General features: G+C 28.1%; 1 protein-coding gene across 4 annotated transcripts; it reads left to right on the top strand.

The window, feature by feature from the left end:
* The first annotated feature begins 12,825 nt into the window (after positions 1 to 12,825).
* LOC100214948 (uncharacterized) lies at positions 12,826 to 61,008 on the top strand. 4 transcript variants are annotated; one of them, XM_065799266.1, is made up of 7 exons: positions 12,826 to 12,882; positions 27,748 to 27,824; positions 48,092 to 48,136; positions 48,250 to 48,380; positions 56,593 to 56,688; positions 60,201 to 60,357; positions 60,434 to 61,008. In XM_065799266.1, the coding sequence occupies exons 3-7, from the start codon at positions 48,097 to 48,099 to the stop codon at positions 60,472 to 60,474; spliced, it is 465 nt and encodes a 154-aa protein (XP_065655338.1). In that variant the 5' UTR covers positions 12,826 to 12,882; positions 27,748 to 27,824; positions 48,092 to 48,096; the 3' UTR covers positions 60,475 to 61,008. The 4 variants fall into 4 exon arrangements, with proteins under 4 accessions (XP_065655338.1, XP_065655339.1, XP_065655337.1 ...); XM_065799267.1 differs by lacking the exons at positions 12,826 to 12,882; positions 27,748 to 27,824 and adding an exon at positions 46,425 to 46,644; XM_065799265.1 differs by lacking the exons at positions 12,826 to 12,882; positions 27,748 to 27,824 and adding an exon at positions 47,651 to 47,905.
* Positions 61,009 to 72,089: the final 11,081 nt, after the last annotated feature.

Raw genomic sequence — 72,089 nt, 5'->3', positions numbered from 1 at the left:
TCATTCATATTTACCCCACACATGGTGCATGAAATTGGTTCATCTGCGGCATCACTCGCTGTTGCTATTTTTTTTGCCTTTTCCCTTTCCTTTACCAGAAACGGAGACAGATTTCGGCTTGGTTTTAGCCTATTTTTCTTCAGTGAGCCAGGAGATGCATTCATCTAAAGTGAAGCTTTCGCCATATTGCCTTCTTATGAACTTTCCTCTCATCTCCTCACTTTGCCGCTTCACTGGTTTTTCAAGAAGAGGTCTTTTTTCAAGAAGTCTTATTTGCTTTAAATTATGAATAATTATATATCTAATACTAAATACAGATGTTATTAATACATAACTAATATGCTGCTTAAGGTTGTTTACAAGCAAAGATTCAAATTTCCCAGACGTACCATTTCATTTATGAATTTTTCATACAAATTTAATGTTTAGTTGAGCATAAACGCACTTGTTAAACGGAATAAAAATACACATTAAACACATCCAAAAAATTAATGATCAAATAAAATCAATGAAAATATTTTTAAAATAGTATTTTAATGTACATATATGGTACTTACATTGAAAATGATATTGGATTTCCAAAAAAAGTCTTGTAAAAAAATTTCTAAAGCAGTATGGATACACGAAGTATATACTTTGTGAGAAACAGGAAAAGAGCAATTAAAAACATGAATTTAAGGTAGTTCATGTTTTTTAGTTTATTTGTATTGTTTCATACATTTTTAGAAGTTGAAATTACCACAGTCTACCCTATTCAAGACCGTAGGAGCAAAAGTTATATTAAGGGGGGGGGGGGGGGCAGTACTTCCCCAAAATAGTTTTAGGAACCATTTCTTTTTTTTCTTTTTAAATAATTTTTTAATTCAATTTTTCAAAATTATTTATTTGTAAGACTATGAGAGGGGGGGGGGCGCAAACGCCCCTGCTGCCCCTCCCCTTGTTGCTATGGACCTGCTTTATACAATTATAAGTCTGGAAAAAATAGTATAAAAATTAACCCGAACGTTATTTAAAGATTTTTGTTATTATAAACAATTTAAATTAGTTTTACAAACATTATAAGAAACATAATAGTCAGTTTTTTTGTTTAAATTATTTTCGTCGCGAGTTTAACTTGCATTCATTTAAATGTTATTTGTTTTATTTTTGTTTTTACATTATTCTTTTACCATTTCACGCTAAAATAATAATTTTATTAATATAATTTGTTTTTAATTTTTGGACGAGGTTTCGTTGTGGTCTAAGTTTATAATATGTATTATAAACTTATAAACATACTTAGACCACATTAGTCAAAAGCATTTAAATAAACTTGGCATATATGCAGCTTTTAAAATTAATAATCATGAATTCTGGCTCTATTTAAAATTTTTAATGATTTCCTTTAAAAAGAATAAAGAACAGTTTAAAGTTTTCTTATGCTGAACTTAAAATATATTTAAATATAATTTGCAATACAGTTATAACACGTGTATAAATTGTATTTTATTGGCCAACATTACATACAATAAATGTAATATGTATATTTCTTTTTTAAGAATATATAAATAATAAATATTTATAGTGTACTATAGAATATTTATGAATCCATCGTTATTTTGTAGTTATTAATTACATTATTTATTATTGTTATCGGCATGATATCTTCTATCAAATACACTTTTTTCCGTGACATTACTGGTATACTATATCTGAACACTTACGTAAATACATACACATACATACAATGTATGTATGTCATTCATACACACATACGTGCATACATACATACATACATACATACATACATACATACATACATACATACATACATACATACATACATACATACATACATACATACATACATACATACATACATACATACATACATACATACATACATACATACATACATACATACATACATACATACATACATACGTACCTACATACATACATACATACATACATACATACATACATACATACATACATACATACATACATACATACATACATACATACATACATACATACATACATACATACATACATACATACATACATACATACATACATACATACATACATACATACATACATACATACAACTTATTTTCTCTCGCTCTCTCTATCTCTAATAAAATCTTTATGGTCCCAGCATCCAGATTGTTTACATATTGTTTTCGGCCAGTGAGATAGCTTTTACCCCATGAAGTAGTTTTTTTTCTTATGTAGTTTTTTATTTTTTGATACATTTGCAATGACTTTATTTGGTTGGTTTTATTTTATTGGTCAACATATATAAAGTTCTTAAATTCTTTCGAGATTTGATACGGAGAGCATATGTAAGTGTTATTGATAATGGTATGTAACGGGAACGAAGATAAATTTATTCTATTTCGGCCCGTTAGAGCGGGTGAATAATAAAAAAGCAAATGCTTTTACTCGGCGTTTTTGTAGTAATTTTTCAGCTTTACGTGAATAAAAGTTTGAATAAAATCCCTTAAATTTTTATTTACGTAAAGTAAAGCAATTTACTCCTAAAACGCCGAGTAATTTCTCAACTTTACGTGAGTAAAATTTTCAGGAAAAGTAAATAAGTTTTTATTCGGTAAAGCTGACCAATAATTGATTAAAAGCAATTGCTTTTTTTTTCATTCGGCCTAATACGTCATTAATTGTATTCTATATCTTTTTAATTTCAGTTTTACATTTAGTTGTTTTTTTACTCTTGAACTGTTTTATTTTCATTTTTAAGTAAAATTTGATGAAAATATTTCAGTTTTTGTTAACTTTCATTTTAAATATTTCTACTTTTTAGAAATTTGTTAAAAAACTTTTGCGTTTTTAATAAACATTTGATAAGCGTTTTAGTCATCCGTAGATAAGTAATAATTTTTTTTTTTAGTTTTTAATATATCAGATATAGGACACTTTGTTATATATATGTAAAGATTTAATGAAAAAGGTTTTAAATGCTCGATTAGTATTGTGACATGTATAAAACTTATCGTTTTCTTTTATAACATTTCTTATCGTTTAATATTAGCGAGAGAATTTATCATTGTTAAATTACGTTTTCTTAAAGTAATAAAATTCGAATAAGTTATTGGTTTTATTTCAAAATTATTTATTTTAATGTATATAGAAAAGTGGTCACTTGGATTTGACTTTAATATTTTTGTTTCAAAAAACGTTTCTAAATAATTGTTTTCAAAAAACATCTTTCGCAGTTGATAAGTTTTTAGTTACTCAAGTATGTTTGTTAATGACTGTCAAGGCAAAAAGTGTCATTAAAAAGTGTCATAAGTATCAACTTTACGTCCCCGATAATACATAAGATCTTTTTATTATTTTTTTTTTAAATAATTGTGTTTGTAATAAAATCTTAAAAGAGTTTAATTGAACCACTGGGAATATGTAAAATCCACCCTTTGACAATCTTTTTATATCTTTTACGAATTATTTCTATTATTAGACGTTTACAGTTATAACTTGACAAGCAAAATTGTTTTTTTATTTTATATGCATACTTTTCTATTATAATGAAACAAACTCCTCCGTCTTTCTTACCATTTCCTCGTGGTTGAATAATGACTCTGTAATTTATAATAAAAATAAGATTCATGTTAAAAATCCGACTCTAAAAGGTTTAGACTCTAAAACGAGGTTTCTAAAAGAAATCCAACGCCAAAAGCATAGTTCAAGCATGTTACGTATATTATATATAATACTATGATACGTATATATATATATATATATATATATATATATATATATATATATATATATATATATATATATATATATATATATATATATTAAAAAAAAAAAAACACTAAAATTAACTCTATCGACTTTGGATAATACTGTTCGGTCTAACTAGCTTTTGTTTCATAACTGTGGTCTTATATATAATTGTAATATATATATAATTGTAATATCACACCCTGTAAATATCCATGGCTAACATCACCCGAAAGGACCGAACAAATCCTTTTAGATGGGCATTATATAGACCTAGTGTGAACATTTAGAGCTGTTTTTGAAATCTTTTAACTACGTCCGAGCCATTTTTTTCATTTTTAAGTTATATAGTGAAAATAACCAAAATCCAAGATTTTCCAAAAAAAATAAACAGCTCAAAATCATAAATTACAGTGATTTTTTTAAGTTGTAGGTATATAGAGATCATAATAAAATAATTTTAAGTCATTTCAAACATCCCAGAAGGTCAAATAATTATTGGAAATTAAAAAAAATGAACTTCATTTGAATTTAGTTACTTTGTAATGACTAAGCATCAACAATGATTTTATGTACATGTACGCATGCACACACGCACGCACGCACGCATGCATGCACTAACTTTTCAAATTAAAAAGGGTTAAATCCTTCCCTGTCATCCCCCTTCCATTGGCATGAAGTACACAATAAGATTATGTACACAAAAAAATTGTGTACTCATAAAGATTATCATGAAATTTATGAAATAAAAAACATTCATAGATATTTTTCCTTGTTGAATGAAGATCATTTTTCAAAATGAAGACATAAAGCATCAAAAATGCCAAATAAAGCAAAAACACATGAAGAATGCAGAAAGTCTGTTTGTTTTCTTTGCATGAGGAAAGGAGACCGAGAGTTAAATGACTTTATCATTGGAAGAATTCACAAATTGTTGAAAACAGACATTGACTTTGCAGATGAAAGAGTCCCACAGGCTATTTGCAATGCTTGCCGAACTCTCTTGCAAAAAAGAGATGCTGGGGACATGAGTGTTTCACTTCCTGCAATCTACAACTTCTCTGCAATCATTGTCAAGCCTTTGACACGAACATCTGGTCCATGTGACTGCCTCATTTGCCAAATAGCAAAACTCAAGCTCAACCAGAAACATCCCTTGGCACCAAAAGAACAGAACAGAAACCTTGACCAAGGTGAATCTTCAAAGCCTGGCCCTTCACCAAAGTCCCGCTTACAGTCATCAAAGAAAAGATGCGCACAATGTTTGTCCATTCTTGCAAGAGGTTTCAGACATTCATGCACAATCGGAACAAAACACCAAAACTTGCATGCATTGGTCCAGTCAGATCCTGTTGGTGCTGAGCAAATTGCATCTGCCATCATCAGCTCAAAGGATGCATCTCCTGGAGGAACTGTCCGGCTGAGTCAAGCAAGAGGAGGGCAGTTATTTCCATTAACACCAGGTAATAATAAACTTCTGTGGGAATCACTTTTACTCATAACTATTGTTGTTGTAATCATTTACAAGTAGCAAAAAGTTGTTAAATTTATTTCATTTGCTTTTTAGGCCCAGCATCTGCACGCAAATCAACCAGTTCAACACTTACAATGCAAAGCTTGTTAAATGTTCAGTTGAACACAGGACTATCCAACACGGGAATGCGACAATTTGCCTCAACACTTAACAAAGCAACAGAAACTCGACTAGTTGAGCCATTTTTCCAGCAAAAGTTTGCTGCTGTAGGAAAATCGTTGAATGATTTCTTTCAACTATCAGTTGTCAACATTTCAGTAGAAAAAGGAAAAGCTGAAGAGAAGAGAACAATCATTCACTGCAAAAATCTTGAGGACTTAACCAACAACTTTGTCAAGCTTGGCATTGATGGAGGAGGATCATTCTTGAAAATGAGCTTAGCAGTTATCAAGGCAACTGATGAAGATGATGAAACAAGAAGTCCTCAACAAAAAGTCTTCGCTTGCTGACAAGCTCATCTGCCCGAGACACAGGTGTCAAACGGCAGCTCATAGTTGCCATCGCTGAAAATGTTTCTGAAACATATGAGAACGTCAAATTGATGATGAACATCATTCAATTAAATGATGTTTCTTTCTGCATTTCATGCGATCTCAAAATGGCCAACATCATTTGCGGAATTCAATCCCATTCAAGTAAACACCCTTGTTGGTGGTGCAACATTGATTCTGATAATCTTTCAGAATGTGGAACATCCAGAAGTTTCGGATCAATCAAGGAGAGATTTGAAGCCTATGTTGCAGCTGGATCGGATACAAAATCAGCAAAAGATTTTGACAATGTAATCCATCCACCACTGATTAAAATGGATGACTCAACACTCATTTTGGATGTGATTCGACCAATGGAACTCCATCTTCTTCTTGGAATTGTCAATCATCTTTTCAAGAATCTTTCTGAGTTATGGCCTGGTGCCAAAGAATGGCCAACTTTGCTGCACATTCAGCTCCAGCCATACCATGGCGGACACTTTGCTGGCAATGAATGTCATAAGCTTTTGCAAAACCTTGACATTCTCCAAAGAATGGCAGAAAAAGCTTGTGCCTATCAAGCATTTGGTTTCATTGAAACTCTAAGACATTTCAAAGAAGTTGTCACTTCATGCTTTGGAACAACTCTGCAGGAAAATTATAAAGAAATGATTCAGAAGTTTAAAACTTCTTTCCTATTCTTGCCAATATCGGTGACACCTAAGGTCCATGCTGTTTTCTACCATGTTTCTGAATTTGTAGAAAAACATCAAACCTCCCTCGGAATCTTCAGCGAACAAGCAACCGAAGCAATGCTTTCAAGGTTCAAGGTTCACTGGGAGCGGAACAAGCGCATCCCAACTCATCCAGAATATGGAAAACAACTCTTCAATTGTGTTGTTGACTATAACAGCAAGCATCTGTAACAAACAACACCTACAAACTCAACTTTTTCAGAAATATATGTTTTGGACTTAAAAAAATTAGAAATTGTAAATTTTAGAATTTTTTGAGAAATTTAAAAACTGTTTTTGGATTATGCATTTTGTGAAGAAAGCTTTTAATTCTAGTCTCAAATTTGCAATATGTAAGAATCTGTTTATTTTTTATCATAAGTATTGTCCAGACCAAGCAAGTTGTGAAAATATACTTTATGGAATTTTACACTTTGTGGTTATTTTACCATAGAACGTTAAAATGAGAAAAATGGCTCTGACAAACTTTTGGATGTTTGAAATGACTTAAAATTATTTTATTATGATCTCTATATACCTACAACTTAAAAAAATCACTGTAATTTATGATTTTGAGCTGTTTATTTTTTTGGAAAATCTTGGATTTTGGTTATTTTCACTATATAACTTAAAAATGAAAAAAATGGCTCGGACGTAGTTAAAAGATTTCAAAAACAGCTCTAAATGTTCACACTAGGTCTATATAATGCCCATCTAAAAGGATTTGTTCGGTCCTTTCGGGTGATGTTAGCCATGGATATTTACAGGGTGTGATATATATATATATATATATATATATATATATATATATATATATATATATATATATATTGTAAAATATCTAGCATATGTATTATGTGATTGTAGGGCACGTTGTCAGAGTCTGTCATATTTTATGGACCTGTGTACCCTTTAGAACTTGTACCACTATTCTAATAAATTTTAATCTAATCTATATGTGTATATATTATGCTACGTATATTTATGAATACATTATGCAACGTATACATGAGTATTTACTATGCTATATATGTATATACGTGTTTAATAGAAATTGAGATCAAGGTTTTTTGTTATTTTAAAATCAAACGGATCAAAAAATGGTGAATTCAGTAAATTCATTTGAATTTGATAAAAAATATTTAGATTTTCACTTAGTTTTCTTTGAAAGAAAACTATGAAAAGGATTAAAAATCAAATTCTTTATCAGGGAGGGGGGGGGGGGTGACACAATCCTCAATTAAAAAAAAAAAAGTCGTCTATATCTAAAATTTTCTTAAATAAAAAAGGTGCTTATGAAAAAAAGAGAGTGTGTGTAGGGAAAAAAGTGGGGAAGGGCACGTGCCTCTTCTCCCCCCCCCTCCCCGGTGTCGTTGGCTCTGTTTATTGTTTAAGACATTCGTTGTAAAAGTTGTAAAAACTAATTAATAAAAAAAAACCATTCAAATATCAAAATAGTTTTTATTATGAACTTATCAAATTCTTAATTTAAGATTTTTAAAATATAGTATAGATAAAATAGGTAAAAAAAATATACATAAAAAAATATATATATAAAATATATCCGCTATTTTTTCATGCAAATCCTTCCTTATTTGATTCGTCTCTATGCAATAATCTTAGTTAATAAAAATGTTTTTTCCTTTTAACATTGAAGCCTTTTTCAAAATTTTCTCCTTATCTTTAAAGTTCAATATTTTTGAAACAATTAATATGTGTTTTTTTATACCTTCTTTTGCAGCTCATTTTCGTACCTTCTTCACCTATACGTCCGTACGTTCTTACCAATACATCCTGATCACTTTTACATTTGTTATTAAGTATTCATCAAATACTTATTTTGATATAAACAAATAAATATACATCAAATATTCACTTTGACTTGTAACTTTTAGTATATTTTTTTAATTCTTGGCTTGAGAATTTAACCGAAAAAGAAAATTCTAATAACTTTTTTAGCCAAAAATACTTAAAAATGAAAAATTTCTTGTTAGTATCTAATAATAAAAATTTTGTGAAAATGTAAAAATACGAGGAAAATTTTTTTTGTCGTTCAGTGGTCCAAATGGTGGAAAAAATGAAAAAATCTTTTTTTCGTGACTAAAATTATTTTATGATTTTTTGAAACTAGAATGAAATTCGAATTAAATGCAAAAGACTAAAGGTCATTATCATACCTGGTTAAGAAATAACAATCTTTCAAAGTTTTAAAAACCATGTAAAAAAAAAAAGTTCATACTGCAAAGTTAGATTTTTCACATACATTTTCTAATTTGAAATATATGCACCAGATTTACAGTCAAAAATGAAAAAAAATCTTTTATTTGCCAAGAAATATGCTAATGAATGAAAAAAATAAAAATACTTATTTCCATATTTTTTTTAACTTTTTAAATAAAAATTTTTCCTTTCTTTTCAAAAAATAGAATGGAAAATGGTTTCCGCAAAAAAAAGTTTCTCAACTTTTCTATACTTCCTCAAATATCTCAAAAACCGGATATTTGGTAATACTAAACCATATATACTTCCTCAAATATCTCAAAAACCGGTTTATTGTTTCTTTAAGCATATCCCAGCAAACACACGAACGTTGCGAGGACGTCGTATTCTTACGGTCTGTTTATAGTCATAAAGTGTAATCCCACTTGACGTCAATCAACGACGTCGCACTTGTGACTATAAACAGACCGTCAAGATATTAGCGCCTTTGCACCGTTTTTTCAACGTTCGTGTGTTAGAGCTATATAAACAAGCATTTTAACGCTATATAAACAAGCATTTTGCTCGCTTGGTATCCCCTTTATCTACAGACCCAATTTAATAAAAGGTTGAAAGCACTAAAAATATCAATTAAATTTGAAATAAAGTAACACACAATAAACCCAAACAAATAGCTTAAATAACAGTATTGTTTCTTTTAAATATTTAAAAGGAGTAAACAAACTAGTATGCTTAACAAACTAGTTTAGTTTAAAAATAATAAGGCAATGAAAAAGCAGCTGCTTTTTCTCAGTTTTAATCCTTATATATAAGGTTTTTTAAAAAGCAACAACTGTTTTACACTAGCATTGCACGGAGTTAAGATTTTAACTTATAAAGACTCAATTTCTAGAAAACAAAAAACAAGAATTAATATAAAAGTCTTTTTTATTATTTATAAAGATTAATAATATTTAAAGAACATATTTATAAGTTTCATTTCTTTACCCTTTAATCGTTGTCATTACTTGGATTTTTTAAACCACCTTTTCGCAATGGAGTGTGTTTTAAAGTCACACCAATACTATGTTCATTATCTTTTTCTGTACACTTCTTCGACTTTGCAACAGTTGCTAGAAAAATGACAAAAATGCTATTTGGAATAAAGTAATGCTTTTTATTCTTGACTTATTTTTAATGGCCCAAGTTTGTTTGGAATTTTAACTGTTACACAACTAGATTTTAGCCTCAAAGCTCCTATTTAGGATTTTAAACAGGATTTCAAACAATGTACAGGTTTTGTGATGTAAATAAAATACTTCCGCAATTTGTTTTTGTTGATTAATGTTCAATGACCGTCTTTGATTTTAATAAAATAGTGAATAAAACACATTTTAGTTAAAAGTTTTACAATGGAAGCCAAAAGAACCAAAGTTTTAAATTTGATTCACGCGGGTTTGTCTACACGTGAAGTGGTTCGTGTTTCTGGAGTATCTAAGACTACATTTTACAAATTGGTTAAACGTGGCAGTGCTGAAAGAGCCAAATGCCTTCTCCAGTGAATAAAAAAGTTGATAAAAAAGTTCACAGAAAAGCTTAAAAAGCATATTGAAGCTTAAAGCTTAAAAAGTATATGAAAAGAATCCTACTGTATCCATCAGAAAGACAGCAAAATTGTTCAATGTTGATGAAAGTACAGTCAGAAGAACTCTAAAAACACTTGGAAATGTCAGTTCCGATCTTCATGTCAACTTTTAATAGAAAGACTAAAAGCTTTACGATTGGAACGATCAAAGAAGTTTCTAAATCAGCTAAAAAGCTATACTTCGTCAACAGTTAAAGTTTTCTCAGATGCAAAAACTTTTTGGTGTTGACTGTGTGATAAATAGGCGAAATGGCAGATTCATTGTGCAGAAGGGTGTCAAAGCACTACCTGCGTGTCACACCAAGCACCCTCAGTCCATCATGATGCTAGGAATCATCGCTTCTAATGGAGAGAAATGTCCACCAATCTACATCAAAGAGAAAGAAAATGTTACCTCTGATGTGTATATTAGCTTACTAAAACACTACGTGGTGCCACGGCTGAAGAAGACATTCCCAGAAAACAATTACACGTTTCAACAGTACAATGCACCTTATCATGGGTCCAGAAAAACTCAACAATATCTTTAGGACAATATGGCTAATTTCTGGTCCAAATTTTTGTCTCCTTACATATGTCTCTATATTTCTTTATGTCAATTTTCTGACATAGCACGAATAATATTAGACAACAAGAGACCATACCGCTCTGCTAATATTCTGTCATGTTTATTTGAAATGTAATCAGTAATCAGTTTTCAATTTTTCTCGTTCTAAAGAAGATTTCTATCTACATTGTCAGATGCAGTACTACCCTCTTGACCTGATGAATCTACAAAATCCCACTTGGTTCCTGTTCTTTTTTCCTGCGATTATGATAGATTCTGTAAAGGTAGAGTAAACTCCAATATATGGGTCAGGTAGGGAAATGGTTCTCGGAGGAGTAATAGGATTTTTTAAGTCTTGAACTTCTTTCAAGCATAGGTAAACATCGATACTGTTAGCTCTCAGTACTTTCCTCAGTTTTCTACATGCTTATCGACCCAGCAGTGAATCACAGTAGGTTAAAGCAGTTATCACAGTTGTTATTTGTGTAGTTTTGACACAGCTAAATGATGAACATCTAGATAATAAGAAATCAAAAACCTCTTTCACATCAATACTCTCGATTTCAGCAAGTTTGTTTACATTTTTCCTGAGTTCTTCTGTTCTCCGAATTTTTGACTTTCGAGAAATACAATCGCATTTTTTTCTCTTTCTTTGCGTATCATCTTCGGAATTGTTGTCATCTTTTTGGTTTATCCCATACCCCATTGGGGTATTTGATAAACCGCATTTTTTTTCTAAAGGCCCTTTTTTTTTTTGAGAAAATTTATACAAGACTTGTTTTAAAAATGTACGATTGTGCCCCCCCCCCCCAATTTGAAACCCATGTTGTTGGCCCTGTAAAAAATGCAGAATCAGAAAAGTTGCAGGTCATAAAGAACACACTATAAATAAAAAGATTTTATTAGAATGACGGAGTTGGTGTTGTAAGAACATTTGGAAACTAAATTTTTTTTTCCGCCCATAAAAAGGTGCCGCCCTAGGTGGACCACCTCCTGCCTTTTTACCCCCCTTGCTACACCACTGTTAACAACTCCATAATATGAATCTGAGGCAATTATGTCTTCAAATAGCTTAATAGATTTGTCAACAAAACTGTCTAAACGGACCACTGTGCTGTGATCAAATGGTCTTTGAAAAATACTTGATCAGTGTAAATCCTTGTGTTCACAAAATGAACAGACAATTACAAAAGATAAAATTCCTTCTTTATTAAAAATATTAAATACTTATATATATAAGACCATACGGTAAACAGCAATTTAGTAACTGGTTTTAAAAATTGTGGTATTCACCCATTATATGCAAAAATTGTGCTCAACCATTTGCAACATGCTGATAAAAATATTGAATCTGTTAAAAACAATGTTAGCCAAGCAGTAGTTAATTTACTTGTGTGATTGTGTTGATGTCGAGAAAAAAGAAAAAAGGAAAGGAAAAAGATGAAACAAAAGCAAAAAAACAAAAGAAATAAATACTAAAGACTTTTGAAGAAGTGTTTCTTTAAAGGATTTTCAGACAACATTTAACGATCCATTGTCTTCTGTAAGTGAAACTTTTACTGTTTCATCTGAGTTGTCTAATATTCCTGTACATAAAGGACAAAGTAATGGAAACTCTTTTTATGCATACGAGTTGCTGTTCTTCGAGTTACTGATTTATTCAATCGCTAATCTTTGACGCGTTTCAACTGTTTTCTCAACCGCTGATCTTTGGCACCGATAAAACTGTGATCAATTAAAATAATTAAAAACCATGCAAATATTAAAGTTAAGAACGATGCAAATGTTGAAAATAATGAAGATAATTTAGCAGTAATTAATTTTGATTAAAACTATTCTTTAGAATGGATTAAATACTTCAGATAATATTTATTTTTTCTGTTAAAAAAAAAAAAAAACAATAAATAAAGTTCAAATGAAAAAACAGAAGAAGTTTTAAGATTCACTCAGATATATGATCAATTTTAGTGTCATTTTAGCTTGCTTTTATATGATGAACTAAAATAAATATTATTTGGAGGGTATGTTTTTTTATATCCGTACTTTTTATTTTTATTATTGTTTGTAAACTTATTTCTTTTGCTATCTTTGTTTTAATGTAGTAAATTATTACAGATAGAATCTTGTTAAACGTAAATGCGAAGAAAGTTAAAGTGAAAAGTTTGAAAAAACCTTATTATTATAAGCTAAATTTCAGTAAGTTTCATCAAATCCTTTGATTTATTTTTACAAGTTATGCAAGCACAAGTGTTCTAGTGTAAAAATTAACTTAGCTAATTCAAAAAATACAACAAAAAGTACGACACTCGATTTATTTTTGAGTCAGAATAACTATTTAAAGATTAATTTTTCTTGTAAAAATAAATTTAAATACAAATTAGATCAGAAATTTCAACTATAGTTAAATGTTCAGAATAAGCTACACCTTATTCTGAACATTTAACCATAGTTGAAAATTTAACACTTTATATGTTCTAAATGCGTTTGAGCTACATTCAGACAAATCAAAGAAGAAACTTCAGAAAATTACCTTCAGATTGACACATGATAAATACTACGTTGAGAAAACTTCAGAAGGTTTTCTCAACGTAGTATTTATCATGTGTCAATCTAAAACAAGCTGGGACAAATCAACCGATATTACTTTTCCTTTTTTTTTTGATTTTTCTTAGTGGGTGCTTAGTTTAGTCTAACTGGGAATTTATTACTGGTACTTATAAGTACCGGTAAAATACAAACAAACAAAAAAACAACAAATCAAACAAAACAAATAAACAAAATAAAAAACATATAAAAAAAAAATATATATATATAATTTATTGTCCTTTCATAATCTTTTCATATAGCTGCATAAAACTAAATGATGCAGCTATGAATGAATCCGTAGTAACACTAAGCTCTAGTTTAGTGCTAAACAAGAGTCTTACTAGGAATTTATTACCGATACTTATAAGTACCGGTAAAATACAAACAAACAAATAACAAACAAAACAAAAAACAAAAATAAAAAACACAAAAAAACAAACAAACAAATTAAACAATAATACAAAAATTTGGGAAAAAAAATCAAAAAACTCTAATCAACAATCAAAAGTTCATTTAAAGTAAACAAATCTTTATTTTAGGGAGAAAACTAAGTTATAAGAGGTTTACAAATTGTCCAAAAATCCTCCCTCCCATTTAGTCCCTCCCATTTAGTCCCTCCATCCAGTTTGATTGCTTTTTTTTTAGGAAAACACCATAAAAGTTGATAATTTTAAATATTTTTTACCATGGTTTATTGACAAAAATTTTTTTTGTCTGCATTATTTAAAAACGTTGATGTATAGATCAACGTTTTTAAATATATATTGATGTATACCTAAAATATCATCGGATTAAAACATATCAATCAACGCTTTTGAATACATAAAATAAGATTATGTAAAAAAAGACTGCAACATTTTTGTTCAGAAATTTACAACCGCAGCACAAACATTTGCTAATGAAAATATACATAAAGCCGTAGAAGAACTCAGAGAAAGCGAAAGTGATTAATGAAATAGTATAAACGGAAGCTCCTGCTAATGGAACATGCCAAAAAAAAAGGAATAATTTACACAATATGGTTACCGCAGCATTTTGCATCATAAATGAGAAGGTTTCAAATGTTGAAGAAAATCGTGAAAATGTAAAACATGTGAAAAATTTGAGATACCATAAATGCAAAGCATCAACATTGAAAAAAAAAAAAAAATTCAATTAAACTGTGAAAGATCAGCCAGAGGGATGAAACTGATGATGCGAAAAATATTTTTAACTGCTCTCTCTCTCTCAAAAAATTAACTTACGGTACACAAAATGCTTGGGTGACGCTGTTAGCAAAAGCTACACTACTGTCAAAAGCTCAGCTTATTGGATATTTTTGGCAGTTAAATAGTAAAGGCCATTTAAAAATGCCGCAGCGATCGATTGCTAAACTATTTTAATTTATTATTATGGCGAAATTGTGGCAATCTAAAAAGTATGATATTTTTATAAGTATGATATTTTATAGTCGTGTAGACAAAGACAGTCGGTGTATATATAATTGTTGTTCAAGTTAATGGTGCCAAAGTGCATAAGAATCATGGTGGTGTGATGTGATGAATTAAAGATTCTAGTGTCTAGTATTAAATTAAATTCTAAATTCAAGTATTAAAGAAATAACCAAAAGGAAAGGTTGAAACTGATGTGGATTAACATAATGTTGTGCAAAGTCTCAAGATTAAGCATGGTGATAAAAAATAAAAAAAATATCAAAATGCCCTGGATTTTAAAATTTAAAATAATACTTGTTTATTGTTTATTTTTACAACATTATACTTATCATTTTTTAGTAATTTTCCACTTTGAGGCTCTTTGTTTTCCACTGGGCATCTGTCCTTTTGTACTTTTATCTCACTCTGCTCAACTCTTTTTAACTTATTATTCATCCCTAAGGCGTACACTGCTCGGTGCAGCTTCACTAAAATGCTTTGCATTTACAACAATAATTTATTTTCCGCGTGGACTGCGGAGCAACGACTATCTTCCTGACTACCACATGCACACTAGGTAAATTTATTTACCTAACAAAACCTACAAAGAAGAAAACCTACTACATTAACAAACACATGCTTATGCACATACACCTCACATCCTAAATTAACACTTTACTTTTCTCTTTTTCATTTATTTTGATTTTCTTCTTTAATTATTCTTTATAACATATTTTTATTAATAAATATTCACTGTATACGACACAAAGTCAACCATGCTATACATACAGTCTGTTCAACTGACTAGAGGCTACCTGCTAACTGTTACAGAAAACGAATAATTGTACTCCACTTCAGATACTCCTGGTTTCATTACAGTCACGTGACATATTCACAGTTAATCTTATAACTAAAACAAAATTTTATACAATCCCAGATTATGAGTTGTAAAATATATATACAGATTATTAGTTTGTTAAATATATACACAAGTTATTGTGACTATAGTGGTGTAATTTTATGTCAATTTTCCAGACTATCAAGTTGCAATAGTTAGTTATTTTTTTAAAATACATGTTGTTGTAAAATACATGTCATATAAAATACGTTACACCATTTTTAATGACCTTCAACCAATTTTATACTAACAGCTCATACCATCGAGACAATCTATTACAGTAGACACACACAAAGTACACTGCATAGACTGTCTACATTACATACACATCTTTAAAACTCAAAACAGTTCACAAATCTCACCGACACTCGTGATACTGCAACAAAACACTGCACTTATCGACACTCATGTCAACAAAGTGACTTACAATTGTATGCAAGTTGTACTGAGCCCCACGAAGTGTCCTCTTGTCCCAGTGTCAATTCAGAAGTCTGTGGCAATCGTCCTGACAGGATACTCTGAGAATAGTCCTTTTGGGATAACACAATGGGATACCTTGACGAGATACCCTGGTGAAGACCCAGAGTGGAACTTCTTTTGGGATGCCTGTCTTGGGCGAAAGTTGGAGGTCTTCTTGTGTTCATACTGTACCATAAGGCACAAATCCATACTGTACTCGAGACGTCCATGACACACTTAAATCGATAATGTATGTTTACCACCCTAATAATACAGACCAAATGATAACTACTTATAAAACGAATAATTCTGCTCCATCACTGATACTGTCTACACGTTACACTTACGCTTGACACTAACAACAATCTAGTAAAACAACAGTAAATGACTCTTATGTATCTCGACTATTGTTTATTGTTGTTGTTTATTTTTACAACATTATACTTATCATTTTTTTAGTAATTTTCTACTTTGAGGCTCTTTGTTTTCCTCTGGACATCTGTCCTTTTGTACTTTTATCTCACTCTGCTCAACTCTTTTTAACTTATTATTCATCCCTAAGGCGTTCACTGCTCGGTGCAGCTTCACTAAAATGCTTTGCATTTACAACAAACATTTATCTGGAACTCAGTTAAAAATAGAAAAGCTTCTAAAAGATAATGTCCCCTTTAAAATTCTATATATAATCAAAATTGAACCAAAGCTCAATTAGAGACATCGGTAAGAAAAGAGGCGTGAACTTCCTTTCAATTACTTTTCCGCGGCGCTCTATGTTAAGACCGTAAAGACTAAGAGGGGCACCTAAAATAAAAATTAAATAATAAAACAAGACATGTTTGAAACTAACATTGGATTAGATTTTGACTAAATTCTATGGCCAAAGTAAAAATAATAAATTAATTTTACATTAAAATTTGATTCGTAATTTAAAATTTAGTAAAGAGTTATTGTCTTTTTTATTTCGTAAAAAAAGATAACTTATCGTAAAAATCTAAATTTATTGTTTATTTATCACAACGTGAATTTATGGGAGTTTATTATAAAAATAGAGAGTAATCTTAAAAAATTCTCGTAAAAATTAAAAATATCTTGTTAAAACCATAGAATGAGGTAATCGGTTGGTAAATTTAAAAAAAACGTTATATTATATATTTTGTATATTGCATTTTATTATGCTATAGAATTGTAACGTAATAAACAGTAAATATAAGGAAGTTTTATATTCGAGGTACATTAGAAGTGTATTTCTTTAATAAATTAGGATTTGAAATTTTTATGACAATTTATTTTTATAAAAAATACATTTTATTAAAAAAGTTTTATAACCATGCACCAGTGGCGACGTTAGGTACCGGCGACAACGGCCTCGCGCTTGAGGGGCCTAGCAAAATTTATTGAAAAAATACATATTATATATTAATTATAACTGATGATATTTTTACATATCTTATTTTAGTTTGCTCGACAAAAATATGTTTGTTTTTTGATTTTATCATCGGATTATATTACTTTGAATTTAAATTCTAACTGCTTCTGATAACATAAAAGTATTTTTAAATATTGTTTATTATTGTTTAGCGGATCTGGGCCTAAACCACGCCGTATCGTCTTGACTATCGCCTCGCTTTGTTTTGTCCACTTACGTCACTCTGTCCAGCAGAGGGCAGAATTAATTATAATAGCCTATTAATTCAGCATCGAATACTTCTGGAGTAAATTTTGTAGAATCAAATTTGTTCTTTTAATGACGTCCAATACTAGAATCGAATTCGTTAAAATGTTCTAGAATCCTATTGTCAAAAAACTGCTTATAAATCAATGAAAGAACTTTTTATATATATTGCAGGGCATTATATATTAATATTTTTATAAATAATATTTTTATTTAGTTAACAATTTCGATTCTAGAATATTCAGTACTAAAAAATCCGGTTCCAGATGGAGATTCTTTATTTTTCGACTGAAACAAGTTTTAATAATTTAATTTAAAAAATTCGACTCCAAAAATTTCAATTGTTGGAGCCGAATTTTTTCAAATGATTCTATCAAAACAAGGAATGTTAATATCCGATTCTAAAAGGTTTCGATCAATAAAAAAATCGATTGTCTCATTCTATTCTATTTTTATTCGGTTACGGCATGTGAAATACGTCAAACTATCAATAAAACAATTATATAAGTTATTTTATTAAGTTAGTTAGGTTTATTAAGTTACAAATAAAGTGCAATTATTTAAACATTTAAGTTATTAAGTACAACTACAATCTTTTATAAAAATAAAAACGAAGTAAGTGAATATTAGAAGCTGTTACAAATAAAGCTTAACTAATTAATTACAAATGAAAATTTAAAATTTTCTGCTTCTTTTATGACTACCATAAAAAAAAATAGTTCAAATCAAAACTTAAAATTCAGGCAAGTACCTTACTATAATTTTTTTCATTAGCCCAAACATAAGTTCAAAAATCATGTCTGGAAAACCAACGAGAAACAGAAATATAGGAAGAACATGGGAACCTGGTGCATCAAAATGAAAAATAAAGTCTGAAACAGAGAAATCAAACCAAGCTATGAGTTCCAATATGATGAAATATTTTAAGAAACCCAAACGTTACTGCTCCAGAGTTCTCTGACGAATCTCTTGGTCAAGTTTCTTTGATTTCTGAAGCAGAATCAGCTTCAGAGTTGAATGTATCAGCTGTAACTCAAGAGTTCGAACGCAATAAGGTTTTAGAAAGTGATAAGATTTGTGACTCAGTAAATCAAGAACAACCAATTCATTTAAGCGCTTCATTTATAAACTTAGATGCAGGAAAATGGACATTTCCAATAACGGACTCTCAGCTCATGACTTATTTCAAAACAGGTCCCATCAAAATATAGAGAAATCTGATAAAAGTTACCCCAAAGACGCAAATAACGGACGTTTTTCTAAATTTCATGTAAACGCGTGTCTGAGTTAGATATTACATAGACAAAAAATCAAGGACACATGGAGTGCGTGGTTAAATGGATGAAATTTTATAAAAGAATCAAACACGGAAAAACAATAGATGAGGAAAATGAGAGATTAATTAGAACTTTTCAAAAATATTGGTACAATTTGTTTGAATGATTATAAAGAAAGATTGAAAGATTATAAAGAATATAATAAACTTTTTAGTCTCACACAATCTGGCATTTAGAGGTCTTCGCGAATCACTTAACCTGGACAATATCAGAAACATTAGTAATTTTGTAGACTTATTCAAGTTGTTATCGAAATATGATCTGACGCTAAAGGAGCACTTACAACGAATTAATGAATAGCGAATTGCTCAAAATTATCTGAGCCACGACATTCAAAATTGAAGTAATTACATTGATGTCTAAAACAGTTATTTATGGAGCAAGCAAAACACTATACCTTTTTTCTCAATTGCACCAGAGATGAAAGTCGTGTCGAATAAATGTCAATAATATAAAGAACATTTGATGCAAATTCTATATTACAAGAACTAGAGAAAAATGGTCTGGATATACAAAATTGTCGAGGACAGGGATGTTATAATGGTCCGAATATGGTAGACATTAATAAAGGTGTAAGAACAAGAGTACTCAACATTAATCCAAGAGCATTCTTTACACCGTACAGATGTCATAACTGGAATTTACTTTTAATGAATGCAGCTAATTCTTGTACAACAGCTAAAATACTGTTATAATTTAATAATGCTATACTGTTGCAATTTGATAATGTTATCAAATGCATCAATGACTTGAAAAATAAAACGTATGATTCTGAAACTCTGAGCGACAGTAAAGCAGTTTTGAACAAAATGTTAATCTTTGAATTTTTTGTTGCTATACACGTGTGGTACAAGATTTTATTACATGTAAATAATATAAGGAAAGTATGGCCAATGATTCAAGTAAACTTAAAAGTCGCTATTGATACTTTAAGTTCATTTTGTACTTGAATTCAAGAATTCCGTGATACTGGATTTGAGAAATGCGATGCAGATGCTCGATTGTATGTGGAAAAAGCGCCTACGAAATCAAATCATAATTTAAAGAAAAAAAATTTGCAAGAAAAAAAAAAGTTTAGTAATGAACTCATGGATGAACTTTTACAACATGCTGAAACACAGTACAAAATTAATTTTTACATCAACATAATTCTATAGTCGTACGTCGAAACCGAGTGTTGATCGTTTTGGTTTTATTTATGATACCAATTATTTTAAGTTTTTGCCAAGAGAGGACGTGGTCAAGCATTGTAATGATTTAGGTACAATATTTCGGAAAGGTAAAAACAGCGACATAGATCCTTTCGAACTTTATGAAGAACTGCACATTTTAAAATTTACTTCACTAAAATATATAAATGATGCCAAACAACTTATACAGTACATTTCAGAAAATAATTTTCAAGAAATGTATCCAAACTTTACATAACAATCAGAATCATGCTCGCAAATACAGTTAGTATAAATTCTGCTGAGAGAAGCTTCTCATAGTTAAAACTGATTAGGACCTCCTTTAGAAACACGATGAGCCAAGAAAGACTATTTGAGTTGATCCGATTTTGTCAATTGAAGTTGAAATAGCCGCTGGTGTTAGTTATGACACAACTTTGAAAAGATTCAGCGAGGCTAAAAACCAAAAAGTTTGCCTTTTTTAATTTATGTTTTTTCGTGTGATATTTGTTATTAATTCATATTATAATTAACAATAAAACTCATTTGCTAATCCTAAATTTTACTATAATTTATAATGAAAATTAATATTTAAATATTAATAACAAATAAGTGTGAATACTTATATCAAAAATAAGTGTAAAATAAATACGTTTAAAATAATTAACAATAGCAGTTCTGACTTGTGTTAATAACTTTCAATAAAATATTGTGTTGAATAAAAAATCAAGCCAGGAGATTAGTCCAAGTCAAGGTTTGTTTTTGTTAGTTTTTTTTGTAATTAAAGGGGCCTCGCAAAACTAATTTTTCCAACGTCCACGATTGACCTAAAGCCGTCGCCACCGTGCACAGACTTAAACTTTACTAATACTTTTAAATAAAACATTTAGTTTATAGAAAGATAGGATTATAATGACTTTAATGTAAATTAAGTTACGTAACAAATAGCATCAATCTGTTTTGGGAAGATAAATGTTGGCGTAAATGTAACTGACTTTTTAATTGTTATACTAACTCTATCTTTATAAATATTTTGGTAAAATACTAGAATAAATTGTATGATATAATTATGGTTTTATCGTAAAAATATCTCTAGAAAAATCAAAAACATCTTGCTTCATTCGATCTTAACTGTTTCATTTCGGAAAATGTTTAACCAAAATAAGGTTAAACCAATACAAAACAAAACAAATTTTTGAAAAATTTGCATCAGTTAAAAAACAAAAAAAATTTATTGTTTTCGTTTCGTATCAGTTTTATCAAAACATTTTTTTTATCCGTTTTGTAGTGTTTTGAATCTTTCTGTTTTTAGACGCAGGTGCTTATAAAGAAGTGGATAAAAAAAATTGAGTTCAGTTATTATAGAACTTTATTGAAGTTATCGGAAAATTTCGTGACACAACTCAAAATATTTTTGAGTATTAAAACACGTTGGTATTTCTTTTAACCAATTTGAATAAGGAGAGAGTGCGCCGATCAAGAAAGTAAATACAAAGTCAACTAAATAAAAATTAGGTCACTTTAAGTTTAACTACTTTTTCTTTTAAAATTTATGTAATATATTTGGTGACTGTAAGGCCTTTGTATAAAATCCGTGGTCACTGTACAAACTGACTCTAGAAACGGGGTACTAACTTCTATTTTCGATTTATTTCAAGCTTTTTTTACTTAGAAACATTTTCTCCAAAGCTAAAGTCTTACAAAAGTAACTTTAAACCAACTTACAAAGTAACTTTAAATTTTAGACAAAACATATTTCTAATAAGACGAAGTTTTTATTTTGCAGGTAAAAAGACATATTGTAACAAAAATGCTAAAAAAGTACACCAATTTTTTTATAGAAATAAATTTGAAAATTTGATAAATAGAAAACTAGATATTATCACTTGTATTATGGATCTTCCAACAAACCTTTTTTTTATTTATTTTTATTATTCTTAACATTACAAAATATAAAAGATCATAATTTTCATTTCAAAATTTATACAGGAGAAAAGCTGTTTGCAAAAGGAACGTTAAAGTTTTGTATTTGTGTTGTCGCCGTCAGCAGATATTTTTTTGGCGCATAGGAAACAACTCTGTCTGTCACATTTCAACCTTTAGAATTAATTAATGCATAAAGGTTTAAATAGGTAACCTACAAAATACAAGAATTTTTCTTTCTAAATTAGCTTTCTGAATTTAAAAAATAAAATTTGAATTGGTTTTGAATATTGATAAGAATTAATTTCTGCATAGAATGATGATAAAAAGCAACCTATAATAGGTTGTTTTTTATCATCATTCTATGCAGAATAAAAATAAATAAATTGTTATAAATAATAATAAATAAAAAAAAATCAATAAAAAATCGTAGGAAGGTCCACAATACAAGAGATGATATCTAATTTTCTATTTATCAAATATTCAAAATTATTTCTATAAAAGATTGTAACACTTTTTTCAGCATTTTTTTTTCAGTTGAATGTTAACACCATTTTTTGTAAGAAGAAACATTTAAAAAATGAATAGTAACAATCAAAAAATAACCATCAGCTAAAAAAACCAACAAATAAATAATGCTAAAAATATTGGTTATTTTTGTAAGATATATATATAAAAAAAGCATTACCTAATTGGTCTTTTTCTGGGTATAGTGCCTTTTTTCAACTGCTTGATGCCTAATTGGCTGATTGACACCTGTTTCTAATGATAAACTTGCAGTATATCGTTTACTAAGTACAAGGTCATTTGCGTAAAACTTGGTTTTATGATAAAACCAAGTTTTACGCAAATGACCAAGTATAGGACTAAGCTTAAATAATTATTTCAATAAAATTTTAAAATATTTATATATTTTATTAAAGTTAAAAATTATTTTTTTGAAAAAAACTACAACAAAAAAAAACATTCAAATTTAATGGAGTGATGCCAATATTTTAGGGGAACAAAATATTGTTCTATGACGTAAATATGAAGTTTGGGATTTATTACCTGGAAATAACAAAAAAAAAAATACCAAAAATACCTGGATCCACTTCTAAAAATATAACTATTGTCTAAAAGGTTTAGCCAAATGAAGTTACAAGTTTGTATTTTTTTTTTTACGAGAAATTAAATGAATCCGAATGGATATCTGCGATTATATCAACTATGTCTAATTTGATACTTATTATTTAGGTAAAACAAAGTTTTAAACTAAACAAAAAGATTACCTTTTAAAAAAAAAGTGTAAATTTTCAATGGTTGACTTTACCTACTGCTATAGATAGAATTTAAAATAAAAGCCGACTATTCATCCCCATAATTATTGTCACATCAAATTAAAACGACATTTTTAACTTGAATTAAATATCAGTAGATGATAATTTTAATTGCTCATGACAAATTTTTAAAATATTTTTATGACATATTTATAATCGTATAACATATACTGTAACAGTTGCAAATATCCGTTACATACGACCGACTAAACTAAAATAAAGTGAAATATTTTGCAAGAATTTAATTTTTTTATTCTTATTAACATTATTAAAATTTTTGCTCTGATTCATGTTTACATGAACTAAATAAAAAACCCAATTCTATAAAGTTATTTTCACTTAGTATTTATTTCGCAATTGACATTGCTAAATTCGAATATATTAATGTCACATTGAAAAAAACACCTTTAAGTAGCTGGTTTTGAATCAAAAATATAATTAAGACTTTATTATTAAAATAAAGACTTTTTATTATTTCACAAATACAAAAGTTTAAGAACTTCGTCAACTTTAAACATAACTACTCAACTTTAATCATCAAAATCTCAAACATACAATTTAAAAGAAAAATAACTTTATATCAGTGAAAACTATTTGTGGTAAAGCAACACAACTTAAATAGTTATAAGAGAACAAAGAAAAAATGAAACGACAATCTGGTAAATTTGAGAAAATTTTTGATAAGAATAGTATACTTTTTTTTTTAAAATTATTATAACAATCATATAGTATTGGACTGCAAAGAAAAATAAGAAATAGAAAAGTAAAAAAAAGGTAACACATTATGTTTTTATTATTTTAAACATTAAATGTTTTCAAATATTTAAAGAGTTATAGCTTTTATCTAATGGATATGTTTGAAAGCATTTTTTTAGTACAAAATTTATATAAACAAATTAAAATGAACTCTAAGAAAGCGGAGCACGAAAATATGAATACAATATATTTAAAATATTTTAATTGGGATTATATCACAATGACCTGAAGATTACAACTCTGAAAACAAGAACAATAATCATAAAACTGAAATTAAAATTAATCTAATCGCTTAAATTACTATTATTTAACATATTTATAAATAAAACTACTTATAATTATAAAAGCCTCAACTACGTATATTTGTGAACTTTTCCCATCTTACGGTGAAATATTGACAAACTAACGTTAAATGTTGACATACTACAGTGACATACTTACATATTACAGCGACTTGTTGACATTCTACAGAGAGCAATAAGTTGGTTTAACAAAAAAGATTCTTGTGATTGTCTAGTGGAAATCTCCAAAATTAAACACACAGTGTCAGTGTACCACGATAATCAATAAACCCAAGTAACCACGATAACCAACTACTGCATTATGCATTATTTTAAATTTTAGTAATGTTTACTTTTGTATATGTAGCAGTGTTTTATTTGCAATTACAAAAAAAAATTATAAATGTCCTTAACTTTGTAAAGTTAAGGACGATCTTTTACCTCCACATTTAAGTTGAGGACGATCTTTCATTGCCACATTTAAGTTGAGGGCGAATAGCTTGTAAACCACATGTTCTCATGTTGTAAAATATTTTGTCGAGGTTTTACACAGTAGTAAAAAGTGTAATTTCAAAATACTTGAATGTATTTGTTTAAGTATTTTTGTCCATTGTATATGTATATTAATTTTTCAATTGTTTGTTTTTTGTTTTTTAAACGTGATTTTTTTGCGTTTATTATAAAACTTTATTATTAAAATGCGTTAATGTGCAATTTAGCAGAGTTTAATCAACTTTTTCTTTGATTGCTTATCAAGTTTAGTAAAATCTGCTCGAAGTATGGCATTAACAGTTTTATGTCAAAACAGTTTTTTATTTCTAAAAACGAAATCATTTTTTCAATTTAGATATTACTCCCTAAAACCATTTTTAATAAGGCATATTTATATTTATTCCCAATAATAACGCGGGAATAAATAATTTATTGTTTATACGCTTTTATTATTTACGAAGTACAAGGTCAGATTCTCTTCAAGAATAATTTTCACTTGGTTTAAAAAAACAATTATGTAAAATAAGAAGTTAAGTATTTTATTACTTACTAACATTATAAAAATTTTTCAAGATAAAATCTTTTTACAATATTAGAAGTTTTCTTACTTTTTTGTATGGTTTCTGAGCATTCTAGATAGATATTATGAGCAGGTTTTAGATTCTAAAAACATAACTAATGACTTGGTTTAAAAAAATATAACTAATATCAAAATATAACTAATGTAATGACTTGGATTTGATTTATCGTTCGTACGAAAAAAGAAATATATATTTAAAAAAACTTTTTTTTATAAAATACCTTGCCATATTTTGGTGTAGTTTATATTTAACACAAGCTGTATATGCATATTATTTAATATATATATATATATATATATATATATATATATATATATATATATATATATATATATATATATATATATATATATATATATATATATATATATATATATATATATATATATATATATATATATATATATATATATATATATATATATATATATATATACAACCCGTAGATGTTGTCCGAAAGTTTTTTCCCTATTTTGTTGACAAAAAGTAAAAATTAAAATGCAAGACCGGAATTATTTTTTTTTTATTAATTGAGAGACTGCCTGCCCCAACCAAACCCTCAGTCGATGTAGCAACACTCCCTTGCGGGTCAGGCTATTTGTCAGTCGATGTAGCAGCAAAGACAACAAACTATAGATCTATATATATATATATATATGAGTGTATATATATACACACATATAAATATACATATATATATATATATGTGCGTATATATATATACATATATATATATATTTATATATATATATATATTTATATATCTATATAAATATCTATTTATATATATATATATATATATATTTATATATAGATGTATATATACGTATATATATATGTATATACATATATATATATAAATATATATATATATATATACATATATATATATATATATATATACATATATATATATATATATATACATATATATATATACATATATATATATATATATATATACATATATATATACGTATATATATGTATATATATATATATTTATATATATACATATATATATATATATATATATATATATATATATATATATATATATATATATATATATATATATATATATATATATATATATATATATATATATTTTACCCTGTAGAACAAAGTGTAAATTAAAAATCTCTAAAGAGCTCATAAGAAAATTGATGATTTCTGATGAGTTTTATAGATAAAACGCAATGCAAAATGAAATATATTTGATTAGTGATTTTCTTCTAATATATATATATATATATATATATATATATATATATATATATATATATATATATATATATATATATATATATATATATATATATATATACATATATATATTTTTTTAATCTTAGAGATAACTTCCAGACTCGGAGCAAAGTCCAAATATTAATATAAATGATTATACTCATATCAAATAAGGATTTGGAAAAAATTTCTATGATTGGAGCCTGGGTACAAAAGAGCTCTAAAACATTAGCTACACCTACTCCAAACCCTATATAAAATTTGTAAACCCCATAAAATAGGAGGGGGGGGGGGGGCTCAAACTTTTTATGGTCAGTTTTTGAACGCTAAAAGATAATTGTGCGAATTTTAAAATTTATCAATGAATATAGGTTTAGTTTAAAATAGTAACAAAAAAATACTTTATCAACTTGTTGCTCTCATGTTTCGGGTAGGTGTACCTAATATTTAGGGCTTTTGTGTTTCCAGGCTCTAATCATCGCAACTTTTTGCAAAGCAAAAGTAATTTACACAAGTATAAACATATAAATGTTTGGAGTATGCTCCATGTATGGAAGTTAGCTATCTGAAACATTAAATAGTGCTGCATCCGTGCCTGCATTATATAAATATATATATATATATATATATATATATATATATATATATATATATATATATATATATATATATATATTACGATAAATAAAATAAATATAGTATCTTTTCTTTACAAAATAAATTTTTAAAAAGCTTTTTTTTTCAAAATTAATATAGCATCTGAAAGAAAACGGAATCAAATCATTGTAAACCAATTGAAAAAGGAGACTCTGATGCAGCCAACTTTTTAAAAGGTATATCCAGCTTTAATTAAGACAAACAAAAATTTCTGATTTATCATCTGAAAATTTTCAGTTTGAAAGGTTTGGAAAAAAAAAAAAAAAGATGAATTTTTTACATACAATCACAGTGAGCCTCTTGAGTTATGTTACGAGAGCGTAGCAGGTATTATAAAATCTACATTAGAAGAACAAAAATTGGGTAAACTTTTTATGACCAGCAAGTACAGTATTATTTTATTGCTTATTTTATGGACTAAATAATTGCATTATTTAAAATATTTTCATTATTAACAATGATTTTAGGTAATTATAATAAACATATTTAGACTGCAAATATATATAAGCTTGCTGTACGGACCCGTAAAATAGAAGTTTTTGTAAATCTGACTTCAATAAGTAAGAAGTAGCAAAAAATAAAAAGTAATTTGTAGTTATAAATTTTAAACGCTTTGTTGATTAATTACAATTGGTATAAAGTCCATATTGGACTTATTAAGTTTTTTCTTTATTAAGTTTCTATTAAATCTTTGTTAAACTTTTTCAGACCTTCCACCCCGTCAATTAATTTTGAAGAAAATAAAAGTTTGAATGTAAACTTTGTTTCCTATAATAATAATAATTGAGGAGTGGACTTGCAAAACCTGATAATTCACTTTTTTGTCATTTCGAGAATTGGCAAAAACTGTTTTCAGAAAATCTGTTTGTTATGCAGTTGTAATTGAAACACTATTGTATGCATATTAATAAAACAATGTTTTGAACAGATATTGGTAAATCCTAATCTGCAGAATCAGATTTAAAACAAACATAATTTTTTTTTTATTTGATTTTGCATGTCAAAAGGTTTTTACTCGGTTTTGCTCGGGATAAATGGTTTAGCTTAGTTTTAAGACTATACTTTTTTTATTAAAAATAATGTGTTGTTTAAGAAAACATCCAAAGATTACTGTAATAAAAAATCATGAAACTTTGTTACAAACATCATTTGGTAATGTTACAATTGATTTAAAAAAAAATTTTAAACAAAAAACAAAACAAAACAATAAGAAGCAAAAAAAAATTAAACAAAATTTTTTTAAACAAATAAACAGTTTTTAAAAATTTAACTTGTCATAATCTTGTTCGAAATTTTAACAAAAATCAAACTCTAAGACCAATGTCTTCTTCATCGCAGTCACAGTCCTCATCAACGGCAGCGTTTTCATTTTGTATTGTAGCGGTTGATGTCAAGATTGAATAGACTTCAGTTTCCGGAATGTTTTTCCAATCAGGACCATACACAACTGCAAGCAAATGATGAATGTCTTTGAGCTTCGGTGCACTGATTGGACGCATTCCTAATATTACTAATGGATTGAATGTGTGAGATTTTCCACGTTTAAGAAGTTGTATTGGTTTTCCTAAATCACTCTTGTAGTTCACTTCTGACTGAACGGTGACATAAACTTTTCCTTTACTTGTGAAATGTTTTTGCAAAATGATGCGTTTAAGTTCTTAAAATCCGTTCAATGTTTTATATGTCGAAGTACAAGATTTTTTCCAGTCTTTCACTAACCATTCCCGATTAACAGTGTTCACTGTATTGCAATGTTTCAAGAAAATGCCATGGAAACCGCTCGGTTCTAAAATGTCAGTGTTGACTTTAAGATCCTTTTCTATGCGACCAAACAATCTGTCGCATGGTAGAAATGAGTGTCCCCTTACAGGAAATGTTGGCTCAACTTTAGTCACATGTGTGGCGAATTAAACAGCCATGATTGTACCGTTCCTAACATGATATTGTTTTTATTTTGACCTCCACAGCCATCACTAACAAGTCGAATAGTGTCAACGGCTTCATTAAAAGTTAAGGAATTAGATAACTTAGTTGTTAAGTATTGGAAAACGGCACTTGCTATTTCATTTGATCCTCTTCCCGACTGAGACTCTAACCAAGTGTATGAGTGATTGGAATTGTTATTCAAATCACATAAACCGAAATTGTACAAACTTAATTGCCTGGTGTAGTAGGCTTCTTGCACAGTAACTCTAGGAAGCGATTGGACTTGTTGCAAGTCATAAGCAAGTGTGTAGACATTATTTTTGGTTTCTTTTAGAATACTATAAAAAACTTTTGCTCTTAGTTTGTGTACTCTTAGCTTAACAATAAGATTGACTTTCTTGTTTCCTTTAACATTTTTAAGGAGATTTTTGAGATTGTCACATGTTGTGCATGAATCTGAAGCTGTTGCTTTGAATGATATATTGAATTCTCCAACAAAGACTCGGTAAAACATTTTGTAAGATATAGACAGATCCCTCTGCTGCTGCTGACCTAGTGATTTTTTGAAAATCTTTTACACATTATTAATATTTTTTAGTTGAGTTGGCAGATACAGTCTTACGCTTTTGTTTCTCCCAAAATGGCTCTCTGTTGCTCGCAGACTTCTAATAAAGTTTCTTATCGCTTCTTTTTTTTAACATTTTTTATTCCTACTCTGTTTCCATCTCGATTCTCCTTAGCTGCCTCGCCTGATGTGTAGTGGCGGGATATTATTCCGGACAATTGACTTGTTTTCACCGGATGTACAGCTTTTAAAAAAAGTTGTTTACAGATACGAATTTTGGACTGCTCCTTTGGAATGTAGAATTGTGCTGAGAAAGTTCTGTTCTTGGTCTTGACATTTTTAGTTTGTTTTGATTTTTCAGATCGTGTATGCAGAAGAGTAATGTTATTTTCTGTAAATTTTTCACAAGACTTTCTTTATAATTTCAGAAATTATTCTTTTAATTTTAAATTATAAGAATAATTTCTGACGAAAATTCCAAACATCGTTGACGTCAATTTCTTCGCACTTGTACATACTAGCATTTTTCTTGTTTCTTTCATTATGATTGCATGTTGGTGCCCATTGAAATTCATTACCCACAGAATATCTGTGAAGAAATGCAAAAATTATGTTTATTACTTTTGTTTTAATATTGCTATCTTTGCAATAAATTATTTTATCAATACCTAATAATTATGGTACGTCTACTGTTGTTGGTGCAAAAATAAAAAGTTGCTTCTAAAGTGTAATAATTTGGTTTGGGTGTATCTTTTTTAGCAGACCAATCAAAAAAAGCCTAACTACAATATTTTTGGTAAGGTAAAAGTAGAATATGAAAGGCCCTATCTACATTAAATTTTTTGGTTACATAATATTATTGCTATTTATATATTTGTACGACATCTGATCAAGAAAGAACAAATTACCAGTTGACTCAACTGGTAATTCTTTGTTTTTTCTTGATCAGATATAGTACAAAATCATAGATAGCACTGATATTTTAGTAATAATAATAAAAATGTTTCTTATTAAAAACAGAAAGAACGACGTATGTACAATGGGCTTTTCATTATGCAGATAGGGCTTTTTATGCAGATAGGCCTTTTTATAAGGCAGATAGGGCTTTTTATGCAGATAGGGCTTTTTATGCAGATAGGGCTTTTTATGCAGATAGGGCCTTTTATACAGATAGGGCTTTTTCTGCAAATTGGCCTTTTTATGCAGATAGGGCTTTTCATTATGCAGATAGGGCTTTTTATGCAGATATGGCTTTTCATACAATAAGGGTTTTGTTTGTTTTGATATCGTTTTTTGTAGATAGGGTGTTAGCAATTCGCCCCATTTAACAAACATTTATAGGTGTAGAGCCTCCAATTTTATGGAGCAGATGGATGATGCCATGACAAGCATTTCTGAATAAAAAAAGTCGTTTTTAAGATTAGCAAGTTAGGGCCTTCTTATTTTGGAGGACAGAGTACTTTGGTAACTAACTAATTTTTAGGAGGCATTGGCTCCCAGCTGTATCAGACCGAATGGGAATTAGATGGGGATGGTCTGCCATAAACCATGTTAAAACATTATGCATGTGCATGCAAAAATAACGTAATATGTCATGCGATTCTGCATAAACAATTTAACATACTAAAACATTGTTAGCCTACCTTTTTTTCTTAACAATGCTTCGTCGAGACCCTCTTGCAACACGTTTTCGTGTACCTTTGTTGGCTTCCCCAACGAGAACAGTGCCGTCAAAATCCGCATTAATTATAATATTGATATTTGGTACAACGTCCGCCATCTTTGCAACTGCTTATCATCTGCTAAAACTGCTTTCTGATTGGCTGTACTATTTATCTGGTTTTGCATGGAACATAAAAAATAAATTATCAGGTTTTGCATGGACTACTTAATTTTAACCACTGAACTTGTGATAGAAATATTGGATTCTGCATGTCCTGAATTATTTTCCTGATGCAAAATTACAAGAGCTATCCAGTGGTGTGCGCAAGTCAGATTTTTTGAAAAAGTGAATTATCAGGTTTTGCAAGTCCATTCCTCAATTAAAAACATAAGAATTACATCATGACGTATGCGCTACAAATTTCTCGCGGTGTTTTGATGTTTTTAGAAATTTTAGGCTTTTTAAAAAATTCTCACTCTTTTGTTTGATAATAATGATAATAATGATAGTTTTGATGTTTGTTATAGTATACATAATATCTTTATATATTTTATGTATATAAGAACAGTGTATATATAATATATATAGAATTTTAAAAATATTTTATTGTGTATTTTAGAAAGTTGGAAAAAATTAAAAAAAAATTAAATGTGCATGCAAAGCACTTCAGAAGCGCGGCGTGCAAACCACTTCGGCCACTAAGGTAAACATAAACTTTATCACTCAATTCTTCCCGAATTGAGTGATAAAGTTTATGTTTACCTCTATTAACATAACTTTATTTAGTGCGCAGAGACTTTAGGAGTAATATAACGTCTTGTGTTCAATGAAAATTTCCGTGTAAGAGAGCCAATAAATTTCTACTTTTGGTTAGTAATTAAATTCTGAATGACGTCTTTTATGGGCGACCTCTTAAGATAATAGGGCGGCAAAGGAACTACCTTTTTTCGGAATTTTTTTCTGAAATTCTTGATTTCCGTCATCGAGAATACTTTTTTCGTTCAAAAGTTTATAGAAGTATTTTTTTTGTTTAAGAATTATTTTTAAAAAATGTAGTAAAAATTCTTCTGGAAAACAAAAATTAATTCTTCCGGAAAACAAAAATAATAAAATCAATGAGAAAATAGTTATTTTTATTCACATGTACATCAGGGTACAGTGAGATTTATATGTTTTTGAAAAATATAAAAATCAAGCTTAAGAAAATGTGTATTCCTATGTAAAATTAAATTTCAAGGTAAGTTTTTTATGGAACACTTTTTGGTCTGAAAACGTCTTGATACCCATATTTTCATATTTACACATTAATAAAATGAAAAAAACTTAAATTATTATAAAATAAACAAGATCCGTTTTTATGTAATAAACTCTCATAATAAACGCAGCGCCGAATTAATTTTAAAAGATATTTTTACTTGGCTCTCCACTGTATAAAAGCTTTATACAAGATCGTAGTCTGTTACTATTTTATTCATTATTAGCTATTTAATCGAGATATTTACAAATATCGAAAGTTAAAACTAGATCAATCACCACTGCAATTTCGGATTTTATGGGACCTGGAAAAGATTTTATTCCTAGTGAGCTGCCTACAAACAGAGCAGTTATTCAAGAAAGAATTTTACTAAAAGAACAAGAAAGCATAACATGTAATCTGCACCATAATAAATATTCTAGCAAAGATCTTGCTAGCGATTTGACTCCATTTGTCCTTGCTCAATGGAGAAAAACAAATGTTAAGTTTCAACAACCAGTTATTATTGGTGAGAAATCATTTTATTATAGAATTAAAGCCCTTTGGGAGAAAAATGAAAACGTTGCATGGAGAAGAACTAAGGCAAAAGTAAAAGAAGAACTTATATTGAAGATTGATAAGCTAATGGACCTCATATCATGTCTTCATAAGATACTTCTGTGTGAATATGATCTGTCTGGGTGTTCTTCCCCCCAAAATTGTAAAAGTAAAGCACATATAAATTGCACCTGTATTTTTTCTAAAAATTTTTAACTATGGAGCTCAGGTGGTTATACAGTCAAAGAAATAAGGCAAGTGAAAAGCCTGACATGCAGATAGGACATGCTGATAAGATTGAGACAACGAAACTTAGAAAAAAATATAAGAGAAAAATCAGTGACAAAAAAGCTTATGAGAAAAGAATGAAAAAACTACAAGATGATCAAGCATCCTTTGAGGTAAATATAATTTCATAATAACAGATATTTTCTTTGTTTATATAGCAAGTTATATATATATATATATATATATATATATATATATATATATATATATATATATATATAATATATATATATATATATATACGACATATATATATATATGTATACATATAAAAATATATATATATATATATGCGTATGTATAGATCTATAGTTTGTTGGCTTTGGGAAGAGCGGAAGGAAAAAAGTGATTCTTACGCCAACATATACGTCACTTTTAATTACTTTTAACTTTCGTCCAACATTTCCGTGTTGGACGAAAGTAAAAACCATTAATTTAATTACAAATTAATCGTTTTTTAAAAAAACCACAAAAACGCAAATTTAATTGACCGGAATGTATTTAAAAACATACTGAATGTTTTTAAAACATTCTGAATGTTTTTAACAATATAAACAATGTTTTTATTTTTATTTTTATTTTTTTTAATAAAATGTTTTTATTTTTATTTTTTTTAATAAAATGTTTTTATTTTTATTTTTTCAACTGTAAATCATGCGCGGAGTGTTGCTACATCGACTATCTTATAGCCTGACTCGCAAGGGAGTGCTGCTACATCGACTGACAAATAGCCTGACTCGCAAGGGAGTGCTGCTACATCGACTGACAAATAGCCTGACCCGCAAGGGAGTGCTGCTACATCGACTGAGGGTTTGGTTGGGGCAGGCAGTCTATCATTATTAAAAAAAAAAAATTCCGGTCTTGCATTTTAATTTTTACTTTTTGTCAACAAAATATCGAAAAAACTTTCGGACAACATCTAAGGGTTGTATATATATATATATATATATATATATATATATATATATATATATATATATATATATATATATATATATATATATATATATATACGTATATATACATACGTATATATATATATATATATATATATATATATATATATATATATATATATATATATATATATATATATATATATATATATATATACATATAAAACAAAAATAATATTTGTAAAAGTTTGGTTTTAGGTCACAGAAAAACAAGATATAGAATTATATGAAGAATATCAAAAAAATATTTCTCCCAATATTCCTCTCAATGACAACTATAATCCAGTTAATGTTAACTTTACTTTAAAACAAGACAATGAAATTAAATTGTTGGTTGAAAAGTTTCTAAAGGATAAATTAGGTGTCTATCCTTTCCATGTAACACGATTTTTAGAAAAGCAGTCAATAAAAAACACTTCGTCAATAAGAAATACAGCAATGGCTAGTATAAGGTAATTATATAGATTATTATTTTGTTGAGCAGCAAAAGATCGGATGATGAATTAATAAAAATAAATAAAAACTAGTTTTATTTTATAGTTTCGGGATTTCACCTGCCGCAACTGCAGCAATTGCTACAAGTTATCTGCAAGATTTAATTGAAGCAGGATTTCTTACCCCTGAATACTCTTACCTTGCTTGTGATCCTTCTAAGTTGACAAGAGCGAGAAAAAAAGTCATAGTAAGAGCAAAGAATAATGACAATTTCAATCTTCCAAAAGCAGATAAAATTACCATTTACTTTGATGGAAGAAAAGATTCAACAAGAGCAAGGATAAATGATTCAAATGGACAGCTACATTATATTATTATCAAAGAGCAACACATTACTGTGACTATAGAACCTGGTGGTCGATATCTTGGTCATTTTACTCCAAATGCACATACTCATTCAGATAAGCCAGCTAAAAAGATTGCTGAAGGTGTTTATAATTTGCTGCAACAATATAATTTTACTGAATCATGTTTTGTACTTGGAGCTGATAGTACTTCAATTAACACCGGCTAGAAAGGTGGTGCTATAACACATCTTGAAAAGCTGTTAGGTCTCAAATGCCACTGGGCCATATGCATGCTTCATTCAAATGAGTTATTTTTGGATCACCTAATAGAAGGAATTGATGGACTTACATCATGTAGTACTGGCTTTGTAGGTCCTGTGCGAAAATGTCTTCCTGATGTTAATAAAATGGAGTACAATTCTCAATTTAAAGCTCTTCCAGAGGGAGAGAGCTTTGTTGACATTCTAGAAACAATACTTAAAAATATGTCAACAGATCAAAAACGAACCTAAAAGTTATGTAAACCAGCTAAGATTGGTGTATTGCCACCGTATCTTAGACAAATTTAATGTGGCCCCTTAAGTCCTGCCAGATGGCTCACTACTGACATGAGAATAGTCTTTATGTGGACAAGGAAAAATGACCTAAATGACCAGAATTTGAAAAATCTTGAGTTACTTGTCCTACTTGTTTACAATTTTACTTTAAACTTTTTTTTGACATTAAAGTTAAAGACAGACTTCAAGATGCTTCCAATCACGGTAAGAGTAATTATGACTCCTTACATCCAGTTAGGCGCTTGGTACGCGAACCATGAAAGTTTATTAATCTCTTTATTATCTAGTAATAATGCTGAAGACCGCAACTTTGCAGTTGACCGAATTTGGAACAAAGGGGTAATGATATCCTTGGAGACATGCGAATCAGACCAAGAAAAACACCTAAACTGAACTTTGCAGCAATTACTCTTCAAGAGTTAGTCAAATGGGAAAATGGTGTACTACAAGAACCTATTTTTACTTGTTTGCTCACTAAAGATAAGTTGGTATTGCTAAGATTGACACTTCTAATAACTCCTTCTGTTAAAATTTATACTCAAAGTACCGAGCGTGCTGTAAAAAAAATTACAGTAGCATCCATGTTAGTTGGACCAAATGCAAGAGATGGATATAATAGAGCTACAGCTAACATAGAGAATTGCTACCTGTTTTTATAACAAAGAAAGAAATTTTAATAAGTTTTCAATGTCAATAGATTTGAAAGATATGTTATTTTATTTATTATTTTTTTAATAATGTTATAGTAGTTTTGTCAAAATATTATTTGGGTAAGATGGGGTAAACCTCCTGTTTTTTGGGGAAACCACTTCACTGGCACCACCTGTATTTCTAATAAAACACAAAAAAAACAACTGTTATAAGCAAGTTTAATAATTATTAAAACATCATTGAAAATTGAAGACCCCGTCCCCTGAAATGTCCAGAATCTGCATTGCTGGTAGAATCCATGCAAGTAAATGACTTTGAAGCAAGTATCAAAAAAACTTGCAACTGATCTAAAAACATTATTTACATTTAATATTTCATCGCAGTGAAAAAGAAGTGCATGTAAAATAATAATAAAGGATAAATGTGACAAATAAGATTTTACTAAATTTTGCAATTACTAAAAGTGCAAATTTGGGTATTAAATCTTTTTCCGATCAAAATTTTTTTTAAGGAAAACCCTATTTAAAATTTGATTTTACATAAGAAAACACCTTTTCTTAAGCTTTTAGAAGAAAAAAAAATTCTCGCTGTACCCTATTGTACATTGTGTCACGTCGCTGTTTTTGCATGTGTATTCACGTCAGACTGTTTGAATTGAAATTAACACTGGAAAAAAACTGAAGTATGGTTTATTTTATTTGCAATTGTAAACATGCTGATTGGTTTTATATGTTTTTCCAATGTATATCATTTTTCCACAGCAGAATGGTAGAAATTATAACGTTTATAATAACATTTTAAAAATTGCATGACATGGAAGTTTTAATGCTCCATACTTTTTGCGATGATGCACAATGAGGAGGAAGGAAGGGGGCAGAGGCTGAATCTTTAAAAATTACCGACTGCTTTCTAAAAAAATAAATTAAAAAAAAAAATCCAAAAAGCTTAAAATTACCCAAATCAAATGTGACAAATAACAACAAACACCCTCCTCCCCTCCCAGAGAATCGCCTCTGGTTGCACAAATTAAAAGTAAATAACCCATAACAGCTAATGTGCTTTTTAAAATACGTTTATTAGCTGGTTCTCTATTAAAACTTTATTTTGTGTCTTAAAATATTTGCAATTAGCGCTACAATAATACATTCAGAAGTTTTCAAAAACTGATTCCAATTCGTTTCTAATTCACGCAACGCATGTAAATTATTTTTCAGTAAACTATTTACAATGATCAAAATTTATATTTGCAACACTTGTTGTTACAAAATTTTTTCCTAGTCTCTTTTTTTGAGGTGCTTTTTTTCCTGTCATTTTCTGAAATGATTTTTCTTTTTACTTTTTGAGAGGTGCTCTAGTCAAGCTTTAAAAACGTCGTTAATAAATTTTGCTTGATTACTTAATCAAATTAAAAAGTGTCGAGTTAATTGATTTCTATCTTTGGTTAAAAATAAAGCAAACAAATCATTTAGCTAAAGCTAAAGCGGTGTATTCTTTTTTAAACTGATTTGGTAATTTAGATAATTATGGGAATTGTAAATTTATAAAATACAAATGTTTCAACGATGTTTTTAAAATTATTTAATTCTTTGGTCAATTGGTCCAATTTGTTATCATCAAGCGGGAGGGAGCTATACCAATTTTTGACGTCGGCGAAATTTGGTTGCAAGGCCTCATCATTTCAAGTAAAAAAAAAAAACATAAAAAAATAATAATAAAATGCAATAAAAATAACACATCTTGATTTAACCTTCCCTGACCTAACTTTTCATCCACAAATTTTATATAAAGTTATAAACCTAAGAACACAACTGGTACTGTCATTATTAGTTTTACACACATTTAAATAAAGTATATTTTTGTATATTACATTATAAAAATATACAAATAATTGTATATTTTTATAATGTAAAATTTATATTAAATATTATATACTTATATAGACTTAAATTTAATTAGTAAAATTTAGTTTTAATGTTTATCGAACAAAGTTAATAATTTTATAATTCAATTAAATGTTTAATGAAATAAGCTCAGTTCTACCTAAATTGATGAGTAACATATGTAACCATGTATATGCAATATGTAATCATGTACGTACCATATTGAAGGTGTACTTACTATAATCGTAAGCATGAATCTTATTACTATGTAATGATTTGGGTATACTTCTTCAAAAATATTTTCTAAAATGCATTGAATAAGTTAATTTATGTTAGAAATATTATATTGTAAAATAGATTTTTAAGTTTGCAAATTTGATAACATTAAAAGGATCAATTTTGCTGTTTTTTAAAGTATCTATGTCGTCACAAAGTTTTCGAAGGTCCTCCTTTGGCAAAGTATCTATATTGTCACAAAGTTTTTGAAGGTCCTCCTTTGGCAAAATTTTCAAATAATTGTCATTGTCAAAAATAACACCAAATAGTTCAAAATATTTGTTAAGCGCGTTAAGTTGACATTGTTGACTAAGACTGTGTCAATAATTGTGTTAAGAATAATAATTTTTTCACAAAATACTAAACTTTGAAACACAATACCAAGTATTGTGTTTTCACAAATTGTATTGATTTATTCATGTTTATGAAAAAAAAAAAAAAACATTTGATTTTAGACTGCTATTTTTTTTCAAAAAAATTACCAGTCTAAAATCAAATGTTTATAAAATCTAAAATCAAATACAATATAATATTTATAACAGAAAAATATGCTTTCAAATTCAACTTTGTAAGCACATTTTTCCTTAAACAATTGAGCTTCATCAGCACTTTTCACAAACCATATATTATGTAATTTTTAAATCAAATCTAAATCCAGTTACTGAACGAACGTATCAACATCTATTTTTAAGTTGACTTAAACCAATAGTCAAATTAACAAATCAAGTTTACTTAAATTATACAACTTTTTTACTTGATTCTTAAATCTCAAAATTCTTAAATCTCATCCTAAATCCATTTACTAAATAAACGTATCAACATCTACTTTTAAGTTCACTTAAACTAATAGTCAAATTACCAAATTAAGTTCAAGTTTACTTAAATTATGTAAATTGTTTACTTGAATTATTTGCACTAATTAAATAGTAACTAAATAAACTCAAACGTTGCATTTTGTTTGAAACTGTTTTTCAGTCCCTTAGAAATATGACATTCCCATCCGCATTAATAGCGTGAAAAAATGCTGCTGGATTAATATAGTGTATTTTGTTCTAATACCATTATTATTGCATATCATATTTGCACCGTCATCATTTTCATTCCTTTTCCTTTTCCTTTATCTATCCATTTTTTTCCAACTCCTGTAATATTGAATTTGTTAAATACTTTTTTTTAATTCCGTAACAACACTTTGCTCAAAAAATATTCATTTATTGCTCCAGTTGAGGAAACCTTTACATTAGTATTATACCTTAACCTTAGTATAATACTAAGGTTATAATGAAGGTATAATAAATTTATAATACTGTTATACCTTAACCTGTTATACCTTAATAGTATATATTATAGTTAAGGTATAACTAAGGGTATAATTAAGGTATAAATAGGGTATAGTTATATAAAAAATATAATTATATAAAAATACATATAATTGTATAATTAGGTATGATTATATAAAAAGGTATAATATTAAAAAAATAAGTCTATAAAATAAGTCTATAAAATTTTCTAATCAAACTCTTGTTTTCCTCATCTATCGTTTTTGAGTGTTTTTTAAATTCGATCCGTTTAACCACGTACTCCATTTGTTCTTGACTTTGTTCATGTCAATGCAATATTCAATTCAGATAAGGCTTGCTACTAATTTGTTCAGTTATTATACTTGAAAATCTCATCACTCATAAGCTTGTTGGACTTCTAGTTGGATTTCTTTAGTGTAGTCTTTATTTAGTTCACCGAATAGTTCACCGAATTTCCATGTCCTCTTTAAGAAGCACATTTATTAATAAGTCTATAAAAATGTTTTGATTTCTGAAGAATAAATAGTTGCATCTATTTAAAACAAAACTTAAAAGCATTATTTATTACAAATAAACGTTATTTATTTGAAGTAAACTTTATTTATTTGTCAAGTTTCTATTACTTTGACGAATAAATAAAGTCCAAAAAGCCAATTATAAAAGCTAAGAAGGTTATTGCTAAAAAAGAGTTAAAACGAGATAAATTTATCGTATCAGCTAAAAGAGAAACACTCTTAACATAAGCATGCACTACAGATGTTACCGGATATTGTCTTTCACCTTTTTTTAACGCAATTTAAACATTTTATTCGCACCATAAAATGCACAAAAGAAAAGTTTATTGCTGTCATAACAATCATGGAATAAGTTTAACCCTAATTTTTTTTTTTTAAAGAACCAGATTATAAAAATATATACTATATATAATAGACTATTAATGCTTGCCTTACCATCAAATCGCATACACTGATTGTAACCCTCGTATAATATAGTTTTCGGTCTACTCAAAAACGATCTAAAAATTTTTCTGATTTCATTGTTGTTAATAAATCCTGGAAATGCCGCTTCAATATATAATGTTTTAAAATATTTTGATTGATTTTACTGCATCAGATATATATTTTTTTAATTTTATCTTTTCGTGGTTATTAAGGTTTTCCAAAAAGTGCTTACAGAGCTCCGCGGAATAGCATTTTGTTAGAAAGTTCACGCCTCTTTACTGACTAATGATGCAAATATGGTTAAAATTTATTTATTTTTGATGAAAAACAAGTTGTTCTGTTGGAGTTTTGTAAAAAAGAAAAATCTTTGTTTTCTACACGAATATTAAAAATTTTTTTTTTTTCAAGTATTAGTTTTACAAGAGGCTATATTTGACCGGATTTGTATTCATAACTAAAGTTGGTCACCAAATCAACGAGAAATTAATATAAATAGAAAGGTCTTTCTTATTAAACAATCAATAAAAAAGGAGGAGAAAATCAAATTATATACGAAAACGATTAAAAAGAAAAATAGATTAATCTAATACATAATATTGGAATGAGGAAATAAACACATAGATAATTAATCATTTTTCTATTAATTATTAATTGACGTAAACGGGATATTACCTTTGTTTAGTTTTATTAAACAATTTCCTTAATTTTTAACCTTATAAAATAAAAAATTTACAATTAAGCTTAGAATAAGTCTGCATTTTAATCGTTCAAAACTAGTTTATAACATATTTAATTCAAGGAGTTATACAGAAAAATGATGACGATGATTTTTCAAATTGACGCAACATAAAAGGTCCTTACCATCTTTTAAGTGACGCCACATTAAAGGCCTTTGTAATCTCAATAAGATGTCATCAAACAAATATATTGTTAACATGTTTCGATAGAGGACTTTTTCTCTTCTATTTAGATATGTTTTTACATTATGACAGTTCTCAATACCTTTGCATGATAACTTTTATTGTTATTATTTAAGCCCTCCAAGAAATCCAAGAAAACTTTTTTATCACAGAGCACCATGGAAGAACATTTAACCAGGAAGTTCACGTCTTCTTCCTTACTAATGATACATGTATATTAAAAATAATGACATTTTAATTAAAAATAGATAAACTAGTTACAATCCAAAAGTGCTAAGAAACGTGACCACGAACCCCAGACAATGTGACAACCACCTCCACGAGTGTAGTTGGTTGTCACACAGAATATTCGTCACATAAATCTTTTTAGAAATAAATTCACAGCAAAATTTATATTAATTAATATCATGAAAACGTTGCAACATTTAACGCAAATAGTTAAACTATCTTTGACAAAAGTTTGGATTTGATGTAATTAAAAAGAAAAAAATATAAATAAAAAAAATAAAAAAGAAGAACTTTTTCTCATAGTTTTTTTATAAAATCCTTTTTTATTTTTTATTTTTTTAATAATAGTACTTTTCAATTTATCTTTTTTCACTAACACTTTTTTATTTTTATTGCCCCAACTATTTATTTACTTTATAAATTTGATCTTCAAAACATAATGTTATCTAACTTATTTTTTAGGAAAGCATAACTCTCCTTAAGAAAAATTGAAAGACTCTATAACACGGGCATTTCACAATCACCTAAGTTATTTTCGGGGGTTTTTTAGTTAAAGGCAGAATTGTATAGCTTAAAAAGCCTTTTATTTTACAACAATATCGCCTCTATCTTAAAACAATCAGGAAATACTTTTTATTTTTTGTTTTATTGTGATGGAACGGAAGCAATAGCAAAGCTATTAATTTTTTTAATTTTTTTAAAACGTAAAAAGATGAAAAAGGCTATTGACTGAAATTTACTGTAATAATATGACCGTGAAAAAGTCATGTACAAATTCACAGGGTAGAGCAGAACATATCGGGGCAATGAAGTATAACGTGGCATTTATACTCAAAGCTTAAATATCTCAGCTGAAAATTTTCATAAAAATATTTTTTCAAAAAAACATTTTAAATAATTGTGCTTCATTATTGAAAAAAAAAAAATTTTTAGAAGTCCCAAAATGCATTAAAGGTAACAAAATGAATCAGTAAATTTGCTTACTTTGAATCATAGATAATTCACTTTATTTGTAAAAAGTTTAGATTATTTAAACATATTTTATCCTCTTTTAGGATTTTTGAATTTATGAACAGTAATAGTTTTATTAAAATGACTTTTGTGGGGCATATCGAGCCAATAAGTTAATTATATAATTGACTATATTACTACCATTATAAGATTTCAATCTGAAGATTTTGTATTTATTCTAAAATATTATCTTCCATTTTTGTAAAAGCAATAATAGTAACACTAGTATTGTTTTTCTAAAAACTTTTAACTAATACTAAGAGTTAGTCAGTCAAATTATACGGAACAGACCGTATAATTTCCATTTCAGATTGAAAGCGCTTGCAATGATTGTAACTTGGTAGGATGTCAAGTGAAGCAATATGCCAGCTAACTGAGTTAATGTTGTTCTCAATTTTTTACTTTTGATGAGTTTGCCGCATAAACGTAGTGGAGATTTAAATCGCTCCAGAAGTTTATGAAATAAACTCCAGAAATTTATTTCATAAACTTCTGGAGCGATTTAAATCTTCACTACGCCAGCATATTGTCATCAAGCCAGCTGATCAAGATATGAACAGTAGCTCATTTTGAAATGAGATAAATTTTTTCAAGAAAGTTTAATCAATAGAAGCTAATTTATTGTTATTTTGTGATGTATACTCCATACACCATAAAAAGCATAAAATATGAGTGGGCGTGTAGATTTTATGGACATGTTATTTTTTCGAGAGTTTAATGTCTAAACATGTAGATAACATAATAGATAGCCAGCATTTTATCATTTTTAAAGTTTTGCAATCAAAGATAGTGTTCTTTAACTTTCCCGCTTTTTTCTACCCACTTGCAAAATATGAAAAATTTGCCACTCTAGTGTTTTGTTACTTGTTGGTTGTTGTAGCTTATTTTCGGAAATTTATTTTTCACTTTCTTTTCTTATATCAATGAACTTGTCAGTTCATTGTCAGATGTCAGTTGTTCTTACAACTCCCCCAAAAACACAAAGTTAAAAATGCGTATATATTAACAACTGTTTTCTGGTTTAATTATTTATTTATTACCAGTAATGAATTGACGTAAAAACCACGATATTAATTGTTCTTTGCTATTTTGAAGAAATAAACAAGGTTGTTTCTGAATTTAATTGTATTTGTGTAATGGATTTTTCAATATTGCTTACAGCGCAATCAGAATAATGATTTTTCTCCTGCAAGCACAAGAAAGTATACAATTTTTATACCACATTGTAGTTGTAAATACCTTTTAAATCTGCTCATAGATAGCGTAAATGAAAACTTTAAAAGAAATAAAAAGTTTAAAAAAATTTACATTTACATTTTGGTCTCATCACTCACCGAGACTGAAATAATGTCACTTTTTTTACTGACATTATTTCAGTCTCGACGCAGTTGTAACAACATTTCATTCCTGCAACCCTATAATACATTACCAATTATAAAAGAAGTATTTATCATTACCATTTACCTTTATCCAGAAGTTATAAAGTTATAATATCGGCAATATTATAATTCATATCGTGATACAGAAGTTTCACGGTAGGTGATCTACTTTTATACCTGATAATGTACTTACGGAGCATGCGAGTTCCATGTAGCTTAACTATTAGCTAAAACAACATCTCGTCATGTTTTTGTTAGGTAACTTTTTTGTTAGGTAACCTTTTGTAAACATTTAACTAGTAATTTAAGGAAAAAAAAACTATTCTACTGAAGCCTAAGTAATAGTAATTATCCATAATAAATTTAAAATTAAAATATTTAAAGTTATTTTGCATTATGTTTAACTTTGTTTTAATTAAGCAAATTTGACTTCATTTTGCTGCAATTTCAACAGATTTTCTGAAAATTTATGCATTATTTTAAAGTGAATTATTCTTTAACAGTGAGTTATTCTTTGAAACTGAGTTATTCTTTAAAACTATGTATTCTTTAAGACCAAGTTATTTTATGCATTCTAATGCCAACTGAAATAAATATGCAATTGATTTACCGCGTTACGTAAGCTAGATATGTATTCAATTTTAGCGTTTGTTCAGTTAGGATTACTTGAATCCCAATCCTTATAAAAAATAACTAAATATAAATCTTTGTGTAATTTAAAGCAAAAACCGATTAATAAAATATATACTTTTATTAACTTTCATTTATATTTTTATAAAAAATCTCACACTTTTAAAAAGAATTTAATACTGTTGATGTTTTAGTAATATTGCCCTTTAGTTTGTTATAAATCATTTTAATCTTTTATACTGATTTTATCAGTTCTTACAGATTATAACCTATATCAAAACCACGTTTCACGCTCCTGCAACACACCTAAAAAGGTATTTCTATTAAAAAAGTTTATGCTGCAAATATGCATATTCACCATTTTATAACAAAGTCTTTTATAATAATAATAAACTTTTTTTTATTTTTATACTTTCAGGTTTGAGAATAATATTTTTAATTAAAAAGGCTAAAAATTGTTACGTTTTTCGAGGGATTGCGACAGCTTTCGTTGTTGTTTAAAACTCTCAGACATCGAGAGTTTTGAACAACAACAAAAGCTGTTGTTGTTTAAAACAAGCTTCAAACATACTTATCTTAAACATCAAAAAAGCTGCCGCAGTTATATGTGTCGCAATAGGATAGACAAAATTGATAAAGTCCAGAGGGCTACCGAGTCTACAATAGAATAGAGAGCCACCAATTTTATATTATAGGGTTATAATAGGGTTGCAGTAATTGAAGAAAAGTTGTCGAAAAGATAGGTCTTGTCTACGGGCCACCAAATATGTCGCGACTCCACTGGCTGCAGCCCGTGCTTTGTACAGAAATAAAAAACTCTTTTTTCTAATTCTTTTTGCACATGTATAGTAAGAATGTTTGTAACTTTTTTACTCAAAATGAAAAACTGAAAATTAAAAAACGACAACTTGCGATGAAACCATGGTCAAATATTCTAAATCAAAACCCGCTTTTCAATTACGCCAACACAAATCTATTATTAATAGTTTATTTAGAAAAAAATTTAGATTTTGACAATTTATTTCCTAACAAAATGTGCTATTCCGCGAAAAATCAACAAACAAAAAAAAAAAAAAAACAAAAAAAAAATCTATTTTAACTATTTTCTTTGCATTTTTTTTTTACTATTTAAATTATTTCTTAACCATTGATAATAACTGACATGAAATGAAATATGGTGCATATAAGAAAGAGGATAAGTTGACTTTATTTTCTGTTGAAAGACGCGGCATTATTGGTTTTAACAAAAGGTTAGACTTCTTTTATAGAATTTCTTCTATACTTCTGTATTCTAATTGTAAATTGATATGTAATCGGATTATTTGTATATAAACTGGTTATATTTATTTAGAACTATTTTAACTAATTTATTCGTTAAAGAATTAATACTGGTTAACATATATTTATACTGGTTAACATATATATTATACGTGCGTTATAATATCACGACAATTAAGCAGTAAAGTTAACAACTAAAACAAAAAAAAAAAAAAAAAAAAAATAAAAGAAAAAGTTACATAATAAGAAAAAATTTGAAATTTTTAAATTTGAACGAGTTTAGGCGTCACTTAAATGTTTAGACGTCACTCTCTAACACTGTGTGAATTTACTGGTCAATTAAGTCGAATAACTTACCTAACTCAGTTTTAAACTTAAGAAATTTTTAAATCTACACTCATTTTTTCTGGATCAAAAACATTTTGTCCAAAAATTTAAATAAACATTTTTGAAAGTTTTTTTCTTCTTATAAACTGCCACTTACTCTCTCCTTACTTTGTATCTCCTTACTTTGTACGCTTTGTTCGTTTCTTTTGTTTTGTATACTATTTAATAGTAATTACAATAATCAACTTTGACATGTATTAGTTTACAAATTTTTATCGTTTATTATTTTGTATAAAATTTATTTCAATAAAAGAAACTTCCTTTGCTTTAGTAAAAGATTTATATAAAATATTTAGTATTTCAAAGTTAAATTGATATGCATACAAGGTATGTATAAAATTTTCGCAATGTTCAAACTTAAAATAAGCAATTAAATTTAATGAGTGTTTTGGCAAAAATCAAATTTTTACTTATCAGAAAAAGTGATATGTATCATCAACTTTGACATCATTTATTTGTTTTTAGGTAGCTTATTTTATCAAGTTGTTTATGTTTACAAAAAATAGTTCAGATTTTTTTGTTCAAACGTTTGAACAAAAAAAATCTATGCATTTTTTTTTAATGATGAGTGACAGGTTATATTCCCGACTGATAATGACATTACATTCACAACAGGAGTCGGCAAAACACAAGATTAAAATAAATTTTTCATTATGTTGTTCATCAAACTTTAATTTTACCATTATTTAATAAAACAGCTAATTCACTACAAGATCCAAAGAACTTGACTAAGCTTAGTTAGTATTTTATAATTTAGAAGACAGCCTCCGTAATCATGCACCGTTAAGATGTTAATACGTTTTCTGAAATAGTGATTATTAAAACAATTTGGTTTAGCTCATTAGGGTACATTAGTTTAAAAATATTTTTTAATACTAATCGGTTTTTTTTAATAATAAAACAAAACATATTTAAAAAAAATTAGAGGTACAGTTTACCTTGGTGACGTTGCTACTTACCGCCGACTAATACCACTTTTTTTTCTCCCAATATCAACACAAAGTAAAAATAAAATTATTTTTTACCTGACAGGAATAATGAGAAAAAGGTACACTCTTACAGATGACGATATTAGAGGTAACCTTTTTTATGGAGTTAAATTAGCAATTCTAACAAATTTTTTGAATATGCGTTAAAAGTGCAGATAAACGTTATGTAGATAAAAAAAGTTATGTTCCAATATTTTTTAGAATATCAACTTGCTTTTTCGCATCATGACAAAAACAAGGATGGAAATATTGACTCCAAAGAACTATTGCCATTAATGAGAAGCTTGGGTGAGAATCCAACCGAAGACGAATTAATGCATTTGTTGTTGGAGGTATTACTATTATAATTTCATTGTGATTATTAAACTGAAGTTACTTGAACTTTTTTGAAAAAAAGAAAAGTACAAATGCTTTCAGAACATATGCTTTGATAGAATGGTCGAGAAAACCTTAGATAAAGGTTCATGCATCAAGTGTTGCATTTTGTTTAAATGAGGCTATTGCTTTATTTATTTTCAAAAAAAATTGTTTTAATTTTGGCGTTTGCAACAATAATATTTGCATAAGTATAATAATATTTGCACAATAATTGCATAAATAATAACATTTGCATAATAATATTTGCATAAACAAATGTTTTTTATTTAACTGTCAAGTAAAGAAATGACTCTGCAAAATACAAATATGGCGATTATATTTAAGTATATCCGGTCGGATATGTCTGATAGTAAATAACAAAAGAATTTTAATAGAGGCATGCTGGTGCATAACCTCTGGGAGAACTTTTTTAACCATTACTTTTAACCACGTAAATCAAACTTATGATTTATCGAGTTAACAATGCGGAAGAGTCATATTTAAAAACATTTATAAAAAAGTCTTTTGTTTTCGGAGTTCCTGTTTTATTTTGTTTAAAAAAAATTTGTCTACAATTCTAATCTTGTCAGAACTTTCCTATTTGCAAAGAGCCGGACTTGTCAATAAGGTATATCTAAATATTTTTTGAATCTAGTTTGTCTTCTTTCGCTAATTCGCTAGTTCATTTCATTCGCTAGTTCATTTCAACTTGCTTTTAATTTGTACTTGATTTATTAAATCTCAGCATTATAAAATGTAACTTAACATGCAGGTAAACAAAGCAGATAAAAAAATTAGGTCCAGACAAAGTTGTGCAAAAGTAAAATTTTCCTGATACGACTAAAAATTTCTTATTTTATGAAGTTTTCTTTTAAAAAAGGAAGTTGCATTCTCCAAAAATTTTTTTTACACAAAACTTTGTTTTTAGAAATATATATTTTAAAAATACTTAAAGCTGCACTCGCCGATAAAAGTATTTATTTTATCGGCGAGTGGATTATTATATCATTTGACTTTTCGGCGTATGGATTAGGCCTATTTTGTCGCGTCTAAACTAACTTTGTGTAACCTTGACATCCATTTGTCAGGAAATAATTTTTATATTCTAGTTTATAAATAATATCAACAGCTCAATTATCCACGTGCACTTCACGTTTAACAATTTTTTGAAATTTTCTTCATAAAACTATCTTTTGGGACGTCTGCTAGACGTATGTAGTTTGGTACCAGTAGTATCTTTTGTTCTGTAACTAATCTGTGTCATAATAGAAACTTTCGAAACCAAATATTACTATAGCACGTATTTTGACGTATTTTGACGTCATCATTTCTTTAGAAAAACTTTTTTTAATCTGTTTTTTCAATCTATAAAGTAAACACAATACCTTATCTTATATTATTAAAATATGAATGATGCCAAAATTTATATTCTGGTAATAGTCACAAAAAACAATACCATACAAAATATTTTCGTTTTGCAAAGACATCACTATACAATCGTTTCATTTTTTTTTCAAGTGAATGTTTAGTAAACATTCGTCTAAATTACTTGATGATCATCTAACACATATATTATAAATAACAAACATAAGCGTTAAGATTTAATTTACTCAATTATTTCATCATTTAACTCATTATATAGTTACTTGTTTATTCTGTGCTAAGCAATTATAATCATAACCATTTGATTAATTTATCATCTTTAATTTCATATTTATTAGCTCTTTTCAGGAGCGGACAGCATTTTTTGGTCTTTAGGATAGCTAACTTCCAGATATGGAACAAACTCCAAACATTTATACGTTTATACTTAAGTCAAATAAGGATGTTTTGCAAATAATTTCAATGATTTGAGCCTGGGAACAAAAAAGCACAAAATTTTCCACCTTCCTGCACCAAACAAGAAAGCAATAAGTTGATAAAATATTTTTTGTACTATTCTCAACTAGATTCCCAGGAAAAAAAGTTCTATAGAGTTTCTATAAACTTTTGAAACATATGGTCTATAGAAATTCTATAGATTTTCTGTAAAATGTCTATTAATTTCCATAGAAATTGCTATAAAACTTTTTTTTCTATCAAAAAAAAAAGTTCTATAGAAATTAACAGAGATTCTATAGAAATTCTACAGAACTTTCCTGGGTTTATATTCGTCAATAAATTTTAAATTTCATAGCATAACATTTTAGCGTTCAAAAATTATGACCATATAAAGTTTGGTTCCTCTCAATTTGAGGGGGTTACACATTTAATATTTTTTGAATTTAATATTTTTTGAATTAAAATTTATGGATGAATATAAGTCTAGTACTTTTTTTTTTCGTCAGGCAAAAAATACTTTAATAAGAATATGATTACATTTTAATTATATGAAATGGCAAAAAAAAAAAAAAAAAAAAAAAAAAAAAATCTCATACTTTTTACACCCATTATAATAAGATTATAAAATGTACCATTTTTATTGAGCGGAATAGAACTTGTTTTTTAAGTTCTTTAAATGTTGGATTTAAATTTCGTTACTTAAAATAAAGGTTTAAATGTTAACAATTGCAAATCTTCCATCCAGAGGTTTTAATGCTTAAAAAAAACGAAATAAAATTTTTGATGTAATCTAGATAATAGCAAAAACACACGACATAGAGTTGCATTTTTTAAAAATCATAAACCGGAATAATTATTGTTGAAATGATTAAACAACAAACTGCGTAAAAAGTTAATATTAAGTTAACCAATATCATTTGTTTCGAATCGGTATTCAATTTATATCTCCATGCTAATTACTGTCGGTAACGGCCTTATTATTTTCATTTTCTTTGACAAATGGCCTTTAGTTTTGGAAACGCCTAACATTTTAATAAAGATTAGGGGTCATCCATAAATTACATCACACTTTAGGGAAGAAAGGGGTTAGTGGTTTTGTTACAACTCATACTGAACTTCTTACTATATAGTAACAAGTTCAGTATCTTGAGCTTCAGAATCTTTTAGAATCTTATGCAATGTAATAAAAAACTTGGAAAACTGTTTAACAGCTTACAAAATATTCTGAATCTTTCCTTCTTTTCTTTTAAAACCTTTCAACCTTAAAGAATAATTTTTGTATAAAAACTTGTTTTTGGTGATTTAACACGTGTGTTTCACACAATGTAAAATTGGGCATGCTATCTTTCTTTGTTAAATAACTACATAAAATGTTAAACATTTACCTTAAATGAAATAAAAATAAAAGTTGCTAAAGAATTTCTTATGATTTGGGATCTACTACGGAAAAAAATACATACTGAATCTTTTTAGTCCCTATGTAATAAGGTCACAACTAATAATAATAACAATATATATTTCCCAGACTAGAGGTAATCCACTGTTATTAAGGGTGGCAGCCATTCTATCGAGAATCAACATAGTTAGAAATCTAGAATTGAAAAAAGATGTTGATGATTTAAAATCTGAGATGACCAAGGAAATTGAGGAGATGAAAACACACATAGTGGTTTTGTCTCAAGACAACATAAAACTTACAATTGAAAATGCTAAACTGGTTAATGGACTAGACAAGCTTAAAACCAACTTAGTTTAAAAATCTGTAACTCGTAAAAAGTTTTTCTCAGTGGTTGCATCAGATTCAGCTCGATCCATCAATCTAGATGAAGCCAATTATTTAAATGAAATTAGTAAAGAGACACAGGGCAAAACAAAGAAAGAAATCTAATCGTATTTAGGATTCCAGAATCAACCAAAACAATAGAAATAGACCAAAAAAATGACGACAAGAAGGAAATAAAAAGAGTGTTTAAACCTTAACAATAGCAAGATTGCAAAAATTTACAGGTTAAAATTAGTGTATAAACCAAGTTCAATGACTATGGAATTAGAGAGCACAGAATACCAGGCCGAGGTGTTGGAAGCAGCAAAAAACTGAAAGACAGCGTTCGTTACCAAGGTACATACTGTACGTTGGTAACGTTCCGTACATTAATCCTGGTTTGACATACGCTCAACGAATTGTACGAAAGCAAGTAGTGGATGAGCAAAACCGTCTAAATGCTGCACGAATTGACATGTCAACTTTGTGCATCATCCGAAATGAAGCAGTAACTAGGATTAGCTAGTAGTATTAGAAAGTATCAGCTGGCCAATCGAAATAAGCCATTCCATTTACCGACATCATGTTTAAAATTTTGGTATAGCGACGCCACTTCCCTAAACAACAAAAGACGCCAGTTTAAAACTTAAATACAGGTGGATAATCCGGACATAGTTATGATAACCAAGACATGGTTTAACGAGTCATCGATAATAAATTTAGATGGTTATATATGTTACAAAAAAAAATATCAATAGGTATTGGTGGAGGGACTGCAATCTATGTAAAAGAATTGAATGGTCTGACATCTGTGCACTATTGTGAAAGGTAACTGTCAACAGAGCTTAAACAATTTCGTCGACAATTTAAACAAGATTTATCTCCCAGTGTGTTTCCGAACCAACGTTTCAGATTGAGGATGGAAAATAAACAAACATACTAGATCTTGTCATAACGGACGGCAGTGAAAGAGTGATAAACATGGAAATAGGACCACCACTAGGATCAAGCAATAAAGGACATTATGTCATTCAATGAAGTGCCATCACAAACAGCACCATTATAAGAGAAATCACAATAAATCATACACCTACAGGAAAGGTGGTTATACAAGAATGAATGCAGCACTAGAGCGAATTAACTGGGATAAGGAGTTTGCAGGAGAATAAGAAAATGAGTGTTATGAAATCTTCTTAAAGAAATATAACAGCATGTGCCAGCAATTTATTTTGCCCAAACAAAACAAATTGAAAAAAAGTAAAAAGTACCATAACCAACGAATACCGGCTGAAGTTAGGCGACTAAAACATCTTAAAAAAGCACAGTGGAGTTGTCGAAGCGCAACAAGTCATAAAAATATTTATTTATTAAATGAATACAAAGTGACAAAAAAGAATGTAAAAAAAGCCGTAAAGAAATCAGTGAGCAAATACAAAAAAATTATTGTTGACAAGGTAAAGACTCGGATATTTTATTCGTATGCAAAAAGACACACAAAGTTGAAGCACAAGTTAAAAATATTGAGAGAGAATACAGATGTAATAATCTTCCACAAGGAAATTCCTAAATTGTCCGAATGAAAGTTTTCAATCTGTTTTCGTGTCTAAAGGAGATAGAGCGCTTTTGAAATTAGATAAAGTTTTTAATGAAAACATTGACTGAGACTGGAGGAGAGCGTTAAATTTAGAAAACGTAAAAAATAAACTAGAATAATTGGACGAAAACAACGTAATGGGCAGCGATATGGTAAGTCCGAATGTACTTTAGCAATGTGCGTCAACACTCTCGAAACCTCTAGCAATTATATTCAACCTTACAATTGAATTGGGCACAATACCAAATAGTTAGAGTGAAGCAAACACAACCCTTTGTTCAAGTAGGGCAAACCATATGCAGCGTTAAAATACAGACCAGTATCTTTAACGTCAGTTCTATGCAAAATTTTGGAAGGAATTATTCGTGTAGCAATCACTGATCATTTGCAACTACATGATGCTCTATCGCGACACCATCATGGTTTTATGAAGAAAAGGGCTTGTGTAACCAACCTACTGGAAACAATCAATTTTATGAAAACGTACATGCAAGTGTCCCTTGCTGGAATTGAGGTATGGTATACCTCGAATTCAGCAAGGCCTTTGACAAGGTACCGCACAAAAGGCTATTACTCAAGTGTAAAGCATATGGGATATCCGGTGTTTTGTTGAGATGGATCGAAGTTTTTTTTAACCAATCGTAGTTAACGAGTTGTAATGGGATAAGTTTCATCTTCATGGTTAAATATACTTAGTGGTGTTCCTCAGGGATCTGTTCTTGAACCTTATTTGTTTTTGATTTTCATCAACGACACACCAGGAATACTACAATGTATATGCAAACTTTACATTGACGACAGAAAGCTAATAAAACCGATAATAAAGATTTCAGATACAATCAGTTTACAAAAGGATATAAACAAGCTAGTTGAATGGGCAAATATATGGTTTATGGAGTTAAATAAAGAGAAGTGCAACGTTATGCAAATGGTGTTGAGTACAAACTAGGCAAAACAACAATAGAACGCGACCTGGGCGTGTTAATCTTATCAGACATCATCAAGTTAACGCAGCAGCAGCCAAAGCACAAAATGTACTCAGAGTCATCAAGCGTACCTTCACTCACCTAAGTACAGCAATGATTCGTATGGAATAATACTTTGAAAGGTGACATTGAAACACTAGAAAAGGTTGCGCAACCAAACTGGTACAAAATCTCAAACATGTGTATTATGAGGAACGGCTATCCATAATGAAATTGACTACGTTGGAGACTAGGCGTTTGCGATCTAATACAAGAGTACAAACTAATGAACAATATAGATCACATTACATGGCTTAAACCACAATAGTTTGCACCGTCATTACGAGCAAACATACCAGCATCTGCAATAAGAGGTAATAATCTAAGAACTGAAAAAGAAAATGTTAAGCATTTTTCGCCTCGTCAAACATTCTTTAGTAACCGTATTGCGAAACAGCATCAATATTACTATTACAATATTACTATTAATACCACTTTTCTGTTGCTTTTTTTTTATGCAATTTTTACGAAAAACCTATCTTTGGCCAACCAAGATTTGAAAACATAGCTACATGCTTGATGGTTGAAATTTGGAACATTTTTGTGAATTTTTAATGAATGTCTGTTCTATCTAGCTTTTGGCAGACATTAATAAGTTTTTAACTAAAATGTTAGCACTTATGTTTATATTTTTGTTTTTATTCTTTGTAAATGAAAAATGTAAAATTTTTGTTAAGTCTGTGAAATTAGTAATACTCCAACCTTATTTGAATATGAAAATACAAAAAATTAGTTTTATGCTGCGGTCGCATTGCTAGACGAATTATTAAAATTGTTTGAAAAAAACAACATTAGTATGAATTTAAAAAACGTACTAATAAAAATGTTTAAAGTAGAAAAAAAAAAATTATTTATATTAAATAAGATCTAAATTACTTTTTCATGACTTACTTTGAAAAGAAAATTACATTTAAAAGTAACTTTTTTGTTTACTACTATTATGTTTATAAAAATAAATTACTTTTACAAATAAAAAATGCCCATTTTTAAAATTACCTCAATGTAATTATATTTTAGATGTAGTAGCTTGTATTTTTTAAAAATAATTTACTTTTAAATATATTTAACAATTTACATTTAAACGAAACTTACTTCTTTATATCATCGCAATAAGTAAAATTGCTATCCCTAATTTATTATGAGCTCATAATTTTGTTAAACCAAGTTTAAAATATATTATTTTTTAATAATTGCAATATCTTTTTTATTTGATGTATAAACTGAACCAAACAAGTTTTTACGAATAAATCTTCTTTTTAGGCACCGATTTAATCCTCTTAGATTTCCTTCCAATTATAACTAATTATATAAATTTTTGCTTTTAGAGAAACTGTGCCATTGGGGTAAAGTGGGACAGGTGTGAGTATAAGTAAATATATTTAAAACAACATTTTAACACACATTATTAAATAGAAACTGATAAAATCACCTAATCGACATAAATGTTCAAGAGCCTCCACCAATCGAAATAATCAAATGGCGACGAGAAGAAGCGGGGCATAAATATTTCTTTTTTCTGTCCCACTTCACCCCAATGTAAACACTTTTTTAAGGTACATTTCGGCAATATATTTTTTAAAACAATCAGAAAAATGATTATTTTTCTTAAAAATTTATTCACTATCCTAACACTTAAATATAATCTAGACACTTATTAAAAAATTTGTTCTTTATTATTTCATTGGTTAGAGAAATGATAAAAAGCAAGTATTTATTTAAATATTCAAATGGAATATTTAAATAAATACTTGTTTTTTATTTAAATATTCACATCAGCTCTTTTTTTTTATTTATATTTTTGGAATATATATATATATATATATATATATATATATATATATATATATATATAATATATATATATATATATATATATATATATATATATATATATATATATATATATATATATATATATATATATATTACATATTACATATTTTATGTTTACATATATTAATACACGCATTGACATTGATTTTTAGATGGACGCAAATAAAAATGGAACCATCGAGTTTAACGAGTTTATAGAACAAATGGAAATCAGAAAAAAACGTGATGACGCAGCTGATTTAAAAGAGGTTTGTTTATTAATAAACATAATATTTGCAATATTAAGGATGTCCACAGTATCACTATTATTTTCAGAGTCAATTTTGCTAATGGTTGTATTAAATGTAGTACGTTTTACTACAAAAAATATTATGTTAACTATTTATTATTATTTTAAATCTGATGATTGTCTGAGCTATTCAGATTAAAATATAAGAAATATATAAAAATATAAAAAACTTATTTTTGCAATGCATTGGTTTCCCAAAAAATTTGTTTTTTCTCTCGAAAAAGTTTATTAAAATGATGAACACACTTAACATATGATGAATACACTTAACATATGCTAAACTTTAAACAAAACTTTAACCTAAATATGCCTCTAACTTAGTTTAAAAAAAAAACCATATAAAATTACTATATTTTGTTAGAAAACTTACAACAATAGTCTAACACAAATTTCTTTATATTGGCGTCTTTAAAACATTTTAAATCTTTATATTTTTTCTTTAAAACATCGGTATTAAAGATTTATTGAGTTTGTAATTGTATTCATTTTTAAATTTAAAAAAGTTCAAAAAAAAAGTTAATAGACGTGTTTTACGTTTTAGTATTTTGCTACTAGTCATATAAGATTTAAATTATTTTAACAACAATATCTTTTTTGCTACTAGTCATATAAGATTTAAATTATTTTAACAACAATATCTTTTTTACATAAGAAAAAAGAAAGTAAAGCAGTAAAAAAGCTTAGCAAAGTCTATTAAAAAGAAATACAAAAAGGTACTGTAATCAAGTGATAATAATGTTGATATCAGTTCTTTGCCTAATACTAGTCTATCAAACACTGGAGTTGTCTATCTAATACTCGAGATGTCTTTTATAATGATGAATAATTCATTTCAACTGTTTTCGAAATCTATAAAAAATCAAGTGCTAAAAGCAGATTTTAAAATTAAACTTTAAAATTAACAATAAACTTAGGAAAAAGCTATTAATTCTTGCAAGCAGGAAAAATTGTCAACAGTATATATATATTTTTTAATCCATTTATTCAACCAAAAATTGAAAAATTACAAGCTCTTTTTATAATTTTACAAAGTTAGGTTAGGTGTCACTCATATAGTTAAAAACTAGTCATTGGAGTGACACCTAAATCAAATAAAAAAACAAAAAAACATATATATAATAAAACCATGTGTAAATTAAATTAACTTAAAAATAATAATAATAACGATGAAGCTATAATAAATTAGATAATAAGCAAAAAATATGAAAACACTCGATTAATAACAACAGCATGCAAAAATAAAACCAATTAGCAAAACAGCACAAATAAAAACAAACTTTTCGCATACGAAAAGACAAAACAAAAAAACTACAAAATGAAAATGCGAACACAAAAACTTCAATAAAAATTAAATTTAAAAATTCTTACGCCATATAATACAAAAAGTCTAAATAATTTAAAAAATGATTTACTTATTTAAAGCTTCAAATAATTTTTTGATTTAAGTTCTGTAAATTGGTCATTTTTTAACATCACATTTAAATAAAAAAATAAAAACAATAGATCAAGTAAAGATGCAGAAAGAAAATGTTGCAATGTTTCCAGTTCTCAAAATTAAAGTTATAACTGGAGGAATAAGCGGGAAAGAAAGGTAAAGAAACATAAACTAAGAATTGAAAAAATTTGCATATAGTATTAGTATGTAGTGGTAGCTCAGTTCAGTTCATTTGTTTTTTTGCTGAATCTTGAAGTTACCCGGTGGGAAATCGGCTTGCAAATAGCTAGCTATAATCTTTACGATAAAGACAGCGATTTGGCCGCGAGAATCGCTAACTTTTTTAAGTTAACGTAAAGCTATCAACATTTGTAAAGATAAAGACAGCGATTTGTCTACGAGGACGGCTAGCTTAAAAAACTAAAGACCCACTGGCTATTTTAGCTAGCGTCATATCGTAATAAAATTGCTGTCTAAAAAAGTTTGATATGTAACTATCAACCAGCTATAGATTTGTAGATATTTTGTGGCTAGCTACAAAGCTACGATATGTAGCTAGCAACACATTGCTACAAAATCACAGTGTTTGAAGTTAAATTATTCTCATGATTATAATAGACTCAACACTAAAAATCTAGACTCAACTCTAAAAATTTTTATGAATGTTAAAGACATTAGGTCGAAAATCACTATAAAGCTAGCTAGTTGCTAGCTCATTTCCAACAGGGCAAGATCTGATTCTAAAAGCTCTCATAAATTAATCATGAAAAAAATAAGTTTAAATCATCAATAGAAGTCATAGAAGATGTTGTGTCACAAAACATCAAATTAGCTTTACCAAGTTTGTTTTGTTATCCTATGATAAAAACAACAGCTCGACACACCTAAACTATTGAACTAATGATAAATATTTCTGAAATAATAGATTCTAGGTTTGTCTTCTGGTTCTAGGTTGATCTTTTTTTAAATAAGAACCACTACTAAATGTTTTTCCGAACTGCGAAACAGGTAAAATTTTAACTATTAAATTTAGCCACTTAGGTTCAGGGCATTCTATCTGTAAAAAAGCCAAATAATATTTAAAGGAAGGGTATATAATGGCATAGTCTCCAGTATTACAATAGTTTGTAATACTGGAGACTATGTTTTTCTGGATCAGATACTGTCAACTTCTTTTCTACCCGTGTTTACCATTTCATGCCTAGCATAGACAGCTGCTGCGGGGCTAAGGAGTTTAAAAGAACAGGCCGGCCAGGATTTTTTTTTTAGTTTATGAAAAAAACGTCATTAAGATAAGTAAAAAATGAATGAAAATTAAAAAAAATCACAGTATACTCCTTTTTTTCTGTTTTTTCATCATTTATGTATTTTTAAGGAAAAATGAGAAAAAACTTAAGTCGTTTTTTTATGCATGTTGGAGAAAGAAAATTCTTCCGATTTAAGCTGCTAGAAGGATAAGGTTTAAGCGAGAAGTTGAAGTGCAAGGTTTAAGTGATTCCAATAATTATTACAAGTAATAGCAGTAGTTAAAAGAACTTTCAAAAGAAAAAAAATGTTGATATCTAATTTAACAACGACAAAAATTTGTAAATATTTTAGCGCATAATATCTTTATCTAAATTATATTATAGTTTAAATAAATTTTACAGTTTAATAAATTTGCAACCATTACTTATGTCTTTAAATTTACAACCATACTTTCGTCTTTAAATTTTAACCATACTTTTTTTTTGTCTTTAAATTTATATATATAACAAGTTGAGCTTTGTAACAAAACAAGATGAGCGCGGTACTTCTAAGACGGGATGGGGATCAAACTCGGAACTTCTTGCTTGTGAGGCGAGCGTTCTGCCACTACACCACAACCGCTATTGATTATTATTACTCATATTCTCCAAAGTTTTTTACGAAGTAAAATAATGTAAAACTCAAACAAAAATACATAGTAAGAATCAAGGTATATACAGAAATTATTTCAACGTTTAGATATTTTTTGAATTTATATAATCGTTATGAAACTTTAATATATTTTACAGGCATTCGGTGCTTTTGATATGGATGGTGACGGTAAAGTCAGTACAAAGGAACTTCGCGATGCATTCATGGAATATGGGTACAACAGCACTTTAGAAGAAATTGATGAGTTAATGGAAATATTTGACACAAACAATGACGGATTCATTGATTATGAAGGTATTATGATCTAAAAATTTTATATAAAAAAAAACAACAACTTTTGTATAGTTTTATTTTATTCATTTTTTTTAAGAGTTTGTCAAAATAATTGTTGAAGAAATGAATAAAGAGTAACCACCGATAATGGGGATGAAATTAGTATCAAATGCTTTGTGAAAATTGAAGCGAAAGATCACTGACGAAACTATTTCTGACGATAATATTTTCTAAAAAGTTGACCGCAGGAAAAAAACAAATACTTTTAACCTATTTTGTTAGAAATTTCAAAATCTTATATTTAAAGATAAAGAAAAATAAAAGAAAATGGTGACTTAACAGCAACCAACTAGATACATATTTTGTCATTTTAACAACACCCAATTAGATACATCTATTAATATTTTAACAGCAACCAATAAATCTATCTGCATTTTGCAAAAGCATAAAGATATATTCAGATTCAAAGACATCAAGATTTTTTTGATGAAAAACCAACGAAATGAAAAAACCAACGAAAAACAAAATCGAAAGGTAATACAAAACATCAGTAAAAGAGTAAAAAAAGAAAAGACGAACATTTTTTATAGATGTGTTAAGTATGGTTCAGAACTCGCGGGCACAGAAGAGAATGTATTCGTTTTAAATTGAAAGAAAATTAATATACTATTATTTTTCATTTTTGTTATTATAGAAATTTCAGGACGATAAAAACACACTGTGGTTAAACAAAGTTTACGTAATTAAAAAATTACCTAAACGACCCAAAAATTTTAAGAAAGATGTCTTGTAGGGTTCGCCTTTTGGGGTCCGCCTTGACTTCAACGTAAAAATGATTAAAGCATTACTAATTTTATAGGTAAAAATAAAATTATTTTTTGGTAAAAAATAAATTTTTTGATAGAATTACTATTTATTATGTTGAACTTTATTAATTTATACCTTAATTTTTTGAAATTTAATATTATATTTAGGTAAAAAAAGTTTTGACCCTAGTAATTCGTAATTCGCTTTATTTTAAAAACAGATACACCGTTGATAAAACCGTTGTTTAAGGGTTTTTCTGTTTTTAAAGTAAAGCGAATTCATTTTTGCCTAGAATTTAATAAGGATTCCGAATCAAAATTCAAAAATGTCTTGCGTTGATGGTACGCTTTATTTTTTTTTTTTAAATTGATCAAACTGAGACTAACAAGGAGAAACAATTTTATTTAAAAAAAAAAAAAGTTTTTTTTTATATTTATATAGTATGCTGAATTCTACTAAAACTTTGTTTACAAAAATTATTGGACCAAATATTAATTAAGGAGGTTAGAGATTAAATTACTGAACCAAATATCAATTAAAGGGAGTTTAAAAAACCAAATATCAATAAACGTTTAAAAAGTTCTTTTAAAATATCGAAATAAAAATAAGAGTTTTAAATGAAAAAATCGGTTTTAATATAACACATCGATATTATGTAATATTGATTATTGGTATACTATAATCGATAGAACACAAAATATTTAAAGTAAGAAAAAAAAAAATAAGAACACAAAATATTTAAAGTAAGAATAATTTTTCTAATACTATTAGAAAAGAAGCTATTCTTACTTCACCACACATTTTGTGAACGCAAACTTATTTTTAAAATGAAGACATTTGTTTACAGGCAAAATCTCTCCTTCTCTCTCTCTCTTTCTCTCTCTTTATATATATATATATATATATATATATATATATATATATATATATATATATATATATATATATATATATATATATATATATATATATATATATATATATATATATATATATATATATAACAACAACAAGATATTTATTTTCCTTTTCAAATCATACAATAATATTATAATAATAATAAATATAATAATGATAAAAAAAAAAAAATTCATAACTCTATTGATTGTAGTAAGTAAAAATAATTGCTTAATAAAAAAAGAAAAGTATATATATATATAAAATATATATATACATTTATATACATATATACATATATACATATATACATATATACAATATGAGTTTGAAATAGCAAATAACGGCCCAATATTGTTCAGTTAATGTCCAACACCGGCCAAACCTTGGCATAATATTTGAGAATAATGGCAAGTTATTGAATATTTGTACTCTGCATTTCATGACATCTTATTTCATCATGCATAAATTTATGCATAAATACGATTAACAATAGTTATTGTGATATTCAAAAGCAAATTGGCATTACATTAATGTACGGTCATTATTAAGTTATAGATATCATAATGATTATTGAATCATTATAATAATATGAATTATAATAACATGTATATAAAGTATATAAAACTGTATGTACTTTTTAGTTTGTTAACTTTATAATTTTATATAGTATTTTATTATACTTTTATAATAAATTTTAGATACTGTCTTATTTAAATTATATACTGTCTTATTTAAATAAATTAGACTGGAGATGTATATTATAATGATTGAAAATATTCACTGTCTTATTTAAATAATTTAACTTTAATTTAATTATGACTAATATTATTAGTAATAAATAATAATTCATGTATTAGTGTTTAATATAATTATCACCTAAATAGTATAATTAATATATTCATACGCTCGTATATTTATTACCCATTTATTTAGAAATTAAAACTGTACAACTTTTCATAATTGATATATCAAAACTACAAAATGAAATTAAAATAAAACAGATAAAAAAAAAACTACAACTTTTTGTCAGTAGAGTAAAAGTTTTATTGACTTTTTCGACTCTCTTCTCGAGCTTTTTTTAGTCCATCGCTGTCAATAGACCCTGACAGCCATTTGGAAAGTAATTTATCTAGTTGACAAGCTGTTGATTTAAGATAGCTTTTTTTTACTGCATCTGCAAAATCAATTGTGCATTAACAGGCAGATGGAAAGAAATTTTTGTGGCTCTTAAAAAGATTATAATACAAATATTTATAATAAAATATTTACGAAGACAGTAACAATGATGATGATGATGATGATGATGATGATGATGATGATGATGATGATGATGATGATGATGACTACGACAATGATGATGATGAGAATATAAGTTTTATACATAACTTTGTTTATAAAAAAAATTTATTTATAAGTTTGCTTGCCATATATCACACTTTTCACCCCAACTAGACAACCAAACTCTAATTTCCCTTTTCTTCCTGTAAAGTTATAAAGCATTGATAGTTTAACAGTTAAGATTTTCTCAGCAACTTTTCTCAATTAGTCATCAAGACCATTTCTTCCAATTAGAGACAAAAAAGTAACCTATAAGGAAGTAAACATTTATCATTAGCTATTGCTTACGAAAATGACTTTACTAAAATATAAATGTTATTATATATGAAGTCAATTCGAAATGGAAAAAATATGCATATTTAAGTTAAAATGTACATTTTTATATTCTTTATATTATATAATGATAATATAAGACTTTACTGGATTTGATCAGCATTCAGTATCTTCCAGAAAAATCCTATTCAAATCTAAGAGTTCATCTATTTCTTTTAATAGAAATATAAGGTTTTCTGGAAGATTTCCACTTGTATTTTGATCAAGAGAAACTTGCTTTTGGTGCTGCACACTTAACTCTGACTTAATTTCCTCCAACTGTTTAATCACACTGTGAAAATATGGTCTAACAACATCAGTCACAACTTGTTTTACTAAATCAGGAACTATCCAAATAGAATAAGTTATATTTATAGGTTATACTATATAAGAATAAAATTTCAAGTGCTTTGTAGTTATAAAACCTATTATATTTCATCTTAAAGTCGGTGAAGCCAGACAATTTGAATTTGGGTTCAGAACTTTAAATATACAACTCTTGTTTACAACTTGAATGTTCTTAATTACATCTTAAGTTTCTTAATTACAACTTTACGGCTCTTGATTAAATATTATGTTTTCTTAATTACATATTATGTTTTGTAAATGTAACTTTACTGCCCTCCACTACATCTTATGTTTTCTTAATTTCAACTTTACTGTTTTCAATTACATATAACGTTTCTAAATTAAAAGTCACACAAGTGTGGAACCATAAACGTTGAGCTGCAAAATAAAAAATAAAAAAATCCCCTCCAACTTATCAGAGTACCTGGAACCATACAAAAATTAGTATTTTGTAATTTTCAAAAAGGGTAGATTTTCAAACTCCCCATTTGGTGTTTAAAAGAAAATCTGTAAAAACAATAATAAAAAATACAAAATCTCAACCTAAGAATTCTAATATTGCGTTTAGAATTTGAACATTCTAAAAATATACAATAAATATGATATACTTTATCATTGTGATTGCTGTTTTTTCCTCTTTTTTAAATCTTGTTTTATTTCTGAACAACTTTAAGAAAAATCTATATGGTGCAAAGGTTTAGCCTCAGCCTTTTTCATCTTTTCATAGCCTGGAAAATTATAACTTGCAAAAAAGCAATCTTATAATCAAAACTAGAAGTCATCCATAAAGTACGTACTCAGTAAAACCACTGATATAGGACTCCTTCTATCCTCTTGTACGCACTTTTAACAACCCCCCCTCTCTCCATACGTACACATTATTTATTACAAAATCAAGACCCCCTCCCCTCCTTTACCAACGCATAAATACTTCAAAACATTAACAACAAAAAAAAGTTTTTTCTCTCTTAATTATTTATAAAGAAATATAAAAAAGAGTTGTGACTTTCAATATTTTTATTAGAAATAAAAAATCAAGTTTAGGAAAAATAGAGAAAGTCAAACCGCGAGAAATAGAGAGATAGTCAAACCGCGAACGTACTTGCTCTCTTTAACACCCCCTCCCTCCCTCGTATGTATTCACACATTTTTGGGTAAACCCCATCACCTCATACCAACGTACGTATTTTATGGATGGCCTCTTATACAAAAACATACAGAAATTAAATACCTCCAATTTTCAATATTCGTATATAAAGATAGAGAGGCCAGTCTTTGTGATTGAGAATTGGTAACTTTTTGTTTTTGCCCATTGTGTAGCACCAATTCCCTGAGGCTAATAACATGTAGCTGATTCTTGTATTAACCAGCAATAAGAAACCACTGCCACTCCATCCTCAAATTCGAGTAAATAATACATTACTATCTGAAATTAAAAGATCAACATAAAAATCAGTATAAATAATAAATTAATTCATCATTACTTAAACGTAATGATAATTAAATCAATTATAGGTTTTAACAGCATACAGTTCTTATATAAAAAAGTCATAATAAAAGTACAAAAAAATGCATTTAAGTGTATTTAGTATCTTATTAGAAGTGCAGTTTTCTTAAATAATTTATCTAATTTTTTTATGTTTAACTTCAAAAATTTTTTTTAATAAATTTATTTATAAGTTTCATTCTAGTAATAATAATAACAACTTTTCATGTTTCTATGTTGTATAAAAACCACATCTCATCAAATACTAATATCAATATGCAAATGAGGGCATAATACAAAAAGTCAGCAAAACAAAAAATATAGTTTATGATTTATGCATTTATTTATTGATTTAATTTCTGATCCACAGACCGGGTTCTGTATTATTTGTGATCCTCGACCTAGTTTAATTAAAACACTTAATTTAAATGCTTCAACTAATTCCCCTAATCTCAATTATTTGTTTAAATGTCTAAACAAAGTAAACAATTGTGTCTTAGATTGTAAGTACTACAATGTTGATGGTTTTAATGCCTTAGATCTTAACCTGAACTCATTAAATTTCTTACACTTAAATATTTCCTCACTTTCTTTTCATATAGATGAGTTAAAATCTTTAATTAGTTCCTTTAAATTTCCTCCCTGTGTTATTGCTGTGTCTGAGACAAGGCTGAAACAACATTTATCACCCATAAGTAATGTAGAAATTGAAAATTATGTGATAGAACATACACCAACTGAGTCCAGTTGTGGCGGTGCCCTACTTTACATTAGTTCTACTTCTATATATAATAAGAGAGATGACCTTTTATTGTACAAAACACATGAACTTGAATCATTTTTTATAGAAATAATAGATCCTAAAGGAAAAAATACAATCGTTGGTTGTATCTACCGTCAACCTTGCATGTCAATTCATGATTTTAATAAAAATTTTCTTCTTAATTTATTGGAAAAACTTACAAAAGAAAATAAAAATGTTATGCTTATGGGTGATTTCAACATTAATCTTTTTAATTATGAAAACTCGCCTGAAATATCATTTTTCATTAATAGTATGTGTTCAAATGCTTTTTCTCCTTACATTTCATTGCCAACGAGAGTCAATGTAAATTCAAAAACTCTTATTGATAATATTTTCATTAATTTTCACTCTAACAACATTATATCAGGTAACCTAATAATTTCCATCTCAGATCATTTAACACAATTTGTTCAAATCCCAAGTTTTCACTCCAAATATACAACAGAATAGATATACAGAAGGTGTTTTCAAAGGTTCAACAATGATGCTTTTCTAGATGATGTTAAGAGTATTCCTTGGTCCCAATTAATAAAAGAAGAAGACGACCATAATCAATCTGTTAAATTATTCATGCAAAATTTTGAAAATATTCTTAATATACATGCGCCATTAAAACCTCTTACAAAAAAAAAAAAAATCTAAAAGTAAGCCGTGGATAACTCAAGGCATTTTGAAGTCAATTGAAATAAAAGACAAACAGTACACAAAATTTCTCAATCATTCGTCAACTATAATAAAAGAAAGAACATTTAAATTATTTAAAGCATACAGAAATAATATCAGTAATTTATTAAAAATAAGTAAAAAAAACTTTTATTCAAATTTCTTTCAAAACAATTTACACAATATGAAAAATACATGGAAAGGAATTAGAGAAATAATATTAACAACAGTTTCACAAAAAAACAGTCTATTAATCTTATGATCAACAACAACTTAATTATCGATAATAAAACTATTGCTAATTCATTTTATGATTATTTTTTAAATATATCAGTGAATATTTCTGAAAAAATTGAACCTTCAATTAATAAATTTAACGATTTTCTTAAAATCCCAAATTTAAACTCATTTTTCCTTTCACCTGGTACAAAAGAAGAAATTGAAACAATTATTTCCGTGATGAATGATAGGAAAAGTATTGGCCCTAATAGACTTCCCACTTCAATTCTTAAACTATCTTCAAAAATTATATCTGAACCAATCTCTAAAATGGTTAATAACTCATTTAAAAAAGGAATTTTTCCTGACAATTTTAAGATTGCTAACATTATTCCCATTCACAAAAATGGGTCAAAGCTTGAACCATCTAATTACAGACCTATTTCTTTGTTATCGGAACATCGGAAAAATATTTGAAAAAACTATGCACAAAAGACTGTACAGCTTTTTTGATACCTTTAATTGCTTTCATAAATTGCAATACGGATTAAGACGTAATCATTCTACTGCACATGCGCTAATTGATTTTACAGAAACTTTAAGAAACGCCCTTGATAAAAATAAGTTTGTTGGTGGCATTTTTATTGCCCTGCAAAAAGCAATAGACACAGTAAATCACGATGTTCTTCTAACCAAATTGCAATACTATGGTGTACGTGGAATTCCACTTAAATGGTTTAAATCCTACTTAAATAACAGACTTCAATACGTTACAGTTAAGGAAACATCTTCAATAACCAAAACTATAATTTCGGGAGTCCCACAAGGGTCAATATTGGGGCCTCTGCTTTTCCTTGTATTTATCAACGAACTAAACACCTGCATTAATAATGTTTTAACATACCATTTCGCCGATGACACTAACCTGTTAATTGTTAAAGATTCGCTTGAAAAATGCAGTTAAAAACTAATGAAGCCATATTTTCTGTTATTAATTGGCTCAGAGCAAATAAAATTTCACTAAACGCTACAAAAACTAAAATAGTTGTCTTTAAAACCAAAAACCAAAAAAACAAGGAACAATGCACTTTTAACATTAATGAAAAACTATTAACTTCGTCAAAAACTGTGAAGTATCTTAGAGTTTGACTGGATGAGAGTCTTTCTTTTAAGTACCATCAAACTTACTTACAAACTAAGCTAAGCCGATCAGTTGGAATGTTAGCCAAGATCAGACATTTCGTAAATTTTGAAACACTTATGAGTATTTATCATGCCATATTTGGATCGCACCTTAGGTATGCGTGTCAGATTTGGGGTATAAAAAAGGTCTGTTAAACCAGCTAGTTTCACTTTAAAACAAAGCCCTTAAAATTATTTACTTTCAAAATTTCCTATTTGACAATGTTTCTCTACTGTATAAATTGTCTAAAATTCTTCGGCTTAACGACAATATTACTTATTTAAATTGTTTATTTGTATTGGATTATCTTCATGATAAACTTCCAATTTCCTTCAAGAACTTTTTCCTTCAAATATGTAACAAACATTCTCACTTCCTAAGATCCTCTTCATGCAACAATATCTTTGTAGAACATACTAGGACAATAAAATTTGGCAGCGAATCAATTAAACATCAGTGCACCAATGCTTGGAACAACCTAGGAATCTTTTCATTTATGAACAGCTTTTTTGTCGTCTTTGCACAATGATGGAATGTGCGTATGCCTGCATGGGTATATGTATGCGTGTGTGGGTATATGTATGTGTGCAAATGTGTGTATATGTGTATGTATGTGTGTTGTGTGTTAATATGTGTGTGAATGTGTATGTATATTTATGTATGTGCGTATGTAGATAAATATAGACATATTTAAATATACCATTGCTATTATTATTATCATTACCTTTATTTTTATTAATATCATTATTTTTATTAATACTATTATTTTTATTGTTATTAATACCATTTTTATCATTATAGTTATTATTAATGTTATTATTATTTTTAACGCTATGATTTTTAGAGTTGTTATTATTTTATTCTTATGTTATTATTCATTATTATTAGGTGTTTACGCATCATTAGTAATTATATTATTTATAAACATCCTTGAATTGTAAAATCATGTAATTCAGAATATATTGATTGATTAATATTGAGGCTTCATAGATAGAGGAATACAAACAAATTTGGACTTGTATGGTAGTATCGCATATTTTTTCTGAATTTCATCTGTTGTGGCAGATTTAAACTGGCATGATAAATTAGAGACCTTTGCTATATCAAAATATTCAAAAGAATTTGCAGGATATCTAAAAAAAGGCTCAATAGTTAGAAATTTTTCATAAATAATAAAATGTCTATTATCGCCATGGAATTTTAGTATGTTACGAATCAAGCAAAAGTCATTTTTTAATCTTATGCAATGGTTTCCTTTTGAGGTTGTTTTAAAAATTTTGTTTAAAGTAATTTCTTTATACTGTAGACACTCTTTTTGTGTTCTAAAAACAAAAGGACCATTTTCATGCAGCTTCCTGGGAATGCCTTCCTTCATAAACTCATAAGAGTTTCTTATAATTGGTCCATTTCTTTTAGATATACGCCGAATAACCTGTTGAAGTGGTAAATGTTTTAAATGCCCCAGAAAATTTTCAAATGGAAATGCAGAGTAATTATAAACAGATCCAAATCTTTTAACATCCCTTTTAAGGTGTATTAGGCTGTGTGCATTGTAGCTAATAAAACCTCTACCATATATTTCTATAGCATTTTCTACAAAGGCTCTTAAGATAAATTCCGCATAATCAGCATGACTTTGAAACAGATATCTGTTCCAAAAAAAGGCTTTCCACCCAAACCTTCTGACCCAGAGAAACCCTCTTGAGGGATGATAGTATGTACCTAGAGGATCAAAATAATATTAAACTCAAATTCACTGATTGGCGTCTGAGAGAGAAAATTGCATTTAAATTTTATGCTCTAAATGTAAAGGTTCAAAAAAAATAAAATCAGTTGTATTAAAAAAAAATTCTGTATTTAGTCAAAGTAACTTTACATACATAAAAAACAATGCAATTAAATTTACTGTCAACAAAAAAAACGAAAAATTTTTTTTAAATTCTTTTTCTAGAGTTAATCGAACAAAGCCTTCGGAGTTTTGTAGCGCAACACAAACCTAAAAGTCGCGTAAAATTCTGGGAAAAGACATGTATATGTTTGTTTACATTTGTGTTTTTTAGATTTGTGTTTATTTAAAACAAAAAACATAGTTTTTCATGACAAAATGCCTAAAAGAGCAAAGACTCATAAAGAAAAACGAAAATGTAACTGCTTTTTTTGTTTCAAAAAGGCTTCTATAACACTGGTTGACAATATGAAACACAGATCACAGGTTATTTTACAGAAACAGATTGATTTTCAAGACCCAAGAGTCCATCTTGGTGTATGTGAGGCCTGTAGATCATCTTTTAGAAGATGTGATGAAGGTCAGAAAGCCACTTTGCCAGAACTTCACAACTTTAGTTCAATTAGTCTAAAAACACTGACCAGAACTTCAACCTGTGATTGCAAGATTTGCTCAACTACAAGACTATCTGGAAAAACTAAGCCTACTTTTCTTGAAAACTCATCCAACCCAGGGCCAGCCAAGGTTACAAAAGCTCAAAATACTGTAGAGAAAAGATGTGGAAAATGCTTTTCAGTCATTGGTCGTGGTTTTGCTCATGTATGTACAAAGAGTACTCTACACAAGAACTTGGTTGAAGTCACATCAAAGGACAGACTTGCTGCTGAAACAATTGCAGTCATTTCTTCATCTGAAGCATCTACACATGGAACAATTCGTCTCAAATAAGCACAAGGAGGCAGTCCATTTCCAGTCCTTCAGGGTAAATAATGTCTATTATGTGATTAAGAAATATAATTGGTTTGTATAATAGTTGAGAATCTTGACAACATTTTGTAATTTATTTTCAGGTTCATCACGATCCAAATGCCTCTTTCCAGAAAAAGAAGTTCTTGGTGCTGAAATGAACACTGGTCTTTCTAACTCTGGAGTGCAAAAACTAGTTTCAACCTTGAACAATGTGTCACAGACCAGCATTGTAGAAAAAAATTTTGCAACTAACTTTCAGTCTTTTGGGCGACAACTTGCTGAATTTACTCACAAAAGTAGTTACACATTGCATTAGTGCAAAATCTTTTCAGAAAAAGTATAGATGGAGGAAAAGGTTTTATCAAAGTTAGTTTAAGTGTTATTGATTTGCAACAAACCCCACAACATGTCACTTGGAGACTTCTGACTCATCAAACTGCAAAAGATTCCAGTGTCAAATGGCAGCTTTTACTTGCTGTTTGTGAGGAACTTCCAAAAACCTATGAGAATGTGAAAAAAATCTTGAAACTCGTCCAAGTGCACCAAATAAGTTTCTTCTTGTCTTGTGACATAAAATTTGCAAACCTTATTTGTGGAATTCAGTCACATGCTAGTTCACACCCTTGTACATGGTGTGAAATTGATGCAAAGAATCTTGCAAGCTGTGGAACTCCTCGAACCTTTGGTTCTGTCAAGAAAAAATTTGAAGCTTCCATTGGCTCTGGGGGTGATAGCAAAATAGCAAAGAGGTTTAACAACACTATTCATTCTCCAATTATCAGTCTTCCTGATGATTCTCTCCTTATTGACCTTATCCCTCCAATGGAGCTCCATCTGCTACTAGAAGTTGTGAACCATCTGTCTAAGTCACTCAAAGAATCTTGGACTAATGTTGACAAGTGGCTCTCTACACTACACATTTAAGTTAAGCCATACCATGGTGGTCAGTTGGCTGGACCAGAATGCAGAAAGATCCTGAAAAATATTGACTTAATTC

Source organism: Hydra vulgaris, chromosome 06 (assembly GCF_038396675.1).
Source record: "Hydra vulgaris chromosome 06, alternate assembly HydraT2T_AEP".
Classification (NCBI taxonomy): Eukaryota; Metazoa; Cnidaria; class Hydrozoa; order Anthoathecata; family Hydridae; genus Hydra; species Hydra vulgaris.
Note: the sequence above shows the minus strand (reverse complement) of the source record. Positions and strands in the feature narration are given on the sequence as shown.

Excerpts from the sequence above, each read along its gene's own strand:
- LOC100214948 (XM_065799266.1), top strand. The coding sequence starts at position 48,097 with ATGAGAAAAAGGTACACTCTTACAGATGACGATATTAGAG. Across the intron at positions 48,137-48,249 it reads TACAGATGACGATATTAGAG|AATATCAACTTGCTTTTTCG; the intron begins GTAACCTTTTTT and ends AATATTTTTTAG. Across the intron at positions 56,689-60,200 it reads ACGCAGCTGATTTAAAAGAG|GCATTCGGTGCTTTTGATAT; the intron begins GTTTGTTTATTA and ends TATATTTTACAG.